Source organism: Leptinotarsa decemlineata, unplaced genomic scaffold (assembly GCF_025532065.1).
Source record: "Leptinotarsa decemlineata unplaced genomic scaffold, Ldec_3_MD MMD2_tig00000008_RagTag_RagTag, whole genome shotgun sequence".
Taxonomy (NCBI): domain Eukaryota; kingdom Metazoa; phylum Arthropoda; class Insecta; order Coleoptera; family Chrysomelidae; genus Leptinotarsa; species Leptinotarsa decemlineata.
In genome coordinates, this window is record NW_027412537.1 from 15,639,134 (window position 1) to 15,711,222 (window position 72,089).

At 36.0% G+C, this 72,089-nt stretch overlaps 1 long non-coding RNA gene across 1 annotated transcript; it reads right to left on the reverse strand.

The window, feature by feature from the left end:
- Nucleotides 1-3,442: 3,442 nt before the first annotated feature.
- On the reverse strand, nucleotides 3,443-9,368 carry LOC141480744 (uncharacterized). Its single transcript, XR_012464532.1, has 2 exons — nucleotides 9,219-9,368; nucleotides 3,443-3,807 (listed from the first exon to the last, which is right to left on the reverse strand). It is a non-coding gene; the product is annotated as an uncharacterized lncRNA (long non-coding RNA).
- Nucleotides 9,369-72,089: the final 62,721 nt, after the last annotated feature.

Here is a 72,089-nt window from a genome sequence, read left to right on the forward strand (position 1 = left end):
GGGGAGCGTGGAATTGATAGGTGGACGTCGTTTTGTTGGATGTGTCGTGATCTCTGCATGGAAACACTTATTCTGTATTTCATCGTTTGTGAAAGTTTCTATGAATTAGTCTTGATCTTTTCAATAAGCGACATATTCAAGCAAATGAGAACGGATTTGTAAATACGATTGAATTCATTGTTTTTCAATATTGCCACCTCGTTAGTTTTGAGTATGTTTTTTAACGTTTCGGCAACACAAGTATAGTTCAAGTAAACGATATAGTGCAACCTATCTTCCAAGAGCTCCCCTTTAATAATATAGTTAGGGAGCTAACTAATTTCGTTATTCAATAATCATTTTCTGATTATATGAGAATGGGAAAGTAGGGATTCAAATAACCGGGTGATAATTGAAAATACTTCTGAATACAAATTACTCACATGTATTTACAATCGATCGCTTCAAAAACACTTTACTATCTTTCTTCGAAAGCTTCTGATAATTCCTCTTCCTTATTCTCTGTTTTACTATCACTATCGTTATTTAAATCGATAATGAATTTATTCCCACCATTAATATGGCAATGTCCAATCTCCATATAGTCTTTTTCAACTAAAATTACTTTTTTAATCCTTTTCTGTCAGTCTTCTTCGGTAATATTAAATACTTCTTCTTTAATTAGTTCTATAACCTTCATATCAAATTTTGGAAAAATTATTTTTATGCCTGTTGCTTTGTTTCAATTTTCCCCAAATCAACTCGATGGGATTGAAAACACAATAATAGGGGGGAAGTCTCAGTATGTTTTTGTCTGTAAAACTTCAAGTAGTTGGTTTTTGGTATAGTAATCTTCAAAATACAAATTGTTATTCAATACACAATAATTGGTCGCGATCCTTTGTTTGCAGGCATGTTAGGCGTACACCTTCTCGAATCATCAGTTTACTGTTTCGTAACTGTGTCGTGAGTGTCATACATTAGTATGAATATTAATTGTGAATAATAATTCGTCCGAAAAGCAAATTTGCCGTTGTTCTTGTCTAAATTTAGTTATTTGTTCCATAACTGCTTGACGTTTGTTTATTATTTTAAATCTAAATTCTAGTTTCTTTATCCAATTCCGAAGATTTTTATCACAGCAGCTCACGTTATGGCCAAAAGTATTCAATTTCTTCCTTATGATTTCAATTGTAGGAACCTCATTGCTTTTGTAACAGTCGTATATTGTTGTTTTCAATGATTTTATTAGATACACATCAACAAGGTTTTGGTAATCCCGGTTCACATCGCGTTTTGCGTTCATAAGATTTATAAGTCTACGTTGTTATCACATTCGTTATTACTATTAGTACTTGTCCAAGGATGCCATATTGTAAACAACAAAAACAAGCATTTTAATTTGAATTGAAGGGGTTATATTTTTAGGAGTGATTAATTTTTGGGAAAGAAAGTTTTTGGCTTTCTACGACTCCATCTTGATACAAAAAACAAGGATGAGGGAATCTTCCAAGGAAAGGAAGGAAGTGATCAATTTCAAAATAAGTGTGTATTTTCTATAATATTATCCAATTTGGTACTGAAGAGCCTTGTGGCAAGTGTCTTAAGGCGAAACATCGGTGTATACCAGTGAGGGTGACAGTGTTCCATGTAAGTGCAATTTATTACCATTCATTTAAAGTAGAACTCATGTGAATGATATCTGATTTTTATTCCACAACGAATGTTTGAAATACAAACTGAGTAGAGAAAAGTATCTTCTGTATAATTCAGTGTTCATATAGAAGTATTTGTTTCGAAAAAATTTTTTCTTTCGTGTAATTCAATGTTTATATGAAAGTAGCTGTTTCAGGAGGACTTTCTTTTAGTTTGTGTCTGAAAGTTACTTCTTTGCATGATCTACACATCCATGTATAGAGTTACTTATTTTCAAATTGATTACTTCCTTCCTTTCTTTGGAAGATTCCCTCATCCATTTTTTGTATCAAAATGGAGTAGTAGAAAGACAAAAACTTTCTTTCCCAAGCATTTTAAGTAATTCTAACTGCATAAATATCAAGCTTCAATACTCAAATAGCGATCAGTTCTTGAACTGAACACGACGGCGATAACCATTCCCGCATTCCATTTCTACGTTACGTCACCGTAACATGACTTCAAATTCAATTTTATGACTTCAGAAAATCATAAAATTCGGTTAGTAACAATTATCCAATATTATCCACACAGGCAACACTAGATCAAATTGAAACGTCTTGACACAACGTTTTCAGTGTGTTAGAAATGATAATCACATTTCTGAAATAATTCCTGTAGCTTCCGGTGTACCACAAGGATCACATTGTGGGCCATTATTGTTCAATTTATTTCATAATGACATAGGGAATTGTTTACAGTATTTTTTTTTTCAAATGGAGACTACTATGGTTGTGGAATCTAAACTAACCTAACCTAACCTAACTTAAGCTAACCTAACCTAACCTAACCTAACCTAACCTAACCTAACCTAACCTAACCTAACCTAACCTAACCTAACCTAACCTAACCTAACCACGGTCAATTTTTATGAAGAGTGAAATAATTTTCAAAGTTTTTGGTGCAAAGTTATTTTTATAATTTGTTAACACCTAAAATTACTCAAAATTATACAGTATTGTAACAAAAACCCTAATATTCAATAATATCAAATCACAAAACATCAAAATAATATAGGTATTTCTGAAAACACTTGTTGATTTTCTGGAGATGTTCTTGTCCAAAATAATTCTCCAAAGTAATCTCCAGAAAATCGATGAGTTTGTTCCAAAATACCTATTTTATTTTAATGTTTTATGATTTGATATTATTGAATATTAAGTTCTTGTTACAATACTGTATAATTTTGAGTAATTTTCGGTGTTAACAAAAAATAAAAATAACTCTGCACCAAAAACTTTGAAAATTATTTAACTCTTCAAAAAAATTGACCATGGTTAACACCATAGTTGTGTGATTCATAATATCAAAGACTTTTAAAGTAAACCGTCGTATGCAGGATGATGTCTATTTATCGTATTAGCAAATTTTTTTTTCGTAGCCCCCATTTAAAAAATAGTTAAAAAATAAAACTTTCCTTAGATGACCATGACTTCCAGTCTAGATGTATTTTTCAATGTTGAACAACTTTTTTGAATAAAATTTCACGAGATTTTCCAAAATAAGGGTACTTTACTTCTGTCTCAAAATCAAATATTTGAAGAATCCTCGTATATTAAGTATGTTTTACTGTATTTTGTTAGTGCATGTTTAGTTTTAGGGGATGCACAAAATTTTATCAGTAATAGCTTTTTGTCGAAAAACCCTCAATAAATAAGTTTCCCATATGGTGCATACCTTGGGATGACACTGTATATCAGAGTGTAGTTTATATAGGATGTTGGGGCACCCGGTATAAGCTATTGTTACAAAAGAGTTACACAAACCCTAATCAACCTTAGCTTTTGTATTTTTAAAACAACACTTTAAACATTGTTTATATATATATTTTGAATTCAAAGAATTTATTTGAACCTTCGACTAAGAGTGAGTCCATAATGACCCTGTAATTTGTTTTATGGATATAATAATTGTCTTGATATCTCGTATAATAACCATAAACGTCCCCATTATGCTGAATGAATTGGTTAAAACTTTTCCCGAGCTTGCCCATTCAATATTTCACACAAGAAGACCATCGTAAAAAAGAATAATCTTTTTCCATCTGAGAACCACTTTGGAGATGTCAGCATAGAGTTTACTTGCTTGATGATTTGCATCAGGTATATTTTTCAAACCCAGACTTTGAGAATTCTGAAAATGATTATGAATTGAGTGTATGAAAGCAGACTGTTCAAATTGAAAGGGTTGCATTTTTGGGAGAGAACAGTTTTACCAAAAACTAATAACTAATATGTGGGTATAGCTTTTGAAGATTAGTTTTATAGCTTTTGTTATTTCACCGTCATCTTGACTTCAACGGTGTTCAGTTGACTTCATAGGCTATGTGCTATCTAGACAGTAAAATTCAAATGACAGAAGCGTCTCTTCGTTCGGCACACTATTGCCAATTGATTTAATGTGTTTTTATCCACAGCATCAATAGCATGGAACGTTTCCTCAGGAAGCTGGAGAGCCATACACAGAAACGATACGACAAGCCATATCATCGAAGTTTGATCAGAAAACCCTCATGTCATACACGGTCAAAGTTATGGCTCATAACGACTCAGCCAATGTCAACAACCTCTGAGATGAGACGTACAATCTTAATGTGAGAAATTTGGTATAGAGTTTGTTTTCGCAAGTTGTAATGACAAATATAAGAGGTTCATGAATGTATTTGTAGGTTAGAAGGCTGCATGGAAGCAGAAATGGTTTGAGTTGAACCAGTGTTTTACTTCCTTCCTTGAATTCCTTGTTCTTACCTTGAATTTCCATTTTGAACTAAAAATTAGACTCCTTGCACATCAGTGTCGTGTCATCAGCAAACATTGTGAACTGGCCCTGTATATTGGGCCAGTCATTTGTATATAATAGGAATAATATCGGCCCAACGACTGAACCTTGTGGAACGCCACTCCTGATATTTCATTCTTTGGAGTTGGAGTTGTTTTCTTGCATTTTCACAAGTTTCTTCCTGTTAGGGAGGTGTGACTCGAACCAATTGTAGCTTACATCTCCAAATCTATACACTGAGCTTTTGAAGCAGTACAGCGTTCTGCCCCGTTGGGGCAGAACGCTGCCTCAACTGCTGCGCCTTCATTCATCCCTAGATATACCTTCTCCTAAAAGTGGAAAATGTATTTTTTGTCTGGAATCCAAATTGGCCTTATTCAAAATGTTTTGGTCTTGCAAAAACAGCAGCATCTTTTTTTGATAATAAAGAAATTGGACGGAAGTTCGACGGATCTTCACTGTTTCCACTTTTGTGGATTGGAATGATAACTGCTGTTTTTATGCATGATGGAAACACACCACTATCAAATGAAATATTCATAGCTTCAGCTGAGGTTATCAAGGGTCCTTCAGAGATACTTTCTAATATACTCATCCTCGTCAATACTAGTACTTCTTTTATTTTTTATTTCACGCAATATTTCTCGGTGGCATTGGTGGGGTGCAAGAGAAATGTTCTAGTCATAAGTATATCTTGCATATAAAGATCCATTGAAGTACAGATAAGACAGCATTTAGCCGACCACTCACTATTGCCTGTTGTTCAATCTGGCTTTCGTAAAGGCTACAGCTGTACGACAGCCTTACTTAATATAGTCGATGATATCATTGCCTCAATGGATAAAGGTCTGTGTGCAATATTGGTACTGCTGGATTTCAGCAGAGCATTTGACACTATCAACTTCAAATTACTGCTTAATATTTTGCACTATATAGGTTTTTCAGAATCTGCTGTTGGCCTTATACAAAATTATTTAGACAATCGTAAACAGTGTGTAAAAATTGAATCAAATCAGTCCGAATATATGACATTGAACTCGGGGGTGCCTCAAGGTTCAATCCTGGGCCCTTTACTTTTTTCTGTGTATACCATCAATTTAATAAAATCTTTAGAACAATGTAAGATTCATGTCTATGCTGATGATACACAGATTTATCACACTTTTCCTCCGCAGTTAGCAGATGATGCTTCTGAAATAATTAATAGGGAACTGGCGACGTTCATTAATTTTGCTTCTGAACATTGTTTACTAATAAATTGCGCTAAATCTAAAGTAATGTTATTTGGTTCTATGTATAATCGGGCTAGATTTCAGTTTCCTATTAATATAGAAATTAATAATGAATTGATCCCTGTTGTTGAAGAAGCTAAAAACCTAGGCATTATCATAGAGGCAGACCTAAGATTCGAAAAACATGTTAATCAATTGATTCGACGGGCATATAGTTTACTAAAACTGATTTATGGAAACAGGCATTTAATTTCTCGAAAAATCAAAATGAAACTGTGCGAAACATTAGTTTTATCACATTTTAATTTCGCTGACTCTGTCTATGGTCCGAACTTAACAACTATTTACAAAAATAAAATTCAAAAAGTGCAGAATTCCTGTTTGAGGCTAATATACGGCGTGAGGAAAAATCAGAGAATATCACATAAATTAATTGAGATTGGATGGTTGAATATGGAAAATAGAAGAGTTCATCATGCGGTCACTTTATATTACAAACAGACATACATAATTTAAATCTACGATTTAAAGGGTTATTATCCCCACCTAAATTCAAAACTGAAATGTTCAGACGATCTTTCACCTACCAAATTTATAATTTATATAATTCCGTTCCTGAAAGTTTGAAGAACCTCAGTATTACTTGCTTCAGATCAGAATATAAAAATAATTTATTCAAAACACAAGTCTAGATACCCCTCTGCCCCGCTGCCAAACCAACAAACATAACGATTTTCGTCACTTATCACTCATTTCTCTCATTGTCTATTTGTCAATTACATGTACAAACGCATATGAATTCTTCGACGCACTGTATTAGGGTTAAGTGGAAGAACATTTTCGTAGTAAAACTATCGTTTGTCTGCAGAAAATGAACTTCGCCCTTTATTTTCAGAAATGTTTTTATTTTTTTTTGCATACAATGTTAAAATCTATATGTATATTATTTGAAAATAATAAAGACCTTTATTATTATTATTATTATTATAACCCTGTTGTATTTGAGGTCAATGAAGCTGCGATAGTGTAATAATAGTTGTTTAATATAATGGGATCCTTATTGGATTGCTGAGGAAAAGATCTGCTTTTCCCTCTTAATGAGTTGACTATTGCTTAGCTCTCTTTAAGTTCAGTTTTAGATTTATCTACCCTATTTTGTAGTACCTGTCTTTGGCAGCTTTAACTAGAAGTTTGTATTTTATAATCTTTTTGATATTCTAAGAAAAAATTGCAATTGTAAATTCTTGATGACATGAACGGATCTCAAGTTTGCAGCTGAGGTTCTAACTCCGGGAGTTACCCATGGTTTGCATCGTTTTTCTTTGATTATTTGCATGGGGAAACACCGATTGAGTACTTCTTCTAATAATGAATGGACCACATTCAACGGTTCAGGAGGAGAAATCTTCTCGCCCTAATTAATGGAATTACAATAATCGTTAACTCTATCAAAGTTATTTTTGCTATAAAATCTGCCTGATTGTACTTCCCTTTTTTTGTATCCACATTTATTTGGAAAGAGGGCAATATTGCCTCGTGGTCGGAAAAACCTTGTGATCAGGAAAAGTTTTGTTGACATTTCATTCAAAAAATCTATTCTTTAAGCTGAATTTATAGTTTGAGTGACGCAGCTCAAGAAATACTGCAACGCCAGTATTAACGCAAAAAGTGATACTCATTTCAAAGATCATACACCGTGATGCCCGAAAAAAACAAGAAAACAAGATATTATTATTATTATTATTATTATTATTATTATTATTTTCCCTCACCGTAGTGTGCGCTGGTCAGGCCCTATCCCCCGAAGCCCCGATACATTCGGGAGGGCGCGCCAGCATTATCAATGGCCACTCCCCATACCGTGGGGTAAGTGATAATCGGGTCCGAGAATCATGTGCCCTGAGCAAGCGAGGTGAGCTAAGAATGACAGCCTTCTGCATCGGTGCGGCTAAGATTTCTGCCTTAGTGCGGCAAGCCGGTATGATTTTGAGATTCGAGAGTAGAGAGGACATCATTCCACCAAGGACTCCAATAATCAGAACAACCATCTTGACAAAGTGATCTGGATAGAGTCTGCGGAGTTCGAAGAGAAAATCTTGATATTTTATCCGTTTTTCCTCCTCTTTTCTGACGATATTCATCTCGCCAGGAGCTAAAAACTCCACGACAAATATCGTCTTGGTCTGGTGGTCGAGAAGGACTACATCAGGTTTATTAGCTTGTATGAGCCTGAGGGTGGGGAACGAATAGTTCCAATAAGTTCAGCACTTCTCGTTCCCCACAACGGATTCAATATCCCCCGGAGCGTAGGGCAACACCGGTGTATCGTCAATACCTTAAGAGTGCCGTAGATGGTAGTATAGTACTCTTAGGGCCGCGTTTTGTCGATGGATATAGGCCGAGACCGCATATGCTGGACATGCTGATAGCAAGTGCATTAGGGTCTCGGGCGCCTCGCGGCAGGCCCTGCACCTTGTGTCAGGAACCTCTATACCCATCACGCGACTGCGGTAGTCTAAGGTGTTGAAGACACCATCCTGGCAAGCCATGATGAACCCCTCAGTTTTCGACTCCAGCCCACTCGACCTGAGAAAAGCTAAGGTCAGGCGCTTTGATAAGCCAAGGTCTCCAATGTTATTGAAGAAGACCCCATGCATTGGCTTATCCTTGTGTTTCCGCAGAAGTAAGGTGCTCTCTGCGGCTTTTATCTGAGCTTTTTGCTGAACGGGTTCCAACTCGGTGACAGAGTTGTGGTCACCTCGTTCAGTGTCGAAAACTATACCGAATTCATCAGCTTCTCGGGTAGCTGCCCTAAAGAGAAATGCTCCAATTCCTGCTCTCTCATGGTCACGGACCATGCAGAGAAGGGGATCCGAATTCCTGACGACACAGGCTGTATCCAGCACCATTCTGTCATGTAGACACTCCAAACTCAAAAGTCCACGGCCTCCCTGTTGTCGGGGGAAGTACAACCGTGGAACGGACGATTTGGGATGCAAACTCCCACATAGATGCATCATTTTTCGGGTCTTTACGTCGAGTTGATACAGCTCCTCTAGAGTCCACTTCACTACTCCAAACGAGTGGAGTAAGATTGGAACGGCAAGCATATTTGTTGCAGCAACTTTGGTTTGTTACCCGACAGTTATACCCACGAGTATTTCTGATCGCAACGGATAATGGCAATAGTGAGATGCAGAATAGAAGGGGACTGAGGGAATTACCCTGAAATACACCCCTTCTGAAAGTGACCCACCCTGTTTGAATTCTTGCTTGACCAGATGGTAAGGCGAGTTCGCCAAAGTGGCATCAGTTGTTCAATGCATCTCACTATGTTATTATTATTATTATTACATATAAATAAAGGCTGAGGACAAAGTCCAATGTAAGCCTAAAAACGAAGGATATCAACAAGTTAATACAATGCATGCAAGATAGTTTGAATTTGACACATGTCGAGAATAGTAACTTAAATGTTAAAATATAGCAAATGTTAATTCAAAAAGCAGAAATTAAAAAACTGGGTTAACTAACCATGAAGTGGAAGGTAACATAAAATCCGTAATAGTCGCAACTGTCAAGTGTCGTAAATAGAAATTCTGTGCTCTGATTGGTTGTTCAAAACGCAAACTCCGCGAGAGATGGCTTGCTTTTGTGTTACATTCCCAATATCTTATCCAGCTTCAGTTTTCATCACCTCACGTGATTTACCGGTATTCAAGAAGTTCAACAATAAGTCACTAAAAGATTGCAACAGGAGACCTTACTTCAGTATTATATATTCACAGATAATTTTGAATAAACAAAACAACTGAATAATATTCCAGCATATCAGTATGTGAGCACCGATGAGCTCCTCACCAAATTCACCCCGGGTAGAAAACTAAATGTCTTGGGACAGGGAGCATTTACGGCAGTATGCCAAGTACCGCCGGAGCACAGCCCAGCACCGACCAAGGTGCCATACAAAAACAGGCTCACCATCAATAAAAATACCAGGAAGCAACTAACGAGGATCCATCTGTTCCTCCACAACTTGTTGGCTAACCTATTCTTCTTACGGAAACTTTCCAGAGCTTCGTCCAGTCTGGAATCAACGTGGACCATCTGACAACTAATCAGTCTTATCACCGGGCATTTTAAATGAAGGATATCGTGGATCCTGGGGTTTTGGCAGTAGGGTGGCAACCTGCCTTTTGTGTACGTACATACTTCGGTCATAGGCTACAATTCCTGTTTTGTGATTGATATCTTGTTGGTGGTTGTTGACAAAAATCAAGTTGAATGACAAGTGTGACATTTCGTCGACTAATGTCACTGGATTTTCTTTTCACAGGGCACTCAGTTCTTTTGAGCTATTTTAGAGTAGATATAACAGAAGAGAGGGATTTTTCCCAGCTTCCACAACATTCCAGAAAATTCCGAAACCTCGTGGATCAAGGGAGTTATTTGTTGTAATATCCCTCTATCCATGATGATGGTTTCAGTTTGTATCTGAAAGGCGTGCTTTTGAAGATTTAGCCTCCTGCAAAATTCTAGGACAGTTCATAACAATAGAGACAATTCCAGAGCATTTTACAACGTTTCAGAACATTTTGAACACACTGTATCCATTCTCGGACAGTTAAGCGCCGTTGGAAGCCCTTGGCTCCTACCGAGCAACGTTTAAATTTGTAGCAAACTGCCAGAAACGACTCTCCTCAATAGAAAAAACAAATTGTCTCTGGTATGGATTCCTGGCCACAATGGCATCAAAGGCAATGAGGCTGTTGACTTCCTTGCAATGGAGGGTGCTGCAAGTAGCTTCATTGGAACAGAACCTGTCATTGGCATTGCTTTAGGTTTTGCCAAACAAACATTGAACACCTGGATGGCGAGAAGATTTAAAAACATCTGGCAAAAGCTTTCAGGATTGGCTTACTCCAAGGCGTTCTTTCACCCTTCGAAGATTGAAACCAAACAGTTGCTGGACTACAGTAGGGATAACCTACGATCAGGGCATCATTCCACCAAGGACTCCTATAATCAGAACAACCATCTTGATAGAGTGATCTGGATAGAGTCTGCGGAGTTCGAAGAGAAAATCTCGATATTTTATCCGTTTTTCCTCCTCTTTTCTGACGATATTCGTCTCGCCAGGAGCTGAAAACTCCACGACAAATATCGCTCTGGTGGTCGAGAAGGACTACATCAGGCTTATTAGCTTGTATGAGCCTAAGGGTGGGGAACGAGTAGTTCCAATACATTCGGCACTCCTAGTTCCTCACAACGGATTCAATATCCCCCGGAGCGTAGGGCAACACCGGTGTCTCGTCAATACCGTAAAAGTGTCGTAGATGGTAATATAGTACTCTTAGGGCCGCGTTTTGTCGATGGATATAAGCCGAGATCGCATATGCTGGACATGCTGATAGCAAGTTCATTAAGGACTCAGTCTCCAACTTCTGCCCAGTCGATCTGAGAAAAGCGAACGTCAGGCGCTTTGATAAGCCAAGGTCTCCAATGTTATTGAAGAAGACCCCATGCTTTGGCTTATCCTTGTGTTTACGCAGAAGTAAGGTGATCTCTGCGGCTTTTATCTGAGATTTTTGCTTAACGGGTTCCAACTTGGTGACAGAGTTGTGGTCACCTCGTTCAGTGTCAAAAACTATACCGAGTTCATCAGCTGCTGGGGCAGCTGCCCTGAAGAGAAATGTTCCAATTCTCCCATGGTCACGGACCATGCAGAGAAGGGGATCTGAACACCTGATGACTATACAGGCTGTATCCAGTACCATTCTGTCATGCAGACACTCCAAACTCAAAAGTCCACAGCCTCCCTGTTGTCGTGGGAAGTACAACCGTGGAACGGACGATTTGGGATGCAAACTCCTATAGAGATGCATTATTTTCGGGTCTTTACGTCGAGTTGATACAGCTCCTCCCGAGTCCACTTCACTACTCCAAACGAGTAGAGTAAGATTGAAATGGCAAGTATATTTATTGCAGCAACTTTGTTCTTCCCCGACACTTCCGATGACCAGATCTGTCGAAGTTTGTGCTGATACTTGCCGCGGAGAGAGTTTTTCACCGATGTTAACTCTTGTGAGTGGCGTTGTTCCACCCCGAGGTAAGTATACATCTCTCCGGCATCCAGATGGTGTAGGACGCTTCCATCTACGAGCTGCACATCCTCTCCGTAGTCCCCGCATTGTCCTCTTCTGAGATGGACCATTGCACATTTGTCTATTCCGAATTTCATACCGATAGCATGCGTGTACTCTTCCACCACCCTCAAGGACTGATGGAGATCCTTCTCCCAAGAGGCATAAAGTTCAAGATCACCCATATAAAACAAATGGGTGACCTTGTGCCTCCGGTTTCCGGGTGTGCCACAGTATTTCTGAGCGCAACGAATAATGGCAATAGTGAGATGCAGAAGAGAAGGGGACTGAGGGAATCACCCTGAAATATACCCCTTCTGAAAGTGACCCACCCTGTTTGAACTCTTGCTCGACCAGATGTTATGGTGAAGCGAGTTCGCCAAAGTGGTATCAGTTGTTCAATACATCTCACTATTTTGTCGGCTTCGTCGAGTTTCAATAGGTGTGAGTCACAATAAACCTTAGACCTTAGACCTAACCTAACCTACTGTATCCATGGCAATAGTTTCCGCTTCCACTTGAGAGGCGTGCTTTTCAAGATGTAAGAGTTGGAATTTTTGCCGTCTAAAAAAATCTAGGATAGTCTAGAATCATCGAGAGTATTCTAGAGCATTCCAATACATTTCGGAATATCCTGGAATATTATGAAATGTTCGAGTGTGGTCTAAACATTTTGGGAAAATACTAAAGTATTACAGATCATTTTTGGACAATCAAGGGATGTGTGAAAGCTGTTTTTCGAATTTTTTGCCTATGGTCTGCAAATGTTCATGCCCGACGTTTCGTCCACTACTGCGGTAGACATTATCAGAGCCGCTGAGTTGAAGGTAATCAAGGGAGTTATATATGGTTGTATATGGTGTGGTAGCTCCCCATTCCCATCTTTGGAGAAGGGTGACGTTTCTATTTGAATGACATGTCTTTGAGTTTGGAAATATGCGGGCTATAATGTTTATTTATTTTCTACAGCAATCTTCTAGAGCAGTCCTGAAATATTCTGTCACACAAGTCACTGTCCGAAAATTAAACGAATTGAGTGTCGAAATTCTGTCTCACCCACCATACTCAGCAGACCTCTCGCCAAGCGACTACTACCTTCTTACTGATAGAATCCTAAACAATCAGAACCAGGAGGAAACTAGCTTCGTTGATTTCATCGACTCTCGAGTAGACAACTTTTATGCTGACGGAATCATTCGACTTGTGTTACGTTGGCAAATGTGCACTGATTCAAATGGCGCTTATTTCTATTAGATTGAATGAGTATCCATTAAGATATTACAGTGAAGTAGAATCATGAAAACGGAAAAACTTTTGAAAGAACCTAATATATAACAACAGTTGATTCGTGTTGTTCATAGAATCCTTGAAAATGTCAACGCTATTATTTTGAAAGTGTGCAGGGTGCCCAACAAATTTTTGCCATACATCAATATTGTAGCGGCCCCAGGACCGTTCCCTGAGGCACCCCCAAAATTTCGCGAACGATTCGAAATCTGTGAAACCTTCTCTGAAGTTTACAAGGTGTATAAAAGTGGGCGAAGCGCCAATAATCCACAACGGCAGCACCGACTAGACACGCCGACTGCTGACGGTGGAGCAGGAGTGGCCAGGTGAGAGCCCCGAGCTCGGAGGAGCTGCGGCCAACACGGATATGGTAATTGACTGGTAATTTCGCTCTCCGGCATGGGTCGATCGACTCTCTACTTTACTCGCCGCCCTGTAATATTAGGGCCGCTCTTGCTCACCGCTGAGATAAATAACGTCGCTACTTTCAACTGTTCGGACAGGTTGGGGAAGTAACCGTATTACTTTTCTATATTTGAAAATTGAATGGAACTGGCTGAGGCTTGATGAAAATCCATATCACAAATACATTTTCTAATAGTAAAAATATAATAGTAATGAATGCTCATTATGAAGGCAAAATGGCAAAAAAGTGCTCAAAAAAAATTTCGTGATTTTATTACAGCAGGTTTAGGCGGGTTTATAATACTTTTCCAAAGATTCTATGAGTGTTCGGGTCGTTTTCTACCTGCAGTGGGGTTTGGGTATTTGATTCAAAATACTTATTGAAACTAATAAATCTGTTCATTCATTTATACCTATTTAAGTGGTTTCTTTGAAGGTGATTGACAATGTTTCATGATGAATTTCACTAGTTCGGACTTCCATTGTCTACTATATAAAATGATTTGAAATCCCTGAAACAACTAAAAAAGAATAATTAAAAATGAATAGCTGAAAATAACAATTATATTAAGTAAAAATAAACCTGAAATCAGGTAATAGTGAAATAACCTACAAGTAAAAATATAACAATTGAATAAATAAAAATAAAGGAATGAAAAAAGAAAATAATAAAAAATGTAGAGATTCCAAGTCATGTTAGTTCACGACGTTTCGATTGTTAGTATCTACAATCGTCTTCGGGTGATGACTGGACTGATTCCTCCGAGAGATGACTATTTATAGGTCGTTGAAATACTTTCACTTATACCTGCTTTCCATTTTCCGCTTCACTGATTCCGTGAGAGATGACCGTTTTGGCGGGAGTTGGCCATTTTTCGTTTGACGATGGGTTTCCATATGTTGCGTATTTCTACGCTGGCTTGGCTGAATACGTTGTTGGACAACATGTATGCGGCTTCCTTGAATTTTCTCCTAAACCAATGTTCCTCTCTATGCAAGATCTCAGCTTGGGACCACTCGATGTTGTGTTGATGGGTCCAAACATGGTCTGCTATTCCTGATTTGCTGGTTTCCCCTCGTTGTGTGTGCTTCTTGTGCTCAGCCATGCGAACATTCAATGGCCTCTTAGTTTCACCAATATAGGATTTTCCGCACTCACAGGGTATCCGGTAAATGCAATTCTTGGAATCGCAGTCCGCGTTTGGTGGCCTGGTTTTCGTGAGGCTGCTACGGATAGTGTTACCGGATCTGAAGCAGGTTCTGATGTTGTACTTGGAACCAATTCTTCTTATGCTCTCCGATAATCCTCTGATGTAGGGAAGTGCTAGCACTGGTTGTGACGGCTTTTCTTCCTTGCGAGGCTCCTGCTGTCTTCTAGCCAAAATCTTTTCTACCATCGCTTTGGAGTAGCCATTCCGTTGAAGATCATTTTTGATGATGTCTAGTTCCTTCTCGAGACCTTCCTTCGTATTACAGAGCCCAAAAGCACGGTATAATAGAGTCTTGATGATTCCTCTTTTAGTCGATTGATGATGGTTGGATTCGTGGTACAGATACTGTCCCGTATGAGTGGGTTTTCGGTATACAGATGTTTCCCACTTAATGTCGGTCCTCTTCACCAAAACGTCTAAGAATGGCAATTCGTTGTGGATTTCCTTCTCCATTGTGAAATTGATGGAAGGTCTCACGCTGTTGATGTGTTTCAGGAAGGCGTCTAGTTCAGTATTCCCATGGTTCCATATTATGGAGGTGTCGTCAACATATCTCAACCAGACTCGAGGTTTCTTGTGGGCTTCTTCAATGACCAGAGTTTCAAACCTCTCCATGTATTAGTTGGCTATGACTGGTGAAAGTGGCGATCCCTTTGGCAGTCCCTCATCTTGTGTAAAGAATTCGTCCTTCAGTTGGAAATAACAGTTTCGTACACAGCATCCTAGTAATTCCATGATTACTCCTATAGGTAGATTCGTTCTCTCTTTTAGGTTCCCGTCTTTGGATAGCTTCCTCTGTATGATTTGGAGTGCTTCTTCGACCGGAACGTTGGTGTAAAGGCTTTCCACGTCGAAACTAATTAGTTGATCTTCCTGCTGCAGATCTGTCTCGAAGTAGTTGTTAATCGATATAACATTGTTCTCATGAAGTGAATCAGATTGATCAATAGCGTTCACAATTTCTTGTACGCTATCAATAAAATAATTGTTAAATGATTCTGCAATATCTAGATTATTTTTATGAATGACTGACTGACCATTTATTTTGAAATAAAAACCATCAGTAAACGTATAGCTATTATTTTTTTGACTTCCAAGCTGTTTGAGTGTCTTTCACATAATCCTCGGATTTGACCTATTTTGATCAATTTTATCATAATAGTGTTTTTTTTTTCTTTGAGTTTCAGTAAATTCACACATTTACTTCGAAGAAGTTTATAGTGGTTCCAATTTTCTTCAGTTCTATTATTTTTGAACATCTTGTAAGTCTTGTAGTATTATTTATTCATTTGTAGCTACACTTCTAGTAATCATCCAAGATTAACCCGGTTAGCGTCCAATCGAAGCAGGCACCGGCATCATCTTCGACGTTCGCTCGAACAAAAGCTGGTACGTTTCCTCTTCGTTTATCTCGAGAGGCAAGAAAGACGTCGAATCAGCCAGCGCAGCGTCGAGATGACTGGCAACTCCGGCACCATTCATTCTTATCAACGTCAGCGCTAAGCAGATTACGTACTAGTGACGCGTGAAACCGGCTCTAATCCCCACTGACGAACGTTACTTACGGGCCCAATCAAACACCACACGTGGCGGCGGGAACGTCTTTGGGGGATTTCCCGGATCGTCTCTCTGACGCTGATTCCACAATTATTGGGGATCGCGACGCGTATATGAGTCTCAGTTCGGAGGATCGGCTCTCAGGGGGATGGGGGCAATTACAATGACGAGAATTTGCGAAATTTGCCCGTTTATGTCTTCTCGCGCTCTTGAGGGAGGGTTTATTGGGTTTGCGATACGGGGTACGCTGACAATGACTTCTCAATTATTTTGCGGGGTTTTATTTGGGAGAGTGGTATGTTTTAACACAACTCCATGATGAATTTCGGAGAAAATTGTACTTCATAATAATTTTCAACGATAAAGGTAAAATGGTCCAGTCATCTTAGTCAAAATTAAGTAGTTATTTCGGAATTTAAGATACCCAGTTATAAACTCGTTTGATATTGTTTTTTGACATCCTGAAAGTTGTCTCAGAACCAGTGACGGCCTGCGCATTGGAGAATAGGAAAGGCTAAAGTCATAAAGACTATATACACACAGAAAAGCCCGCCGAAGACGCGAACATTTTTTGGATACCGCACCTATTCAAACCAAAATACGTAATATTTGCATAAATGCAAACAAAAATTTGAAACTATTTGAGCGAGCGAGTGCAAAGAAGAAAGAAGAAGATAAATCGCGGTGTTCCACAAGACTCGATTTTAGGTCCTCTTCTATTTATATTATATACCTCAAACTTTGTGAACGTAATCAAATACTCCAAAATAAACCTATACGCTGATGATACACAATTATATCTTTCATTCCACCCTTCGGACATGATAACTGCAATGCAGATGCTAAATGAAGACATAGCCTCATTGATTTCTACCTCTACGCAGCATTGTCTTCAAATCAATGCTAGTAAAAGTTCAGTTTTGGTCTTTGGGGCTAAGAGAGAACTGAATGGCTTTCAATTAACTGTAGACAAGGATGTGGTTGCACCGACTGAACATGCAAAAAATTTAGGTATCATCCTTGATTCAAACTTGAAATTCAAACATCACATCAATAAATGCATCAGTATTGCCTATATGAACATCAATCAAATTTATACCAACAAACAATGTCTCAACAAAAAAGTAAAAACCATACTCTGTGAATCTCTTGTATTATCCAGATTCAATTTTGGAAGCACAGTCTATGGGCCATGCATTGATTAAAAGTTTAAATCTTAACGGTATGAATACTGATGATCCGCTTGAAATCTGTGAAGCAGTTAATTATCATTTCGTTATAATAGGTAATGAACCAACAAATAATAACCTTAATACAACAAGAATATCTAATGACCTTTCAATTGTTTCATCTATGTTTTTTGAACCTATTTGTATATCTGAAATACAAGATATTATTGATGAACTCAATCCTAACAAAGCATGTGAATCTGATGAAATTTCTGTAAAAACTGTGAAAGCAGTCAAAAGTGAAATATTGCCAATTTTATTTAATATAATTTCCAAATCCTTCGAAAGTGGAATAGTTAAAAAAATGAAAATTGCAAAGGTTTCGCCCATATTTAAAAATGGAAAAAAAAACGATTTGAACAATTATCGACCAATTTCTGTGCTTCTAGTTTCTGCAAAAATCTTAGACAAACTGATATATATGAGGCTTATGAACTATCTGGAAAACAATAACCTTTTCTATAAAAGTCAATACGGTTTTCGCAGATCCACCGACACAGAGACAGCGGTAATGGATGTAGTGTCGCAAATCCAACTGGAAATTGATAAAAATAAGAAATGTTGCCTCTTTTCCTTCGATTTGTGCAAAGCTTTTGATTCAGTTGACCATAGTATATTATTGAAAAAAATATTCAATATTGGAATCAGACGAAATCTTCTAGAATGGTTTCAGAATTATCTGTATGATAGAAGACAATATGTTTATATAGGTAATCAAAAAAGCTCTCTTCAAAATATAACTTGTGGTGTACCCCAATGATCCATCATTGGTCCTGGTTTTTTTCTTATTTATATTAATTCACTAGCCAATTTGAAATTGAATGGTATAATTGAACTATTTGCTGATGACACTACCATTATATATTTCTCAGACAGTTACGAAAAAGTAAAAAATTATATGAAGAATGATTTGGATGAAATTCTCATTTGGCTTAATAAACATAAGTTGATGCTCAATTTCAATAAATGTTCATATATGAATATTTCCCTAAGACTAAAGACAAATAATTCGATTATGTTCGATAAAAATGATATCAAGTATAGGTACAAGAACAACAAATCTTTTAGGTTTATACATTGATGATAAATTGTCATGGAATAAACATTGAAAAAACTATGAATGAAATATCTCCCCTTATTGGATTTTTTTTTTCAAAATTAGAAACTTTATATCTTTAAAATTTTAAAAAAATATATATTTCAGTCTCATTTATTCACATTTGCACTATCTCATTTCTATTTGGGGAACAGCAGGTGAATCTATAATAAAACCTATGAAAACCTTACAAAACAAAATAATAAGAAGCATTTATAAATCATCATTTCACCCAAACATGTAGGTATTATGAAGAAAAACAACTACAACCCAGTACTTTGAAATGTGTAATTCACTCAGTAGAATCCTACTTCAGCAAGAGCTGAAAATGTGACCCATTTGCTTCCATACAATAATACAGATTTTGTTCAAATCTATTCCTAACATTCTGTAGCATATCAGGTGTTATACTTCTGCACTCTGCTGTAATTCGTTGGCGAAGATCTTCTATGGACTCGGGCTGCGTAGCAAAATATTTAATTTTCAAGTGTCCCCAAAGGATTAAGTCTAAAGGCGATGAATCAGCTGACCTGGCAGGCCATTCGATGGGGCCTCTCCTTCCAATCCACCGTCCAGGAAACCGGTCATCTAAAAACTCTCTTACCGGAGTAATATAGTGAGGAGGTGTTCCATCTTGCAGGAAATGAAGTCGATCATCATTATGATTTTGGTCATTTTCAATTATTTCTGTTATGAGAGGATCAATTGTATCTTCAAGCATGTTCATGTAGACCTCACCAGTTAAATTCCCAGGAATAAAAAGTGGCCCTACGATATGACTACCTAGTATGCCACACCAGACATAGATTTTTTTGAGGGTACTGGGTATGGACCTCTCGGAATAAGTGTTGGTTACTGTCATCCCAGTAACGGCAATTATGCCTATTCACAGGTCCATTAAAAAAAAATGTACTCTCATCGGAAAAGCACGCGTTGAATGATAGGTGCGGATCATCAACTAGTAGCTGGCTCAGTTGTTCACAAAACTGCAGCCTTCTATCAGGATCATCTTTATTGAGTTCCTGTACTAATTTAATTTTGTACAGATGAAATTTATAGGCTTTTAATATCCGTATTATGGACGAACATTTTTGCGTTAAGTTACAAAAAAAGGAGAAAAGCAAGGTGCATACTTTTCGTTGGACCACTCGATATAAGCCAAACGTTTTATTGGACTTGAATTCACTCTATAAACTCAAAATTAGCTGCTTCATTCATTCTGTAGAAAATAATACAAAGAAATCAAATTTAAATTTTATTCCAATTGGACATATTCACAATCATGCCACAAGACAACCCAAATTTTTGTCACAAATTAAGATACAAACACATTTTGGAAAGAAATCGATATATCATAATGGGATCATTGTAAATAATTCAATTCCAGAAAAAATTCCCTTACAAAATTCAAATATCAATTGAAAAAAAATCTAATCAGTGGAATTTCATAGTTTGCATTTTATTTCTATTACACGATTTCAACATATACCTACTTTCTGTAACCAATTTCATTATTTGACTGCATTTCATTGGTATTTTTTTTCTAGATATGATATGTGTTCATTGTAAAGTATGTTATTTCTGTTATTTTATTATACTTTGCAGTTAGTTATAGTCCCTAATTATAAGCATTCATTGTTTCTTGGGACAATAAACCGAAATGAATTGAATATAAAGTCCAAAACTTATAGAAATCTTTGTTGGGGAAATATAAAAGCTAAAAATGAATCAGATTAAAAAAATCTGTTTAAAATCTGTGTTTCCGTTAATCATCTGTCGCCCCCATACGAACGACAACTCTCAGAAGTTGAGAAACTTGTGCGAGCTAAGGACTAACGAGGTCTTACCTTTCAACGTGTGATTCCTAACACGGTTGCAGAATCATCTCTAACAATAGTCTTCTACGTCTGTTACGAAAGCTTCAGATCCAATATTTCACGCTGCGTGACAGAAAAGTGAACAAAATTCCTCAATCTCAGTTTCGAATCCAATTTGCTGAAAAGGCATGGGATAAGCGCGTAACCAGAATAATTACCATAGAGTCGTAATGTACCCACACGAATGTACCTCTGTCATCCGTTGAAAACGGACAAGTGTGATCTGCCACCGCAGGTGGGCTGCAGCTCCCCATGGCTACCAATAAAATAAAATGAATTCAGTTTTTTCGAACAATTACTACGAAGCTAAAGGTTATTGAAATTTATTCAAACGTTTTGACACGAGAAATTATACCAGCGAGCGAGAAAACACGTTATTCTTCACGGGGCTCTCAGCAGTACCATTGACCAGCGAGATGGTGATTTAGAGTTTGTTTGTGGTCTTATCAATATCAACTTGATGATTCAGACAATCAATCGAACATATCGAATAAGGATTATGTTTGGAGCACATACATTTTTTCTTGGTTGATAATGTCAGTTGTCACATGAGGTTCAATTTTGTACTTTCATTCTTGAGATCGGTTTAATAATAATAATGATGATGAATCTTTATTTTCACTTTGGGACAAAAATATAAATTTTTTTCAGGAATCGTCACATAAAGAGATTGAAGACTAAAAGTTCCTGAAAAAAGATAATGAAAACTACCTACTTATTTACATGAAACGATAACAGTTACCAACAAGAAAATCCTTCAGCTTTCTTTTGAAAATATGACTGGTTTTGAATTTTTTATACTCGTAATATCTGGCAGCAAATTATAGGCACGTTAATAATTATAATGATACTTTATTTCTTCAATGACATGCAGAAATATGTATAGAATTCGTCAAAACAAATGTAGATAATCAATCAAGAACTAAAACTCTTCCAGAGAGTTAAGATCTACCTTTCAACAGGTATCTCCTAAGACATTGTTTGAATTATTTTAGTGTTATAGTCTAATCAACAAGTTTAAAAACATGAAAAATAGAGATAAAGGTTCTAAAAATATGAGCGATAGCTCATTCGATTCCATTATTTATAATTTTAATTTGACGTTGGAAATAGGGTTCCGCGCGGCTGTTACGGCATGTTTATCAAAAGAAATAATTTTTATATAACATAAAATGTCACTTCAAAAATTTGAAAAAAAATAGTATCATCTCAACACTTGAATGAATCAAGTCCCGTAGAAAAAAGTTTAATCACCATTTTTCAAAAAGTTATTCAATTGTTAACTAACAAATTTTTTCCCAATCTCCGTTGGCATAAATAATGGGATGAAAGGTATAAATTGCTGATAAATTTTTTTTCTAATTGATATTTAGTTATGTGTGTTTTCACATTAAACAATGGCAGTTCCGGCATAGGATATGAATTTGTTACGTAATTTGTTTATTAAATTGTTTAAAACAAATAGAGAAATAATATTTCAAAAAATTTTTTTTTGCTTTTTTTGTTGTCTAGAAATAATTATGATTTAAAGAAAAATATGTTTCTCAATTTTAATTTGTAATTGTTTAAAATCGATTTTTTTATATTTCGATTATATAAATAATTAGTTAAGAAATAATTTTGCTATTGAAAATCATAATTTACACTTCTAAATAGTTTGGCAATTTTTTTTATTTATTATTTTATTGTTTATTAGTTTAATAATTTGTTATAAACAAATATTGACCAACGTTATATTTTTTTCTGAAGCAGAAAAAAATTATAAAAACAGCTATATATAAAAAAGTGTAATAAAATTTCGTTTACCTGACTCCTTATACCTGATATATAATAAATAAAAAAAAATTTATGAAACTTTTGTATATATAGCTCGTTTTATAATTTTTTCTGCTTCAGAAAAAAATATAACGTTGGTCAATATTTGTTTATAACTAATAAACAATAAAATAATAAATACTTTTTTTTTGCCAAACTATTTAAAAGTGTAAATTATGATTTTCAAAATTATGTGAAGGAGGAATAGTTCCAAGTACTGAAGCAGCATTGCCACGTTGAATAGCAATACTAATTCTTTCTATCAAAAAAGAGGTAGAACGGTGATCTTTCGTTGTTTGGCCTATTGTTCTTCCGAGTTCATGAACGAATAACAGAGACTCCGGGCCATAAACACCAAAAGTTTCAACCGCTACTGGATGAAACAGTTGTTTCCAAGATTTTGGTACTTTTTTCTTTTCAATTTCCCGCCAGACAATGCTGCAGCTCCAGCAGACTTGGAACTTTCGGCTAGATGGGAAGCCGCGACCGTGTCAACCGCAAGTGAAGTCCCATACCACAGGTTTACCGTATTTTCATGGTATGAGAGACATACCATCTGGTCGTTTACCATCGTCTCGACTGGTACCTAAGGGTTCCAGAATTGCAGGAATTATATTTTATATTATATTTATATTCATAATTATATCTATACTTTATTTGGTTTCCCCGATATAGCCATTGTAAGTACATACATATATATATATATATATATATATATATATATATATATATATATATATATATATATATATATATATATATATATATATATATATATATATATATATATATATAAATAGATAGATGGAGCTGAAGAAGTTTTATTTCAGTCGTGTGGTTCGAAGCACACTCGCTTTTTTTAATTAAAAATATTTGCAGTCACATTTTCACTGGAACCATGTCGTAACTGTATTCTCCTATTCACAAATGTATGTACAAATCTGAGTTTGGTTAACTACGCTATGGACGTAGTGATTCTGCAGCGGGATCCTGGACTATTATTGTTCAACTAGATTCTCATATTCATTCTGATGGAAAGAGGCAGAGTATGGGAACAAAATTCAGACATTGATGACTTCGACTTCCTCTATTAGCAGGAATGAAAATAAAACCCAAAGATTCTGCAATGGATCCAATTTCAACATGGACTTCGTGAAAAGCTTGTATTCAGCATAAAACTCGGATAAAAGCTGTTTTATCTGCGCCGTATAATATCACCATCGCAATATTTTTTAAGAGATACTAAAACAGCGTATATTTCATATCGCAATTGAACGTACAGGTATACATATTAAATTGTAGAGAATTTATTTGAACGAGTATGGCCTTATATGCACACCAAGCAAGAGCAAATTGAAATAAAATGAACTTCCCACACGCGTGATAAAACTTCTACCTACCGCATTGCACGTATTGTGGAGTTTTTTTTTTGTGGAAATCGTTGAAATAGATGATTATTATTCCTGGGCGATACGAGAAGTGTAAAATATTCAATGAAACGTCGTTTAGTGTAATTCCAGTCAAATTGAATAAACATCTGTACTTTATAATCACGAGTAAAGGTCACTTTCATTAAGTTCTTGGCTACTTGGCTTTAGAATCTTGTCCAACTGTGATATTTCATTGGCAATATTGGATTCGAAATGTTTTTCTGATTAGTATGATTAAACCACAAGTTCGTAGGACGAAAACTTTTATATAGTACTGGTTGCTCAATTGGTATTCGTCAAGTATAACCAAGTTTCAGTTGCTACATTCCATTTTCCATTTTTCTTTTCATATTGTTTGCGACACAATCTGAACACAAAGAAACCCTATTTGCCAATTCTAAATTGTAGATTGTGAGATACCAATTATTTGAAATTTCTATTTTTTATTTTCACAGATCTGGGATTCTTCTGAGCAGTTTACTGCAGTTGTATGAGTTGTATGTGAGTTTTATGAGTTGTATGTGAGTTGTGTTATTCTAATAGCGTGAGTTGTGTATTCCAGGAGCGAGCGTATATCATTTGAATGGGTTATGATATGTATATGAGTTGTGTGATTGTGCGTGGGTAAGTTTTGTGTGAGTTGCTATGCGTGTGTGCTGTGTGATTCTACATACATGACTTGTGGATCATATGCGCGTCTATTATTGGAAAGGAATATGAGTTGTGCGTGAGTTGTATGTGAATTGTGTGATTCTACTATCATTTGAAAGAATTATGAGTTGTGTGAGTTGTACGTGAATTGTGTTATTCTTTTAGCGTGAGCTGTGAATTCTAGGAGCGTCTATCATTTGAATGGGTTATGATATGTATATGAGTTGTGTGATTGTGCGTGGGTAAGTTTTGTGTGAGTTGCTATGCGTGTGTGCTGTGTGATTCTACATACATGACTTGTGGATCATATGCGCGTCTATTATTGGAAAGGAATATGAGTTGTGCGTGAGTTGTATGTGAATTGTGTGATTCTACTATCATTTGAAAGAATTATGAGTTGTGTGAGTTGTACGTGAATTGTGTTATTCTTTTAGCGTGAGCTGTGAATTCTAGGAGCGTCTATCATTTGAATGGGTTATGATATGTATATGAGTTGTGTGATTGTGCGTGGGTAAGTTTTGTGTGAGTTGCTATGCGTGTGTGCTGTGTGATTCTACATACATGACTTGTTGATTATATGCGCGTCTATCATTGGAAAGGAATATGAGTTGTGCGTGAGTTGTATGTGAGTTGTGTGATTCTACTATCATTTGGAAGAATTATGAGTTGTGTGAGTTGTACGTGAATTGTGTTATTCTTTTAGCGTGAGCTGTGAATTCTAGGAGCGTCTATCATTTGAATGGGTTGTGAGTTGTATATAAGTTTTGTGTGTGAATATGAGTTGTGCATGAGTTGTATTAATTGTATGTAAATTGTGTGAGTGTTATATGAGTTGTGTGATTCTACTCGCGTGAGTTATGTATTCTGGATGCATCTTTAATTTGAAGGAATCATGAGTTGTCTATCATTTGGATATATTGTGAGTCGTACGTGAGTTGTCTGATTCTAATCGCGTGAGCTGTGGATTCTAGAAGCGTCTACAATCATTTGAATGAGTTGTGAGTGAGCTGTATATGAATTAGGTAATGTAAGTTGCGTGTGTTGCTATGCGAGTGAGCTGTGCGATTTAACTCACGTGAGTTGTGAGTTATAGGCGCGTCTACCATTGGAAAAGAATGAGTTGTGGTGCGTGAGTTTATGTGAGTTGTGTGATTCTACTCGTGTAAGTTATGGTTTACAGGCGTGTCTATCTTTTGAATAGAATAAAAAATGTTTGTGAGTTGTGTAGTTGTATGTGAGTTGTGTGATCCTACTCACGAGAGTTGTGGATTCTCAACGCGTCTCTCATTTAAATGGATTTGAGGTGAGCCTGAGTTGTAAGTTGTAGGCACGTTCATCATTTGAATGTGTGACTGGTTGTCTAGCAGATCTTCGATAACATATTCTTGAAGGTTCGAAGAAAAGATCTCATTTATTTTCAGCTTGCATAAGTTAAGATATCTGAGGGATGCTGTTCTCCAGCTGATAAACAAAAAAATTTTTTTTTTGGATCTTTCGACTTGCAAATGGAACCGAATATTCAAAATTATGAATTTTTTCGAGTTGTCGGAGTCGTAAATAGATAATTCTGGTAGTTATTGAACAGAACACCATTTAGCTGTTCTGAGGTTAGGTTTTCAGATTTTCAAGCACTGTGTCTCTCCTTGATGTTACTTCAAAAAAGCTTGAGAGTTATTTTTCTGGTCATTATATTTCCTAATCACTTCAGGTCCAGTATTACATCTGGCGTTGATAAACTCTCACTTAAGATAAACAAAGTCTGTTGAAAAGCAAACATTACCAGACAACTAGATGTTGCCGTGCTCAGAGCGCTAGAGAGAACTACCTACTGCAATTTACTACAGGCCTTCATCAGTGATCCTAGGCTGACCTAGGAACGTTTGAAACTAATTGAACAATTCTGGGTATGGTACTCGGGACACTGTTCTCCAAACTGAACCTTGCGGAACACCTATAAAAAGACAATTGTGTTCGATAACAAATGAAGAGCCAACATCTGTGCCCACTTTGAAGATAATTACGGCAGTGGAATCCACCAGTTCCCTTATTGACCAGACCGAGGCAGAATAATTCAAATGGAAAATCAGAGAACAGCTGGATCGAGAACCAGTTCCAACATCTAACATCAGCAATGAAGAACGTAGAGCTTTGAGCGGCTTACGTAGAGACAACACAATCAAGATCCTACCTGCATATAAAGGAAACACTACTTTGGTGATGGATACTGTTCTCTAAGAACAGGAGATCGAAGAGGATCTTCAGAAGGGATGATACACAAAGATCGTACGGGACCCTACTGCATCAATTGAAAGGAAGTTGTACCAGATTTTGAAAAAACACCAAGTCTATTTTTCGAAAAAGGAAAGATCATCGGTAACACCGCACCACAGTAAGCCCCCTCACTTGTATGGATTATCCAAAATCCACGTTCCGCTTAGACCGATCATCAGCTCCAGAGATTCGGCTACTCAAAATTTGTCTAGATTTTTACTTCCCATAATACAACCATTACAAGGAAAAACATCGTCTTTTGTGAAGAATTCAAGGCATTTTGTCGAACTACTAGGGTCAATTGAAGTCAGACAGGAAGATCAACTAATTAGCTTCGACGTGGAAAGCCTTTACACCAACGTTCCGGTCGAAGAAGCACTTCAAATCATACAGAGAAAGCTATCCGAAGACGGGAACCTGAAAGAGAGAACGAATCTACCTATAGAAGTAATTATGGAATTACTAGGATGATGTGTACGAAACTGTTATTTTCAACTGAAGGACGAATCCTTTACACAAGATGGGGGACTGCCAATGGGATCGCCACTTTCACCAGTCATAGCCAAGATTTATATGGAGTGGCTTGAAACTCTGGCCATTGAAGAAGCCCACAAGAAACCTCGAGTCTGGTTGAGATATGTTGACGACACCTTCATAATATGGAACCATGGGAATACTGAACTAGACGCCTTCTTGAAACACATCAGCAGCGTGAGACCTTCCATCAATTCCACAATGGAGAAGGAAATCCACAACGAATTGCCATTCTTAGACGTTTTGGTGAAGAGGACCGACATTAAGTGGGAAACATCTGTATACCGAAAACCCACTCATACGGGACAGTATCTGTACCACGAATCCAACCACCATCAATCAACTAAAAGAGGAATCATCAAGACTCTATTAGACCGTGCTTTCGGGTTCTGTAATACGAAGGAAGGTCTCGAGAAGGAACTAGATATCATCAAAAATGATCTTCAACGAAATGGCTACTCCAAAGCGATGGTAGAAAAGACTTTGGCTAAAAGACAGCAGGAGACTCGCAAGGAAGAGATGCCGTCACAACCAGTGCTAGCACTTCCCTACATCAGAGGATTATCGGAGAGGATAAGAAGAATTTGTTCCAAGTAAGTACAACATCAGAACCTGCTTCAGATCCGGCAACACTATCCATAGCAGCCTCACGAAAACCAGGCCACCAAACGCGGACTGCGATTCCAAGAATTGCATTTACCGGATACCCTGTGAGTGTGGAAAATCCTATATTGGTGAAACTTAGAGGCTATTGAATGTTCGCATTGTCGAGCACAAGAAACACACATAGCGAGGGGAAACCAGCAAATCAGGAATAGCAGACCATGTTTGGACCCATCAACACAACATCGAGTGGTCCCAAGCTGAGATCTTGAGAGAGGAACATTGGTTTAGGAGAAAATTCAACGAAGCCGCATACATGCTGTCAAACAACGTATTCAGCCAAGCTAGCATAGAGATACGCAACATATGGAAACCCATCATCAAGCAAAAAATGGCCTACTCCTGCCAAACGGTCATTTCCTACTGAACCAGTGAAGCGGAAAAATGGAAAGTGGGGATAAGTGAAAGTACTCGAACGACCCATAAATAGTCATCTCTCGGAGGAATCAGTCCAGTCATCATCCGAAGACGATTGTAGATACTAACAATCGAAACACCGTGAACTAACGAGGCTTAACTTTGTAAATATATATTCATTTGTATTTCTTTATTTTTTGTTCAATCATTTTATATTTACTTGTATTTTATTTCACTATTATTTCATTTCAGGTTATTTTTGTTTAAAATAATTGTTATTTTCAGCTATTCATTTCTAATTCTTCATTTTCAGTTGTTTCGGGGATTTCAAAACATTTTTATATATTAGACAATAGAAGTCCGAACTAGTGAAAAATGAAGAGCAGTCAGTAATACTCTTCTATGTGATTAGGATCAATTTAGAGACTGTCCATGAATACTAATTGTTCTCGGTTCGAGAGTTCTGTCAATTTTTTTGTTAGTAACGACTTTCAGAGTGGAATGGAAGAACAAGAGTAGCATTTATTGAATAACCTATCTTTTTTAGAAAAATATGCATGAAATAACGTCAAAGCGGTGAAATGGCTATTTTACATTTTTTGTGATATAGGATCGAAGGAAATAAAAGTATCATCGATTCTCCCCATCGTGGTCAAGATGGCAGACCCGTATAAAAGTACTGGATTAGCATTTCAATTCGATACGTACCATAAAATCGTTAGCTGATATGAGTGGGATTTGTGCGTCTCAAGAATGAGCGTTTAATCCCGTGATTGATGATAGCGAGTTAGAGAGGCTGTAAGTCGATCCGACTCACTCCATTTAACCTGATGAGCTGCATGACTGTTCCGCATGACATTATCATCATGAACCCATATCAAAACAGGGGCGGGGTTTTATCGTCCTCCTGAATGATATTGAAATATACGCGGATGAACAAAGTCTAACGGTTTCTTTTATTGATGAGTCCAGAAAATCAGAGTGACTCTCGTTCAGATATGATCATCAGTATCGATAATGAACCGCCGGTTATAGTTAAAAAAAGTAAAAACACTGTTTTTCAGATACCACCTAAAGATTCGAAAAGTATTACTATGACAAATGAGTAATAGGATTTGGCAAATGAAATGTATCATTTATCCACAGTAGGACCTTCCAGAAATAATACAACGAACAACCCAGTGATCAAAACATCGACTTCGGTACTCGCTGCCTCAGAGTGGCCATTCGAGTAATGGAAAAAATCGGCAGGAGTCATATCAGGTGAATAAGGTGGATCATGAACGAAATGGTTACTTCGTTGGGTCCAAGAACAACATCAAAACCTGCTTCATATCCGGATCAAGCCACCAAACGAGGACTGCGATTCCAAAATTGCATTTATCGGATACCCTGTGAGTGCGGCAAATCCTATATCGGTGAAACTAAAAGGCCATTGAAAGTCAACATTGCCAAGCACAAGAGAAACATACAGCGAAGAGAAACCATCAGATCTGAAATAGCAAAGCATCCATGGACTCACCAACATATCAACAAGTGGTCCCAAGCTGAGATCATCTGTCCCTTCCAGTGTCAGTATCAGTGTCCCTTCCAGCGGGAAGGGAAACTGATATAAAAGGAAGTTCAAAGAAGATGCATATATGTTGTCCACCAAGCTAGCGTAGAGATACGCAGAGTATGGAAATCTTATAATCAAGCGGAAAACGGTCAATTCCAAGTAAACCGGTGAAGCGAAGAGAGGTAGGAAGGAATGTGTGAAACCGTTTGAAATGACCTATAAATAGTTGTCTCCCGGTGTAATAGTCCATTCATCACCTGAAGACGATTGTGGATACTAACAATCGAACGGCGTGAAGTAACTTGGTTTGAATCATTCTTTTTTGATTCGCTTTTATTTTGATTGCTTATTTTACTCTGTAGTTATTTCAAATGTTTCATTGTATTCTCATTTTACGCTTCATTGCTTAATATAATTGATATTTGAGGTATTCATTCTAATTTTAATTGTTTCTTTCATAGATTCACAATCATATTATACAATGACAAAATTTAAAATGGAATTGAAAAAATTATTGTACCACGATCTCTGTATCTGTAGAGTAGGGCGGCTGAGTGTAAGCCCACGCACTTAGGTCACATGTGACCCATCGTACATCCTCCCGAGAAGTAGTCCTCCTAGGTCATCATCCATCCTGTCCTTTTCAGGAAGATAGACAGGTCTCTGGGAGAAATCACCTTTATATCCGGTGCCTTCTATCAGGATCATCTTCATTCAACTCCTGAACCAACTGAACTTTGTAAGGGTGGTATTTTTCTTTATGCAAAACTCTCAAAAGAGATGATTCACTTACATCATTGTCGGCGGCAAGTTCTCGAGTTGTCTTATGCGGATTTTCCTCAATCTCTTGAAATACATCTAACTTTTTTTCATTATTAAATTGAACATTTCTATCTGGTTTTCCAATATTTTTTACATGTCCAGTTTCACGAAACTTTTTTTCAATTTTGCTAACTGTAGACTGTGACACGTGTTGACCAGGGTGTTTATTAGTAAAAATTTCACAAACCTCCTTTTGAGTTCTTGTTTTATTACCACAACCAATCATAATTAAAATGTATATTCTTTGAGTCTCGGACAAATGAGCCATAATTAAATTTAATACGCCCACAAATATTATACTGACGTCTTTTAGTAACTTTAAATACCTAAATGACAGCAGCCTACTAAATTCATATCAATTGTTTATTTGGCTTTTTGTCTAATATTTTAGTGTCTTCAAAGATTTTTTCCGGGATTCAAGGTTAGTAAAGAGCGTGTTACAGGGATGGTCTGTTTATTAGATCAGGATATTGTCAAGAAGTGAATAATGGTGGTCATTTTGAACATTTAATTCACCTGTAAAACTTAATTTTCTCAGTTGTGATTGCACCAAACTTAAAAAACTTTATATTGCTGAACAGAGGACTAAAATCCCTTTCCAACAAGGTGCCACACGATCCCCTTTGCTATTTAAAATTTTCGAGGGGTGCTTATTATTTAGAAGGGGTGCTGGAGGGGGATAATATTTTCATACAGTAAATTGTCGATTTATGAATAAAAATCGACCTGTTTCAGGTTTTTTTCACATCGTACATAGTAACGCTAAAAATGAATTTATTCCTTACATATGGACCGCACAGTATATTGTTCTGCTGTAATTTTGTTAATTAAACCAGTAGCCAAACAGTTTGTAGGTACTTAATTCAACTCCCTTACTATGACTGTTATCCAAACCAATCAATTAAATTAAAATCATCATCAACGAGGTAACCACAATTACCTATCGTGCGTGCTAAAAACATGTTTCAACATTCCCACCCCCAAATACATCCCTCACTCCCTCCCAAAGGAGTTCGTTGCTCCGCTGTATCGGTGAGAACATAAAATCCTACGATCGATTTCCCGACAAATAATCCACTTTAGCGTGAAGAGATAAAACTAGTATATTTATCTGGAAAAGCAGGGAGTGATCGGGAGACACGCGTATTTTATATTGTCCGCCTCCTCCATCAGATGTCGCGTGCGGAGCATCAGGCTCGTTAGTGACGGTCGCACTATCCTGTCCATCCCGCAGGACCTCCCCTATTAATTCGACGCGGATGCTGTTGCAATAACAAATTGATAATACGATGAAATATACGCGTGCATTATCATAATTCCAATTTATATTGTGGTTAATGACCACACACAAAGTTGAATTATGTCCTTGTTGGGTGGAGGATTTATTAGCGGGAAGTTCATTTGCGCCGCCCGGTGTGACGATACGGGATATGTCTGACACGCGAGTGTTGCGATGATTATTAACTGTCCAAATAATTATTTTGATTTCATATTTCAATAAGTTCAAATATAAATCAAAGCATCATTCACTTGGTAAGCAGTAAGCATATTTATGCGAACAGACATTAATTACTTCATTTCTAGCTCATACTTCATTTCAATTTATCATGATCTATGTATGTACCCATAATTTACAATTTATAATGTATTTTTACTTTTATTTCATGGTTTTCTATTAATTCAAAGTTTGTCAGTCAATTTTGTTAGTGTAAAGTATAAATGCAATAAGTATTAATAAAATTACTAGAGTTGAAGTTACATTAAAATTTCAATATTCAGTATTTACAGATTATTTATAAACACTAACTAGGGCGGTAAGGATGCTTAATCACGTTGAATAAAATTTTTAAGTAGACCTTGACAAACAAATTGCATGCTATGGTAGTGTCAAGTTGTTGATTTACTGGTCAAATTTTTAACAGTTATTGTTGCAATAATGTTGTCTCTTCAGGAAAGAATAGAAATAGTTTTAATATGTGGTGAGAATACACCATACCGGCAAGTAGCTAACATTTTTAATGAACGGCATCCAGGAAAAAATATTCAACATACTACTGTGTCAAGGATAATGTCGAAATTCAGAGAAACAGGATCCGTAGCAAATCAAGTAAATATGATGAGGAGGCTCAACTTAACATTTGTTTAAAAGTTATTGAACACGGGCAAACGAGCAGAACCGATATTATAAAAAATACCGATTACAAGAGAGAAAGTATTAGGAAAATTTTTATTAAAGAATAAATTTTGGCCTTACAAGCCAAAATTTATTAACACATTAAAAGAACGAGATTTTGACGTCCGTTTGGGGTTTTCATTCTGGTTTCAAGGAGAGAGAGAAGAAAATGTAAAGTTTCCGTATAAAATTTTATGGACAGATGAGGCAACGTTCTTTTCAAATGGAACGGTCAGTTCTCAAAATTGCCAATACATCACACAGTTGCTGTAAAACAGTCCCTCCAACAAATGTTCAGAAGCAAAGTTATTGGACGTTACTGGGAACATTATTGGCCACCTAGATCACCCGACTTGACGCCTTTAGACTTTTTCTTGTGGGGTTACCTGAAACAAAAAGTGCTGTGCAAATATAAATCCCCGATTTATTAAAAATGCAGTTACAGATGTCAGTAGAAGGATCATAATTTGTATTGAACGTGGAGGACGACATACTGAAATGTAGGCTATAAGTGTTTGACAACTTCATTTAGATAAATAAGTAATTTTTTGTACACATTTGTATTTTCTATAATATTATTGTTGTTAAAAATTTATAATAATAATAATAGTTCTATCGAAATTATTTGCATTTTTTTTAGTTGCCTCTGCTTTTTCGAAATCAAAAGTTTGTTTAATAGCCAAGTGATTGAAACTTTGCACCAGTCATGGTGAAATTTTTATAGCAAATTTTTAATTTCTCTCTAAAAATATCCGTATGTCACTAATTTTTTAGCTGCAAATTGCGGTAATAACTGGATAGCCTACCAAAGACCCAACTTTTGGCCAGCCAGGTCACCGGACCTAGCGCCTATGAACTTCTACCTCTGAGGAAGGTTGAAAGAGCTTATTTTTGAATTGCCGGCAAATTCTAGATACTAATTGGAAGCAGCAGTGATGCAAATTTTTGCTTCTCTTGCTCCTATTGAACTAATTAATTCGGTAAAAACCGTTCAGAAAAGATGTCCTCTGTGTGTAGAAGTTGGAAGTTGGTGGAAACTTCAAAAGCTTTTCTGAACAAATACATTTCATTGTTTGTTCATTATCTCCATTATTAGATATTATTGTTGAAGTTTCATTTATTAGTAGTAAATATAGTATCAGTTTTATTGAAATTATGCCTTTTAATTACTGCTGTGAAAAGCTTTCTCAATATTTGATAGCTATTACTGAACAATTTTTTTCTCTGTTTTATCTTCAGATTGTCCAAAGCCTGTCCAAAGTGTGCGTTTCAAAATCTACATGAAAAAACGCAAAAGCACTGTATTTCAAAGATGACTCTAGCAAAAAATCAAATGTGCTACATTTATGGAAAGGTAATTTTGAGCTCTACTGAAATATGCAGGAATATAAAGGGTGTCTCATTAAAAAATATTTCCATCAATAACTATTAATATCCCATTTGAAAAAATAAATATACACCATTGAATTAATTTACGTAAAAATGTTATATCAACTAGAGCAGATAAAGGCAATAATGTGGTTACTATTGACCAAAATGACTATGTCAACAAAACCCTTGATTTCTTGAATTCAGGAAATTTTGAAACGCTGAAACGTGCCCCAACTAATTCATTCCAAAGACAAGTGAAAGATTTTTTGAAAAATTCAAGCATACTTTTTACTGAAAGGGAAAAGTTCAAATTAACATTGATAAACCCCCAAATGCCAAAATTATATTAACCCATAAAACTGCACAAACAGCGTTATCCAAATCAGACACCAGTGGTTTCCTTTGTCACTGCATCATCAGTGAAATTATCAGAAAGGCTAATCAATATCATCTTGAACCATTGTAACGTCCAACCAAAATTTAGTCTACGGAATTCATATGACTCAATCAATAAAAAAAATAGAGAATATACCTCTACCAGGCAACGCAAAATTACTATCCTTTGATGTGCAGAAAATAGAGTGAACCCAATCATCAAACGAGAAATAATTGCCATTATGTCTCAACCAAAATTATTTTCAATTCAACAACAATATTTATTCCTCCTCAAAATGTTCAATTATGGGAAATCCATTAAGCCCCATACTTGCAGAAATTTTCATGGATAATCTAGAGAAGTCGATTTTTGAACATCCTTTGATTAAGAATTTCTTGTATTGGCATAGATATGTGGATGACGTTTTGGTATGTTTTACAGATACTAAGAGGCAATTAGATACTTTTCATAGGGATATTAACAAAATTGATGAAAACATTAAATTCACTATTGAAATAGAAACAGATAACTCAATTTCTTGGACCTAACAATTAGTAGAATGAACAACAAACATGATTTTTCAATTTATCACAAACCGTCCTATACGGATATTACTATACATTACGATTCTACCCATCCTTATCAACAGAAAACAGCAGCTTATAATAGCATGATTCACAAAGTAGTCAATGTTCCTCTTTCAATAGAAAAATTCAATGGAAAACTTAATATCATCAAGCAAATTGCGTTTAACAATGGGTTTGAAGACGAATTAATTAACAAAATACTTGCAAAGAAAGTCTACGAAAGAGCGATTCGAGACGTTTTTCCTATTGATAAGGCAGATAATCAAAATTATAGAGCTTTATCGTATTTTGGACAACCAACGGAAAAAGTGGCTTCATTTTTGAGGAATCGAGATATTAAAATTGCATATAGAACCAGTAATACGTTGGGAAAGTTAGTTAAAAATATTAAAGACAAAACATCCGAATTCGAGAAATCAGGAGTATATAAATTGAAGTGTGGAACGTGCCCTAAGGTATATATTGGTCAAACTGGCAGGACATTTAGGAATCGAATTCAGAAACATCATACGAGCTATGTAAATATGAAAATAAATTCAACATATTCAAATCATCTTTTAGAAAAAAATTACATCTTTAATGAAGAGTTCGAAATTTTGCACATAGAAAATAAAGGTTTAAAACTGAATCATTTCGAAACAATGGAAATTAATAAACTTTAAAATTCAAACATTCTAATGAATGACCAACTAGATTTGAATAGATCACCATTATTGAACATGTTTTCTTAAAAACCGAGAAAGAATTGTTATTGATGTAGATGTGAGGCAATATGCTTTAGGTAATCATAATTGAACAGGTACGTAATGTAGAGGTCCAGGTAATTTCTTAGAGGTAGTCTTAATTATGGTTACCTGTAATATATAAATTGCTACTGCGGACCTTCGGAACCAAGGAATACAACGCTTTGCGATGCTTGGTTGGTCGTTAGCAGCAAAATATTTAATCTTTTCTGAACATGCCCTTGCTCAGTGGAGACGGGTGGGGTTTTTTATCGAACAAAAAAAAAATAAATCAATAAAACTCGAATAGTTATACCAACTATATTATTAAATTAAACAACCTATTAAGTTCGATAATCCTCAGCAAAATCAAATAAATCTTAATTGCTTGTCGTTGACAATTGACAGGGTGACAATGTTGTGGAAACGGAGCTGGATAAATATCCCAAAACAAGAGTCCGTCGATGAAAAACGTTTGACAGTTGGGGAAATGGCAATTATGAATGATGGCTAGCCTGATTTCAGTAAGGAAAAGAGTGAGAGGAGTGACAGGAAAAGAAAGAAAAAGAGGGGCTATGGTGTAAACAGTGGTCAAAGGTCGATCTTTATGTAAATATTGCAATAGATGCAAAAATGCAATCTTGTAAATTGTATGGTAATATTATGTTCTTGAGGCAATTCTTCGTCATAAATGTACTAGTTACATGCGCTAAATTCCTTAACCTTTTAGTATATATACAGAAAGTGTACACTGTTAACGCCAGAGGTAAGTTGTTTAATTTTGACCCACTATAGGTTCTTTCAAAGTTATTTATATACTTTTTCTTTACAGGAAATGAGGATGTGACTGAACTAATGGTCTAGCACAACTTGATAACTGTACAACTATAAAGAAAGAAAACAAAACAATTTGTGTAGTAATTCATGCACAATCAGTGAAAGCGACCATGCTGAGCGATAACATGATAGAAATAAAGCACAGTTATGAAAAAAGCTTATCTGTTTCGTCGGTGTCTCCTTCAAGTCCTGATCCACTTCATGAGAGTATCCTAAGAGTTGGGGTGTTTAAATATCACTCGTGCATTGGGTCAATTAAAGCAGAAGCAAATCCCTCAACCAGTGAAGCCTTATGAAAGATTCCAAATCCCTATTATTAAGCAGGAAGGAATGAGGAAGCCAGGTTTAGCACTATACTCCACTACTCTACTTCTTGATATATAAAGCAGAACAAATCAAGGATAATAAAAGAAGGAAACAGGCCTGAAAACAGTATTAATGACATCCTATTGTAGTGAATGTTCAAATGAAGAAGGTAACATACCCTAGATGTTGTGTGGCCTCGAAAGTGATTACGTAGAACTTACGTCGAAGAAGGTTGGAATGTACTCCAGAAAATATATCCACAAATGAGTGGTTAAGGTGGTTAAGATTACCCAACTGGTGCTTTTGAACGAGATTTCCAGAATAAATCCGCAAAATGCGTAAATTGAATATCACCATCAAAATGGAGGACTTCAATTTTGTTCCAGTTTTTTTCTTTCCTTCACATCTGTGCCAGTTCTAGTTACCTTTTTTCCCAAATCAATGGTACCAAATGTGGACGAAATTTTCATAGAGAAGAATTTCAATACAGACATAAATCAATCTGAATGGATGATGATGACAAGTATAGGTTATGTTTTGGAATTCTATTTATTTTGTAATAACTGCTATATTTTTAATGATCTAAGTGACTGAAGAGACCAAGTTTACTGCCAGAGATAGTGAGAGTAGGAAAATTTGAGAAGAATTGAAATAAAAAAAATAATATTTAATAATAATGATTATCTGTAAGGGCATGACCACATACAATATAGATTTGTTGACAATCCGATTCTTCTATTTATTTTCTCCTTCTTCCCTTTCTTTTTTTAGTCTAAAATTCTTAATATCTAGCAAGGGAGAATAAAACCGTAACAAAATAGTAATGTAAGGATAATTTGATGTACAAATCACTTGAAAAAGCTAATATCTTAGCGAAACATGTTGTGATTTATTTTTCAAATAAAGTTTGTGAAGATCAAATCGTTGAGGTGTAGTTTTTGAAAAAAAGTAAAAATGTGGTTTGAAAATTTTTCATAAACGAAAGATTTTTGTCAGGAAAAAAATTACAGCATTTTTTCGAAAATGCACATTTAACGGTAAAAAGTAATAGAAATAAAGTTTTAGACAATTTAATTCGCTATAAAATTTTCTGTAGGGTTGTTAGTTTACGACATACGGCTTGACAACCCTTTGCACCCCTTTTTCCAAGATGGCGGACGGGGGACAAGGGTTGAGACCCCACAAACTTTGACTTGAGTTTATAAAACCCCCCTCCCCCTACACGCCAAAAATAACCTCCTACGAAAAACGCAACCCTAAATGTAACTTTTCAATGGACTATGTATGTTTTCAAGAAATTTTTGGATCATCCGGGAATACCACAGCTACCAGTGAGTGAAATCTACCGCCCAAACTGCTGCCTTTGAAGCAAACGGTCTCACACCCGTTCTTCTTCATTCAGACGCATTATTACTGACTTCTATTTTCGCCGCAAAACATCCCATAAGTTGTGAATGTGCCCCATTGTCGCGTACAGATGATCCGTCAAACAGTTATGACAGCTTCTTGTTATGGTCTTTAGCGAAATGAGATTGTGTAATGTGGCCTCATTGACACTGACACCGGGTATTCATCCCTATTCATGTCGGTTTTCGCAATGGATTCGTATTGAGGCACAGGGGCGTAGGGTATTTATCCTTATAAATTGATCATTGAGAAAAATATAATTTCCATGATAAACTGTATTTTTTACACAAACACTCTTGAGAGCTAGAACCAGCAAACGATACATTTTTGTTAAAGGAAAGCTAATTTTTTTCTACTCGGCGATGAAACTTATTTTTATTCATTAGTCATTAAAAAAAACGACGAAGGTATAGAATGAAGATAAACTGAAGGTAAACGCCCAAAGACAACGCTGTTGATCGTTGAATGGGCTCTGCAGCAGTTGACAACTGACACCGAAAATTCATCTTCAGCGATAAGTCCATTTCTGGGTTAGTTAACAAACAAAATTGACGAAATTGGGATGATAGTAATCCACATGAGATGCGAAAGCGTCCAATGCATCCCGAAAAAGTCACTGTAAGGTGTAGACTTCAGGCTGGCGGCGCCAACGGTCCATATTTGGACCGTTGGCCAGCACAATGACGGAATTTCAGTAAAAATTTTAAATAACCTTCCCGATTCCGCCTTGATAACACTAGTGATGGCTGTAAATAAAACCTTTTCCCTTAGAAATTTTCCTCCGTGTCTGAAAACAAATCTTGTAATTCCTATTTTCAAAGGCGGTAATGCAGAATTATTATTATTATTTATTCATTTCCTGTTGACAAATATACATTGTGTAGGAGCCGTCAGTGATAAAATCTTAGGTACTACTTACAAACTAATGGGACATGTACTCTTCAATAGTATAAAAACTATGAGAACATAAAAAATATTTCAAGCGATATTTGAATTCGGCTTGAGACCTGCTCTTCCTTATATTCATTGGCAAATGGGTGAATATTCGGGGAGCCATCAGATTTGGTGAGTTATAAGCCAGCTTTGTTCTGGCATATGGTACAAACAAATTATTATTTTGACGAGTATCCACATTGCGGATACATCTATTCATCAGAAAGATTTCATTGTCATTTTTAAAAACATGTAAACACAGCTCAAATATAAACAAACAAGGCAATGTCAGAATATTAAAATTAACGAACACATTTTTGCAGGAATCCCTAGTTGACATTCCTGTTATGGTTCTCAGTATTTTTTTTTGCATTAGGAATACCTCATTCCAACGTGACGACAATCCCCAGAAACATAGGCCATATCTGAGTCTGGACTCAACTTGAGCATAATACAGCGTCAGCAACTGACTAATATTCAACACTTGTCTTAAATTTCTGAGCTGAAATGTTATCGAATTCAACTTCTTCATTAAAAATTCACAATGATGCCAGCCTAAACATTGGTCGATATGAAGTCCAGGAATTTGCCTGTCGTTACAGAATCTCCCCTCTCATTAATCTTGAAACTGATTGGTGTATAATATTTCTGTCTGTTATGGAAACGGAGTTTTATCAACATTCACGAATAACTTATTTGCCGCAAACCATGAATTTAAGTTTCGAAAAACTTCAGCACATTTCTCTTCCAGGACAGAATCAGACCTATCCGAGACGATAATAGAAGTGTCATCAGCGTACATTATTGCTGTTTCTTCCGTTATTGAGTTTGCCAAATCATGTATATAAAACAGAAACAGTATTGGGCCTAATATGGATCCTTGTGGCACCCCAAGGTCTGTAGAAATTATATCAGATCTCATTTACTTATGCAAACTGTTTTCTATGAGAGAGGTAATCCGATAACCAAGACAGCGGAAGACCACGTATGACATACTTGTACAGTTTATCTTTTGGAATTTGATGATCTACACAGTCGAATGCTCTGCTGAGATCACAAAATATCCCAACAGGGCACTCTCCTGTATCGAGGCATTTGATTATTTCGTTATAGGATGAATGTATTGCTGTTATGGTTGATTTCTTATTGAAAAATCCATGTTGATTTCTGGCAAAGACATTATTATTATCACAGAACGGTATCATTCGATTGAAGAAGGCGTATTCAAAAATCTTCGAAAAGCAAGATGGGATTGTCACGGGTCTGTAATTTTCCAAGGATTGGCAACAATTTTTTTTATGGATTGGAATAATTTTTAACATTTTAAGAGGGTCGGGAAATGATCCAGTGGTAAATGATAAATTCACCAAATAGACCAATGGCCTCATCAAGACTGGTAGACATTTTCTCAAAACAAACATTGGGACCTCATCAAAACCGGAAGAATATTTATTTTTCGATTTTTTTTTGTAAAAGGCTATATAGTTCAGTCTCCGTATAGGGACTAAGGTATAATGAGTTCGTAGGCGATACAATATTCCTCAAGAAGAGCTCATACCCTACATTGTTTTTATCTATCTTATTTATTATATCTACAGCAATGTCTCTGAAATAATGATTGAACATATTTGCAATCAAATTTGGTGATTCTACCATACGGTTATTGTCTTTTATTATTATATTTTTTTGCTTACTATTTGACTTATTAGTTAAATGAGATACAATTCCCCACGCTGTTTTATGAATATTGTCCGCGTTTTCTATTTTACTCTGGTAGTATCGTTTTTTAGTCGAATTGATCAGTTTTGAATGTTTTAGTTTCTCCCTATTGTAAAAAGTTAATAACTCGGGAAAAATTTGTTTCAACTTAAAAAGATCCCTTAAATTGTGGCTTGATTTTACAATTTCGATATTGACCCAACCCTTGTTTTTATTATTATTCAAGTATTTTTTACGTTTTGGGAAATTTATCTCAAAATAGTATGAGAATTTCAATGAAGAAAATCCAAATAACTTCAGATCTATCTCCATGCTCTCAACACACTTAGAAATCATTGAGAAAATGGTGAAAAAAGGGTATTAGCTTTTCTTTATAAACACAATATATTAACCAACTGTCAATTTGGCTTTCAGAAGGCAAAAGGTACAAATGATGCAATTTTTTCTTTCCTTGAACATGTCTACACACATCTCAACAATGGTGAGGCCGTAGCTCCAAAGCTTTTGATTGTGTGAATCATGAACTTCTTTTGCAAAAGTTGAACTACTATGGCTTTAGAGCAGTGTGTAATGACTGTTTCAGGTCTCACTTAAGTGATAGAAAACAGTAAGATCAAATGAAAAACTATCACACATTAAGGATATCTTATGGAGCGTTCCTCAAGGATCAGTACTGGGCCCGATTCTTTTCCTTATATATGTACATGACCTTGTTGCTCTCTCGAATCAAGGAATTTTTACATTCTTTGCGGATGACACCACGCTCCTTTGGCATGGAAAAATACTTCTAATATGAAGAAACTATCTCTAGTGATTTAGAAGTTATGAAAAAGTGGTATGACGCAAACTACTTGTGCTTTAACATTGAAAAAACAAACCTACTCAGCTTCAGCTGAAATACTAACAATATATATTTGAATGGACAACTTCTTGAGAATAAAAACCAGATTTTTTAACAAGCTTTATCAATAATATTGTATTTTCTTGGACAATAAAGTATCTATCTATCTATCTAAAAACCGCTTAATGAAACACCCTATATATTTGTATCCCCCCCCAGAAGCACGCCTATGGGCTTTGATATCATGGGCCCAGCGGCCGGGTGGCTTTTTCCATACCAACAAAGGGTGTCATCTTTTGACATGCGTTAAAGTGTTTGTGGATTCCCGAATTATCGTACCCCGGTGACTGACAAGGGTTTTTAGCGGATTGTTTATTATTTACTGATGCCTGGTAGGTATTGTTGGATTGTTGCTGTGGTGAGGATTACATTCATTTAGCTGGGCTTACATTTCTCTGAGGAGTTGACGGTAGAAAGATAATACATGCCAGAAAAGTGCTGATTGCAACCCACGTAAGAGTTCAGTTCAATATTTGGAATTTTTTCAGAACAAGAATGTATTTTGTATAATGCAGTTTCTGAAGAATCATCTCAAATTACTTAAATAGATTTTGTATTCTTCAAGGAATAGAACAATTCATGACAAAAATAAAATAAATACAACAATTAAAATTAATTGGCGCTCCGGGGCGACTTCATTGATTCCAGTGGCGCATTTGCTTTTTCAGCTGCAGGAAAACCCGGAAAAACCTGCAGCACCACATCATCTGAAGATCTTGATCCAACAATGTCCTCTCTCTCATAAAACAAAATGTAGGGTGTCTCCAGAGGCTCCAATAAATTCAATGCATCGCCAGAACACTTCGTGACACGACTATAGTCAAACTTAAACCAGTCCGTTTCTTCTTTGACCAAGGCGTAATAATGACCACGTTCAACGCAAGAACCACAGTGAACAATGACTGCATGAATATTATAACAGTGGTCTGCTAGGTTGAAATGTTCATCTATTTCGAACCTTCCAAAGAGTTTCTTGCTTCCGTTAGAGGTTGAGTCTTGTTTGAATATCATCAGTGTTATTATTAGATTGACTGGTGCCTCAGCTATACTTGTTTCCTTATAACAGTCAGTTAGTTTGGCGCATGTTTGACAATACAGTTGATCATCACCTGTTAAAAATTCCATTTTCAGATGATTTAACAATAAGCTTTGCACGGACTGGTAATTAGTCGTATTAGGAAAAGCTAGATGAAGTTCCAGAAATTCACATAAGTTTTCAGTACTTCTTGAACATTTACCACAAAGTAAACAAGTGAGGATTTTTCCAGCAAAAGATTTACAAACACAAGACGAGATGGGTTGTACGGAATCATTCAGTCCAGAGCGGTCAGGAGTATTGATTTTGCTATTGTTTTGCTCACGAAGAGTATTCAACAAGAACCCCAAGAATTCGGAACAATCCTCTTGTTGTCCTAACGAGTATCTAGTGGACTTCAAAGACTCCAGGAAATCGGTTGGAGGGAAAGATGATACCTTCTTACGAAACTGCAGCTGCATGAACAGTTGTTTGAGTTTGATGAATAAGCAGGAAACATTCTCGTTCTCGTTCATCATTAAAACTTCGTTCTTGAAATTCTTCGTCATGAACAACACTTGTAAAATGCTATTCATGTAACAAGTGTTTCCTAAATTATCCAATCCAATTTTCTTCTCTAGATTTTCAGGACAACTCTCTACTGATTCGTAAGGCAGAACACGTTTCACAGAATCTCCATAAGAACCATTTCTCAAGCTGCGATCGATCCTTCCAAGTGAAAAAGGGTTTCGTAGAGGGATCGATTCGGCTCTTGCTTCAAGAAGCGAATATATAGATATATTAGTTTATTTTCTAGGGATGCTATTTTATTATTTAATAGTGAAATTATATATTCTTCATAACTTAAGATTGTTTCTTTATCTCTGATAATTTTTATCAGGAGACTATTTTCTTCCTTTAGGAATACTTCCTCTGTCATGCCTGGTGGGTCATTCATGTTCTGGTTCTCTGCTTCATGTCTGCATTCTGCTTTTTTCGATTCACTGGCTTGTTTTAAACATGCTGGATGATAAGTCTCTCTACATTTTATGCACTTTACTTTATTTACAACTTTTTTCAGACAATGTTTGCAAGTAGAGTCACGGTTTTCTTAAGCGTGTTGTGGCACTGAACTCACATCGCCCGCCATGTTCAGAAATGTTTAGAATGTTTAGAAAAAAGAGTCCTGTAAGGAGGCTTTTTAGACATTCCTACTGTAGTTCAACAACTGTTTAGTTTCAAGTTTGGTGAAAAAACGCCTTGGGGTGAGCCATTTGTGGCGTTTCCTTGAGGCGCAGATGTATGCCAATACGCCATAAGCCATAGTGGTCCTGGTAGCCAACATAACCCATGCCATAGGTCAATGCTACCCTGATTTATCTGCCAGAGTCATGGAAAATTGGACTTTTGGCATTCGCTCCACCCAAAGAAGCCGCGGCGGACACTTGGAAGATGTTATATTCCACACATAATAGCATTAAGATCTCACACACACCTTGTTTTATTCAAATTTGAAGATAGGCAGCGCTCGAAGAAATACCCTTTATATTTCTGAAAGTCCATTTTGAAAAGCGCAATGCCAGCATTTTTTACTCATATATTGTTTAGGTATATCATATCTATATTTAGGCAGCAGACAGAATATATAGGTGCGCTATCTCTTTCAAAACTTTACGAGTTATCCGTCCACATAAAACAAAACTTCAGCTCCGTGCAATCGCACTCGGTCTGGCAGGAATTTGACAGTTGTCGAGAGTAGACCGGTCAAAACAGGTTGTAAATATAAACGGAACGGCACAAATAACCAGATAAACGTGACGTAGCGCTGCTTCAAAATGCACGGACCCGTCATAAAAATCGGACGGCAAAGTCTGAACAATTACAACAAAACGTCCGCGTCCGGATGACGGCTAACTTGATTCAATTTGCTCGCCGACCCCCAAGATTTGTTTTCCGAGTTATAAATCAGATTCCGACAATACCGATATCCATTATCGTTAGCCACGGCGGATCCAGTACAGGTCCGGCTTGTGTAATGGCCGAATCTCTCGATTTGTCTGGGAGGAGAAGAGCGACTATAGCAAATAACTTTTATTTCACAATCTATAATATACAGCTTGATTTCTGCGATATAGATTGAATATTGTGATTGAATTAGACCATGGAATGCTGATGGGCCTTTCCTAGGGAATCTTAATCAACTTTCTCAAACTGTTGTCTGTAGGTTAATCAACCTTTTCAATTGTCTTCATTCTTGCAGTTTACGTTGGACTTGAATCCCTGGAGATTAAATCCATTTGGAAAAACTTTCTCAGGAAGTTTATTTCACACAGTTCTCCAGATAAAAGAGTTATCACAATAGAAACAACAATAGAAACAGATCTTTTCATCAGTTCGGACTTCCATTGTCTAATATAATATAAATTGATTTGAAATTCCTGAAAAAATATTCAAAAGATTTACCGAAAATAACAATTTTATTGAACAAAAAAACTGAAATTACAAAGAAATAACATAAAACCAAACAACAACCAAAAATTGAAATATTAATAAAAGCTGAAAATTACGTGTATGAAACTTCTACTTCCAACTGAAGGACGAACTCTTTACGCAAGATGAGGGACTGCCAATGGGATCGCTACTTTCACCGGTTATAGCCAATATATATGGAGTGATTTGAAACTCTGGCCATTGAAGAAGCCCACAAGAAACCTCGAGTCTGGTTGAGTTATGTTAACGACACCTCCATAATATGGAACCATGGGAATACTGAACTAGATGCCTTCCTGAAACACATCAACAGCGTGAGACCTTCCATCAATTTCACAATGGAGGAAGAAATCCACAACGAATTGCCATTCTTAGACGTTTTGGTGAAGAGGACCGACACTAAATGGGAAACATCTGTATATCAAAAACCCACTCAAATAGTACAGTATCTGAACCAGAAATCTAACCACCATCAATCGACTAAGAGATGAATCATCAGACTCTGCTGGACCGTGCCTTCGCGCTCTGTAATACAAAGGAAGGTCTCGAAAGGGAACTAGGCATCATCAAAAATTACCTTCAACGGAATGGTCACTTCAGAGTGAGGGTAGAACAGGCTTTAGCTAGAAGACAGCAAGAGCTCCACTAGGACGAGAAGCCGCCACAACCAGTACTTGTACTTCCCTACATCAGAGGATTATCGGAAAGGATAAGAAGGATTGGGTCCAAGAACAACATCAGGACCTGCTTCAGATCTGGGAACAATATCCGTAGCAGCCTCACGAAAACCAGGCCACCAAACGCGGACTGCGATTGCAAGAATTGCATTAACCGGTTACCCTGCGAGTGCGGAAAATCATACATCGGTGAAACTAAGAGGCAATTGAAAGTTCGCATTGCTCAGCACAAGAAACACACACAGCGAGGAGAAACCCGCAAATTCGGAATAGCAGAGCATTTTTGGACTCATCAACATAATATCAAGTGGGCTCAAGCTGAAATCATCCACAAAGAGGAACACTGGTTTAGGAGAAAATCCAAAGAAGCCGCGTATATGTTGTCCAACAGCGCATTTAGTCAAGCTAGCGTAGAGATACGTAACATATGGAAACCTCTAATCAAGGGAAAAACGACCAACTCCGCCAAACGGTCATCTCCCGCTAAAACCAATGAAGCGGAGAGAGGGAAGAGGGGATAGGTGAAAGCACTCGAATGGCCTATAAATAGTCGGATCTCGGAGGAATAATTCCAGTTATCACCCGAAAACGATTGTGGATACTAACAATCGAAACGTCGTAACATAACTTGGTTTGGAATCTTTTAATTTTTATTTTTCATTTTTGTTAATAATAATTTTCAATCTTCAGCTTTTATTATTATTTCAAAATTTTATTTTTTTGGTCGTTCTTTGGTTTTATGTTATATCTTTGTAATTTCAGTTTTTTTGTTCAATAAAATTGTTATTTTCGGTTAATCTTTTCAATATTTTTTCAGGAATTTCAAATCAATTTATATTATATTAGACAATGGAAGTCCGAACTGATGAAATACACCACAAGATGAGTCGACCTATAACAGATTCAGGTAAACTCGATAAGAACAAAACAAACTTCCTCTGCCCTCTTTCAACACCATCTACAAACAGGTCACAAGATTAATTTTGAGTCCACAAAACAGATATCACAGGTGCAAAACTCAAGAATTCGACAAATCAGGGAAGCTATCAAAATCGAAAAGCAAGGTCTCATCAACAAAAGGGATAACTCACTAAACATCCCAAGGATTTGGAAAACAATAATTAAAAACAACGCACAAAGACAACCACAAACCGATAATGAACCATCGCAGGTAGGAGAACTGCCAGAAGCCATGCACAACTCACAGGTAGAAAAACAGGTAACAAATCCATACAATTTACGCAAGCTAAACCATATAAACACACCACAAGAAGAACCTAAAATCAGTTACACCTCTCGAAGCGAAGCAGTAACTCGTCTTGATAATGCCATCTGAGATGATGGTGAAACGTCGACTGTCGAATAGTACACAACGGATGAACACCCGGAAAAACAACACATCATATTCCACCATCCGTGAAAACCTACATTGTAATATATATATATATATATATATATATATATATATATATATATATATATATATATATATATATATATATATATATATTTCAATATTAAATTCTACAAAAAGGATTTGAAGCTTTATATCTTCTATTAATTATCTGCGAGCGCTTTCGACAGTTGGTAGTACTGTCATCTTCTGGCACTCCTCAAGTTTGATGCAGTGGAGCATCTTGAATTATAGAAAAAAACGTAGGTACCATTATACCTTTCTCCTGAATACGGGCCTGTTTCCACCCCACTGCAGAAGGGGATGCGAGACGTTCAATTGTTTTTATAGAGCCCGAACGTGTGTCCGTCGATTGATTGTAATTACATGTAATACAAGTCATCTCGAAACATGCTGCACTTGCTAATACGATTAAATGGAGCCATGGATGCTGAATCCTCAATTTTCGAATGGAATTGGGGTGGCCGGATAGGTGGAGGTGTCCCTTCAAGTAATAATTGCTTTCCGGAAAATGGGCTGGCTGGATGTTTATGACGGAAGGGTGGCGAGGGGGTAGTATGAAATTCGACAGAAAAAAATAAATGCGTTTAATGGATTCTGGTTATGAACGACGTATGTGAAATTCACGTTGACTTGGTGGAACCACTCCAAATGTACCGATTTTAGTGAATCTGAAACACTTCTCCCACACCAGAATAGAAACACTATCTCTTGACAGGTGTTTCGCTATTGAGTTAACATCATCAGGAGATGTTGAAGACTAGGTTTCTACATCTAGGAAAAAAATCTATTTATACTCATACGAGGTAAATGACCCCGCAAAGTCCCACTTGGGTCTCGGTGGATTTTTTTGAATGTTTAATATAGTCCATGTAAGTCTTAACTAATGTTACCATTGCTCCAGCCCCAAAAATGAACATTTTTGCCGCTAAGGGTCGTTAAAAGCACCCCTTTCTTAGAATAGAATAGTTTCATTTTCGAAACCGGGGACGACATTTTCACATGTTTCATTGTAGATGATGTTGCATATGACTATGCTTTTTTATAAAAAAATCTTCGCTCCCCTCTATCCCCCACCACCTATTATGAAATGCAAAAATATGATATCTAAATCATTCTGAAATGCATTCCACGGCAAACTTGATGAAAAGTGAAGAAGGCGTTATTTTTGGTTTGAGGATAAAATTCATAACATTATTTTAAGTACAGATGAAAGTTTATAATTGAACAAGCCGGAATTATACAGGGTGACTCATTTATGGGAAACATTTTTTCTAATAAATCAAAATGAAATGTCTACTTTTTTCCTGTTAGGACTATTTTGATCAGTGAAAAAAGCAGTACTAGTAAAAGAGATAATTTGAGTAATTTCTGTGAAGAATCCTGCACTGACACCTGTCGGATATAATCCAACACCCTTCGTGGTATTAGCCAGGGGAGTAGTTGTTTTCTGATAGGTGTCAGTCCATTAACCTACTGTGTAGGGTGTTGAGACTGGCCTGAACGAATTGTTCCTTTAGATGATTTGATTTATAGCCAGTCTTCAAGTATGCCCACTGACTATACGTGAAAAATAATCACACTGTATAAAACAAAGTCTCAAAATCATATTGGTTAGTGAATTTTTATGATTTTTTATTTGCTGGATTTATCTCCATCTGGAATAGCAGAATAACAATGTCTGAAAGTCTCTATACCAACGTTCCTGTCGAAGAAGCACTTCAAATCATACAGAAGAATTACTAGGATGCTGTGTACGAAACTGTTACTTCCAACTGAAGGACGAATTCTTTACACAAGATTAGGGACTGCCAATGGGATCGCCACTTTCACCTGTTATAGCCAATTTATATATGGAGTGGTTTGAAACTTTGGCCATTGAAGAAGCCCAGAAGAAGCCCCGAGTCTGGTTGAGATACGTAGACGACACCTTCGTAATATGAAACCATGGGAATGCAGAACTACACTTTCACAATGGAGAAGGAAATCCACAACGAATTGCCTTTCTTAGACGTATTGGTGAAGAGGACCGACACCAAATGGGAAACATCTGTATATCGTCACTCACACAGGACAGTATCTGAACCAGAAATCAAACCACCATCAATCGACTAAGAGAGGAATCATCAAGACTCTACTAGACCGTGCTGTTGGTCTCTGTAATACAAAGGAATGTCTCTAAAAGGAACTAGGCAAAGTGCTGGTAGAACAAGCCTTAGCTAGAAGACAGCAAGAACTGCACAAGGAAGAGAAGCCGCCCCAACCAGTACTTGTACTTCCCTAAACCAGAGGATTATTGGAAAGGATAAACGGATTGGGTCCAAGTATAACATCAGGACCTGCTTCAGGTCCTGATGTTATACTTGATGTAGATACTAACAATCGAAACGTCGTGAACTAACGTGACTTGGAATCTCTCCACTTTTTATTTTCATTTTCATTTTTCATTTCTTTATTCTTATTTATTCAATTGTTCTATTTTTACTTGTATTTTATTTTCACTATCATTTCATTTTAGGTTTATTTTGGTTAATATAATTGTTATTTTCAGCTATTCATTTTCAAATCTTCTTTTTTAGTTGTTTCAGGGATTTCAAATCATTCTATATAGTAGACAATGGAAGTCCGAACTAGTGAAATTCATCATGAAACATTGTCAATCACCTTCAAACAAACTGGATGTTCTAGTATCGCTCGACATCGTGCTTCACAAACTCAATATAAAATATCAGTTCAGGTCAGCTAACCACTGAAATAATTGAAACTTCTATTCTCCTGCCTGAAAAGTTTTCCTGGATCCCTTCAGCCTCGCCTAACCCCATCAAATATACTACCAATCGAGCGGAATTGTCCATCCCCCGAATTTATATTAATGCATTTCTGAAAGACCGAATCTTCTTTGTCCGAACATCTACAATGATCTCCAGAGGCCAGTCGAACCGAATCTAAGATGTTATCGTGTATTTTACGACGACTATATTATTAGGTCCGGCAATAAGATGATCCTTACTCTATAACAATAACCCCGATCGACCATTACCATATCCGAAGCGAAAATGGTAAGTGGTCGGAGACACAGTCCCATAAACCTCTAAAATGTGTTCTATCACATTCGAGATAACATCTGGATCCCCGGGTGGCGGCCACTAACAATCTCTCCGTATGAATTGTTATTGCGTTTTCGTTGGTATCGGACGTCTCTTTTCGATGCAGCCACACACAGTACCACTTTTCATATTCGTTGCATTCATTCACAGCTTCTTTTGATGTCACTACGTTACCATGTTTATGTACCGGTTTCGTTTCTTATTGGAATGTATTGTTTCTCCTCTTCTTAGAGTACCCTGTATAACTACACTCCACAATTTCTGACATAGAAAACAACATAGCTTGCATACAGTGCGAAGGCAAATCACAACACAACAAAGTTTTTGTTTCGGGGTTGAAATTAGATGATTTTAATGTATTTCCACGTGTTAAAACCGAAAGTGACCATAAAAATTATATATTAGCTCTTGTTTTCAAGATATAGTATCATTATATTATACAGTGTGACCCATTTAAAATGGAACCACCCCTGTAGAATGTGCATTTTTCAATCAATCTCAATTTTTTTTTATTGAAATATTAAGCATGAAAAACTGTATCTTGACACTAACTTTCACAATTTTAGTTTCATTTCCAAGGCACTCTATGGTTTTTTTTTGTTTGTCAAAAACGGCAAAAGTTTATTAGGCAATTTTTGTTTTCAAATTTGACTACACCACTGGATTCGTAGTCGTTATAAATCAAAACTGTCAAATTTTCATTAAAAAATATTTGTTAACAACGAAGTTACAACAACTTCAATTTTGGAAACAAAGTATTTGTTTGTAATTTTTATTCAGATCATAGACATATTTGAGATCTGACAATACTGTCATCACCAAGTAGAACACCAGTGAATTTGTACAGTGAAAATCCGAAGTCAACAGCTCAATGCGTTCTACAGTTATAACTCCTGAAAATATGGTAATGTGAGAGATTTGTGGTGCAAGCGTTTTGTAATAAAAATCTGACTACGCCACTGGATTTGTGGATAATATTCCCTTAAAATCATTCATTTGAGTGTAGGTTACGAGAAGTGAAAATTAAAATAAAAATTGAATAATTGAATAACAGAAAATTAAAAGTTCATTTACGCAGTAGTAGACCAAGTTCAGAATCTCATGTCATGGGATCTCCCAATTGCGCTTTTACCAAATCTTGATAGAATCTTGAAGTATTAATGGTCATACTTGTAAGCTTTTTGGAAGTTTCCCAATAATAAATAATAGTACTTTTGTAACAGCGCACCTGGAAAATCACATTTTATGAGATTCTGAACTTACTCTACCTTCTTCTATAGCTGATGAAAACAAAATGTATACAAACAAGTTTCAAAGTATTTATTCAACAATTAATTGCCATTAAGAAAAAACTGATACTAAAATAAACATTGATTTAAAACTAAACATTCAAATTTTTGTGGCTTCTACCAAACCTCCATTAAGTTCAATACATTTATCGTATCTCTTCCGAATATTGTTTACACTATTTCTTATTTGTTGAACTGTAATTTCGGCACAAGCTTGTCGTATCCTTTGCATGAGTTCAGCTCGATTCGTTGGTCTTGTTCTGTATACTTTTTGTGTCAGAATACCCCACAGAAAAAAGTCTAATATTGTTAGATCAGGCGATCTAGGTGGCTATTCAATTAAGTCACTACCTCGTCCTATCCAATGATTTGGAAACTGGTTATTTAGCCACTCTTTAACAATCCTCGAATTGTGCACGGAACAGCCGTCGAGCTGAAAATATAAATTTACTTGTTCCGCAAGAGGCATTTCATCTATTTCGTCCGATAATTGGTTATTTAGAAATTCCAAAAAATTTTGCCCGTTTATGTTTCCATCAAAAAAATATGGACCTATTATTCTATTTTGTACTATACCACACCAAACGTTAACTTTTTCGGAATATTGACTTTTACAATTTATGATCCAGTGCGGATTTTCCGTAGCCCAATACCGAGCATTTTGCGATGAAACTACCCCATTGGTGCTGAAAGAAGCTTCATCACTAAACATTATGCAGTTTAAAAAATTTCTTGTATTCAGGTACTCGCCTTGTGCCCACAAACAAAATTCCATACGTTTCACTTCATCACCTGCCTTTAAAGAGTGAAGAAATTTAGGTTTAAATGCTCTCATTTTGTTTTGTTTAAGACATCGTCGAATAGTCTCTCTCGGTAAGTTTAAATCCAAACTGGCGACTCGTAAACTTCTGTTTGGGTGGTTTCTAAAATAATCTAAAACAGCACCTTCGTTTAAATTTCTTCTTCGGTGATTATTTTTTAAAATATGTTTGCTGACTGCACCGGTTTCTTTAAATGTTTTGTTAATTTTACTGACGGTGCTTCTGTCAATGGGAAGTCGATTTGGATGTCTGTGATTAAATATCCTAGCTGCTTCTCTTTCACTATGATAATTGTCCCCAGAAATTCTCACAATTTCAATTCTTTCTTCTAATGATAATTGCAAAGCCATTATTAAATGCACGTAACTAACAACTATTATTTTATTTATGATTAACTGTCAAAATCACAGCCTAATGTTGATTTATTATAAAACCTTTGCATAATGAGTTCAGCTTCCTCAAATTATTGATATCTCCTCTAAAAGATTGTTTTACCTGAGTTATGAAGAATTTACAGGGAACAATTTTTGTCCTGCTCTCTGTTTTATTATTGAATAAATGATTTCCATGCTTTAAATCAATTTGATTTTAGCGGCTATGCGGAAGAATATACTAAGTACTGCATAACTTGAAAATGAATTTTTAATTTTCTGTTATTCTAGAATACACCTCTCGTAACCTACACTCGAATGATTTTAAGGGAATATTATCCACAAATCCAGTGGCGTAGTCAGATTTTTATTACAAAACGCTTGCACCACAAATCTCTCACATTACCATATTTTCAGGAGTTATAACTGTAGAACGCATTGAGCTGTTGACTTCGGATTTTCACTGTACAAATTCACTGGTGTTCTACTTGGTGATGACAGTGTTGTCAGATCTCAAATATGTCTATAATCTGAATAAAAATTACAAACAAATACTTTGTTTCCAAAATTGAAGTTGTTGTAACTTCATTGTTAACAAATATTTTTTAATGAAAATTTGACAGTTTTGATTTATAACGACTACGAATCCAGTGGTGTAGTCAAATTTGAAAACAAAAATTGCCTAATAAACTTTTGCCGTTTTTGACAAACAAAAAAAACCATAGGGTGCCTTGGAAATGAAACTAAAATTGTGAAAGTTAGTGTCAAGATACAGTTTTTCATGCTTAATATTTCAATAAAAAAAAATTGAGATTGATTGAAAAATGCACATTCTACAGGGGTGGTTCCATTTTAAATGGGCCACACTGTATATATATGTATATTGAGTTTTCAAAAAATGAAATATTTCATCACCAACAGTTGGTACACATGTTTGTTTACATAACACCCCTCTCATCAGCTGTTCTTAAGTAGTAAACATAACCTATGTGAGTTTGTCAATTGTATGCACGTGGTTGCTATTGAAATTATCGTGTAAAGTTGATTTTTAAATTAATTTAAGTGCTGATCTGAAATGCCTCGAAAGTGTGTGAATTCTGTCGATAGCTTTTGCTATATATGTGGTGAAATAACATTTAAGGCTCAGAAACGTAAAATGGCACCTATCGTTAAGACAGCCTATGAACATTATTTTGGTGTGAAAGTTGGGGACCAAGATAAATCATGGGCTCCTCATATATGTTGTAATTCTTGTTCCGCCATATTGCGAGAGTGGCTGAAAAATGAAAACCGGGCAATGGCTTTTGCAGTACCTATGGTTTGGCGTGAGCCTACCAATCATACAGACGACTGTTATTTCTGCTTAACTCCTCCCATTGAGCAAGGTTTATCTATGAAGAAAAGAGGAACGGTTAAATACCCTAATCTCCCATCTGCTCTTCGGCCTGTACCACACTCAGACAATTTGCCAGTCTCTTCTCCACCCCAAAACTATGAAATTTTAGAGGAAGGTGATGAAGACTGTTTAGAAGGAGCAACCCATCCTTCTACATCCTATGACCCTGATTTTGAGGTAAGCGATAGGTCTAGGATATAATTAGTCAAGCAGAGTTGAGCGACCCTATAAGAGATCTTCGCTTGTCTAAGGTTAGGGTCAAGACTACAACAGTGGAATCTTTTAAAACATGATGTGAAAATATCTCAGTACAGACAGCGTCAAAAAGATTTGCTTCCTTTTTTTGAGAAAAAAGAAAACCTCGTAGTTTGTTCTGATGTTAATGGTTTGATGGACTGCTTGAATTTGGATCACACTCCATCTGAATGGAGACTGTTTATAGACTCTTCAAAACTAAGCTTAAAAGCTGTACTTCTGCATAATGGAAATCAGCTACCCTCTATTCCTATAGGTCATGCAGTTCACATGAAGGAAACGTATATAAATATGAAAACACTTCTCCAATCAATCAAATATGAACAACACAAGTGGCACATCTGTGGTGATCTGAAAGTCATTGCTATACTCCTAGGAATGCAATTAGGGTTCACCAAGTACTGTTGTTTTTTGTGTCTGTGGGACAGTCGGGATAGAAAATCTCACTATAAAAAAATGAATTGGCCTACACGAGACCTATACCCTAATGAGAAAAATGTAGTTTACGAGCCTCTTGTAGATCCTAAGGATGTTCTCCTTCCCCCATTACATATTAAGTTGGGACTAATGAAAAACTTTGTGAAGGCCATGGACCAGGAAGGACAAGCTTTTAAGTACTTGAGAGCAAAGTTTCCCAGGTTGAGTGATGCTAAAGTCAAGGAAGGCATCTTTATTGGGCCTCAAATCCGTGAAATCGTAAATGATCCTGCTTTTGACATGACTTTAACAGGAAATGAAAAAAGAGCCTGGGAAGCCTTTAAGGGAGTTGTACATGGGTTTTTAGGTAACAAAAGAGATGATAACTTCACAGCATTGGTTAAAGAGCTTCTTCAAGCTTACCACCAACTTGGATGCAACATGTCCTTAAAAATTCATTTTCCTCACTCTCATCTTAATTTCTTCCCACAAAACTGTGGAGCTGTGAGTGACGAACATGGAGAAAGATTCCATCAAGACATTGCCTTAATGGAACAGAGATATCACGGCCGTTGGAATGAAGCAATGCTTGCAGACTACTGCTGGTCTGTGTGTAGGGATGCTCCAGAAGTGTTTTATAGAAGACAAGCTAAACGACAGCGATCTTACAATGAATCGGATGGACTTAATTGAAATTTGGTGGTACAAACTTCTTTTATTTGTCAAAACACTAAGAATAATGTTTTTTTTTTATTAATTTTGTACTTAAAATATTCTAAAAGAAACATAACAATATTGTTTTATGTACTTTCACTTTTCACGTATAGTATAACTACTCTTTAAGATTAAGTACTGTGTATCTCAAAAACCAGAGCTAATAAAAATTTTTCATTGTTATTTTCGTTTTTATCACCCCAAAATTAGTAGAAATTGACTAATTTAGTGTAGGAAACATTCAAAAAATATTTTTTTGTTGTGTTGTGATAGTCCTCCTCCCCCTTGAATACAGGGAAAAATGTCGAAGTCGGACAATACTTGTATGAGTATAAAAAGAATCATTTTTAGTAATTAGTACTGAGTACCAAGTACTAAGTACTGAGTAACTGGACTTAGTAAAAGGGAAGTTGCCCGTTGGTTGGGCTACCTATCGGGCGCGTCCCCAGGTGGCGGATAGGGGAACAGCTAGGGGACTAGAGGCCCTGTCCGGGAAGTCAATGTGGCCTTACGGACGGGGTCGCAGGACTCCTGGTCAGTGGCTGGAATAAGTAGGGTGAGGGGAACTAAAACTCCCCAAAAGCATTTGCAAATCTTGCCACCGTGGACCAGCCTACCTTTTCAGGTCTTCCATATTCTAAGTGTGTTATGTGTTCCTTATATCTTACTTCAATAGATCTTTTTGCCTGTCCATAATATTTTGCATCGCAGTCCTTACATTCAATTTCGTAAATTCCAGACTTTTCCGAATTCTCGACTTTGTCTTTTGGACTTCCCAAAAGGCTCTGTAGTGTATGACTTGTTTTAAAAACCACCTTCATACCTAGTTCCTTGAAAATCTTTCCAAAGTTCCTCGTATATTGTTGGTATGGAACTGAGTTGTGTTTTTCTTGGTTTTTGTCCTTTCTGAAAGTCGAGATTTCGTTCATTCTTAACCTAGACTTCTTCTTCCTTATTATGTCATCTATAATACCCCTCGAGAAACCGTTAGTGGCTGCTATTTCCTGTTTTCTGTATTGTACGTTTTTCTTTTGTGAACCTATCATGTGTTAGAGGGAAAGTCCAAAGATTTTTTCGAAAGCATTCGATACCATCAATCATGAGCTGATTTGCATGAAACTCAAATATTATGGTTTTGATAGTGCTGCCTTATTTCTCATCTGGTCTTATTTACTTGGTCGATCTCAAAAAGTTGTTGTTGATGGTCATCACTCCTTACCTCTTGATATTCTATCAGGAGTACCACAGGGTGCCATTTTGGGACCTTTATTGTTCATCATTTATACTACTGACATTATTTCGTCCATCAAGAAATGTAAAATACAGGCGTATGCTGATGACATACAATTATACATGCACTTTAAAATCGATGAGTGTGCTGAGGCACAAAATCTCTTCAACACTGATCTTGATTTGATCAATGGGCTATCAAGTGAACATGATTTGAAAATTAATCCTACTAAAACAATGATGATGCACTTTGGATCGCAGAAGAATCGTAAATTTGCAGAAAACAGTTTCCGTTTAGAACTAGGTTATACTATCTTGACTCCTGTCAATACAGCTAAAAACTTAGGGGTCATGCTTGACACTGATCTTAGATTTACTAGTCATGTTAAAAATTTAATGAAAAAAGCTTATATGTCATTGAAACTGTTATACTGTAATCGTTTTATTTTGAGCCAACCTCTAAAAAGAATGCTCTGTGATAGTTTGGTGCTAAGCCATTTCAACTACTGTTACTTCAGATAAAAAAAGAATACAAAAAGTGCAAAATTCTTGTTGCCGCCTAATTTATGGACTTCGTAAGTATGATTCAATTTCTGAAGCCTTTAAAAACTCCCGCTGGCTCAATATGAAAAACCGTATGATTCATCATTTGGGTTGTTTTGTCCATAAATTGATCACCCTTATCCATTCTCCTCTTTTAATACAAAAACTAATTCTGCGTGAAAATATTCACTCAAGAAACATCAGACATAAAAACAAATTAACTATGCCACAACATCGCACTGCACAGTTTTAGAGATCATTTCTTTTTGGTGCTGTAAAACTCTATAATTCATTGCCTGAGCAATTGAAGAGATTCAATATCAGGAAATTCAAATACAAATATAAAAATTATATCTATGATAGTCAGTAATGTCAACTTTTACTTTTTAGACAACAGATCAATTCAATTAAATTATTTATCAACTATCTTTAGAAGGTAATCACAAATTATTATTTTATTTACGGTTCTCATTTCGTGGTACCATCACTGTTAATTGCTTTTATTTTTGTAGGTTTGCGTGCATTATGGATTGGTGCTTGTTGGTTGAGTTAGAGTAGCTTTGAGCTAGACTTCGGCAAGGAGTACCAGAATCTCCTGTAAACTATTTTCATTTTCAAATATATCTTTGTATTGTTTTTTTTTATATTATCAATAAAGCCGATTTATTATTATTATTATTATTATTATTGAAAAAATCAACCCAGCACGTTTGTACCATCCACAGTGATGTGAACTGTCAGGAATATACCTGTATGTGCTTGTTTCTTTTTTAAATATATCGTATTCTAACCCTCCATATTGGCTCCTCATTACCAAAACGTCAAGAAATGGTAGTTGTCCCTTATTTTCTAACTCATTCGTGAATTTTATTGATGGACATCTATTATTTAAAATGGAAACAAAGTCGTCAATATTCGACTTTTTGGTATCGAATATCGCAAAAATTTCATCTACATACCTTAGCCAAATCCTAGGAAAATACTTCGACTTTTCTTTGGTTTCCATTTCGAATCTGCTCATGAACAGTTCTGCCAGGTAAGAGGACAAGGGGTTTCCCATGGCCGTTCCTTCCTGTTGTTCATAAAAGCAACCTTCTACCTGGAACCGATTTTGTTTCATACACAAATGAGTAAGAGAAAGGAATCCATCGATTTCGTTATTATTGAATTTATTTTTCTCTAGTAGTTGCCTGAGGTATTGCAAGGTCTGTGGAATTGGGACGCTAGGAAATAAGAAGCTAACATCAAAAGAAACCAAAATCTCAGCTTCTTGCAGAACCATGTACTTTGTTAGCTCCAAACCAACAAAACCATTCCATAGACTTCAGTTCATTAAGATTAGTTAGACAAGTTAACAACAACAGGCAACTAGATGCCTATGAGAGTGTAGAAATAAGTAAACACAATAATATTATGAATAACGATGACAGACCTATACCAAAGAGCATACTATATAGTTCGTTAAAATAAAATAATGTTGTTGGGTTTACTGATTACTACATAAGGACACATTGCAAACATAAATTGGGATAGGCAATATTGTAAAATTAATTTTTATATAGCTGAAAATTGTTTTATATAAACATATATTGTAAAATAATAAATCAGGCAAAATTGTAAAATTAATTTAGGTTGGTATACCTGTATGGTTGGTACGCCTGGATGGTTTACCTGTATGGGTTACCTTCATAGCATAAATAGGGTTAGCTCGCATTAGTTTCTAGTTTTAATCTTCCTCTTTGAAGATGATCACTTGGTGATCAAAACACGCGTCGAGGTGTTGAAAATAACGATTTGGTGTTGGTAAAAAAACTCCAGTAATATTTAATAACAAGGCAGAGGACAAACAAAACACGAAAAAAAAAATTACAGGGTAACTTTGAGGAACTAACTCGATCAGCGAGTTAACGATGAGTACCTACTCGAAACATCCCAAGTGGTGTCTGTCGTTTTGAATGTTCATCTGTTTTTCGGCAATAAACTTTCGTTTCGAGAGAAGAGAGCATTTCAATGATATGCGATGAGAAAATACGAAAACAATAAGTAAAAATCAAAATTAAAATTAACATAAAAACCTGAGCAGATGGGTATTTTGGACTGCACGATAATGCAGTTATGAAGAGTACATTTCCTAATAAAAATGTAGGGTACAAAAAAAATCAATTGAGAAATAAAATGTTTCTCAACTAAGTAGATGAAGAAAGAGCCCTGCAAACTGATATCAAGGCATTCTCAATTGTTTTTGAATATATATTCATAAGTAAAGACTGGACAGGTTCATTAAGTAAATATTTCTGTAGAAAGAATTGGACATGTCCAAGACACGTTCCATACCACACACTGCCCACTCATAAACTTTTAAATTTATATCCAACACCGAAAAAATCAATTAGCCAAGAATTCCATTCAGATGGTAGAGAATGTGGCCCCATCCTCACTATTTATACGGTACCGGTCACATCGCTATACCCATGAATGAGCAGTAGCTGGTCAGCCAGACAAAATATTGACCTGTTTATCCATAAACGGGTTTCTAACCAGCATGAAATTATGTGATTTATCGAATTTGGTAACTTGTTCGAAATTATAGTTTTTCTTTTGTTAATGCACTGTCTGTATGCAGCATACATGATTGCAGGAGTTTTGTTACGAGGAAAATAATAATTGGTACACATCGCCTGTATCAGTTCTAGTAAAAATCTGATTTTCATTCATTTTTCTTCTAACTAACTAACCCATAAATTTAGTTTCTAGAAATTTCATAGTCACAGGAAAATTCTACCAAATTTACAAAAAATATGTGAAGCGTCAACCATGCACAAATGAAACACGTTTTTTTTAGTTACAAAAATAGCAAATGTACGAAACAGCCTGAGGGGATAAATCAATTTGGTACCATGGCGAAAGAAATAGCAAACTTTTTGCAAATACCAAACCCTGAATTACATACTGGCCACTGTTTTCGAAGGTCATCTGCGACTATTTAGTTAATGCGGGGCAGATCTTTTAACTTTAAAACGCCATGGGGGTTGGAAATCCAGCAATGTTGCTGAATCTTATGTCGACAACTCCATAGCTAACAAAATGAAAATTCCAAAAAGTATTTTCACAATGCGTGAGAAAATGACATATTTCTCACTTGTTGTACAACATACTATTTCTAACGCCTAGGCCTCAAAAACGTCACTTCCATGGTGGATAAATGTCATTGAAATTGACGTTCAATGCTGATCGAAGAAAAAAATTGCAGATAACTAACAAAATGTATCGTTGAAACTGACGTCCTGGACGCCCAAAAAAGTGTATTTTTTTATTATACTTTGCGAATTTCCTAGATAACGATTTGTCACCATGAATTTCTTAAAGCTAGCAAAAAACACGTTTGAAAAAAGAATTTCTTAGCTCGAACTGGAGTCGAGATAATTTCGTCGCCCCTTCATTTACAAAGATCAACGGTCGAAATCTTCATAAAAAGTAGTGGGAATAGCTAAACTTCATAATGTCATAGATGTCTAGGTAAAAATAGCGATTTCTTTTTGAAATTTTACAAAAAGTTTTCATGTATGCTCAAAATTAAAGACTACGTTGAGGTTAAAAGCTATTTTTGATTAAAAATTAAGAGGACGGAAAAATTACCAGCGAAATAGATGTTTTTACAATGCCTTAAAGCACGTTTCAGACTCATTGAAACATTACCATCGAGTAAATTCTTACATTTTTTTCAACTTTGCAACAAGCAGCTTTCTGTCTACTTGAACTAAACAACTACATTGACATAAAAAAGTATTTTTGATTATAAATTTGAGGGGTAACTGATTCCCACAGAAAAATAACATACTTTTTGGTATTACTGGAGTTTTTACCAACACCAAATCGTTATTTTTAACACCTCGACACGTGTTTCGATCCACAAGTGATCATCTTCAAAGAGGAAGATTAAAACCACGTTTTGGTCGAATTTATATCTGAAACTTCTCAAAAAGACCTCCTTGAAAGTTCTACAAACCCTAAATTTCTTTCAAGGCTAACTACAAAGGAGCTGGTATTTTACTTTTCCAAATTATCCACCGAACCAAATAGGTTGAGATACTTTTATCTTTGGAAATAATACGGCTATAACGACTGTTTTCAACTTCGTCTGCCTGGATTTAAAGATGAGAAACATACTAGTATTCTGTTGTACCAGTTCATTATCACTAACCCGCCTATTATCTGGGAAAAGTCACAAATCTTGTCCCACTAATAGGTTCTTAAACATGAATGATCATTCGGTTGACGTTGTTTGTTTTGTACAATGAAAAATACAAATCATTATCCCGAAATTGAATGGATAGAGGTGGTGTGATCCGCCCATTTGTCTCACCTAGAAAATTTTCACGTAAATATATTCGTGTCTCTCGAGTTATGAGTTAACTAATAAAACGGCGAGTCATCCATCCTACGAGGTCGCTGAAGCTGAAGGGCCACATTGCATTTTTATTGTATAAGTGACAGATCAAACTGCCAATTATAAATAATCGGCAGTTTTAACTGTCGATTATGGCTTATTGACAGTTTAAATTGTCGATCAAGGCTAATCGACAGTTTGATCTCTCAATGAAAGATTTTTGAATATGACATTCAATTATGGCTAATCGACAGTTCAAATTGTCGATTATGGCTATTCAACGGTTTTAATTGTGGATTATAGATATTCGACATGGACGACAAGGTAGATTATGGCTAATCCACAGTTTGGTATGACTAATCGACTGTTTGAACCGCCAATTATAGATAATGCCGAAATTCTATTATTTATAATCGGCAGTGAACTTTTGAATATGGCTAATTGACAATTAGAATTGTCGATTACACAAATATTCGACGATTTCCACTGTCGATTTTGGCTAATCGACAGTTCAAAGTGTCATTTATGGCTATTCATCAGTTTCAACTGTGGATTATAGATATTCGAAAGGGCCGGTTATGGCTAATCGACAGTTTTAACTGTCGATTATGGCTAATCGATAGTTTTGACTGTCGATAATGGCTATTCAACGGTTTTAACTGCGGATTATACGTATTTGACATGGACGACATGATCGATTATGGCTAATCCACAGTTTGGTATGGCTATTCGACAGTTTGAACAGTCAGCTGTAGATAATGTCGAATTTTTATCATTTATAATCGACAGTGAACTTTTGAATATGGCTAATTGATAATTAGAATTGTCGATTACACAAATCTTCAACAATTTCCTCTGTCAATTATCTCTAATCGACAGTTCAAAGTGTCATTTATGGCTGTTCATCAGTTCCAACTGTGGATTATAGATATTCGACATGCTCGATTATGACTAATCGACAGTTTCAACTGTCAATTATGGCTAATCGACAGTTTTAACTGTCGATAATAGCTAATCGACAATTCAAATTGTCGATTATGGCTATTTAACGGTTTTAAATGTGGTTAATCGATATTCGATATGGACGACAGGGTCGATTATGACTAATCCACAGTTTCGTATGATTATTCGACAGTTTGAACCGCCAGTTACAGATAAAGTCGAATTTCTATTATTTATAATCGACAGTGAACTTTTTGAATATGGCTAACTAACAATTAGAATTGTCGATTACCCAAATCTTCGAAAATTTCCATTGTCGATTATGGCTAATCGACAGTTTGAAGTATCATTTATGGCTATTCAATAGTTTCAACTGTGGATTATTGATATTCGACACGGTAGATTATAGCTAATCGACAGTTTCAACTGTCGATATGGCTAATCGACAGTTCAAATTGTCGATTATGGCTATTCAACGGTTTCAACTGTGTATTATAGATATTCGACATGGATGACATGGTCGATTATGGCTAATCCACAGTTTGATAAGACTATTCGACAGTTTAACCCGTTTGCTATAGATACTGTCGAATTTCTATTATTTATAATCGACAGTGAACTTTTGATTATGACTAATTGACAATATGAATGGTCGATTACAAGAATCTTCGACAATTTCCACTGTCGATTATGTCTAATCGACAGTTCAAAGTGTCATTTATGGCTATTCAACAGTTTCAACTGTGGATTATAGATATTCGACATGGTTGATTATGGCTATTCGACAGATTGAACCATCAGTTACAGATAATGTCGAATTTCTGTTATTCATAATCAACAGTGAACTTTTTATTATGGCTAATTGACAATTATAATTGTCGGTTACACAAATCTTCGACAATTTCCACTGTCGATTATGTCTAATCTATAATTCAAAGTGTTTTTTATGGTTAATCAACAGTTTCCACTGTGGATTATAGATATTCTACATGGTCGATTATGGAGAATCGACAGTTTTAACTGTCGATTATGGTTAATCGACAGTTTTAACTGTCAATAAAGGCTAATCGACAGTTCAAATTGTCGATTATGGCTATTCAACGGTTTTCACTGTGAATTAGAGATATTCGACATAGACGACATGGTCGATCATGGCTAATCCGCAGTTTGGTATGACGATTCGACAGTTTGAACCGTCAGTTATAGATAATGTCGAATTTCTATTATTTACAATCGACAGTGAACTTTTGATTATGGCTAATTGATAATTAGAATTGTCGATTACACAAATATTCGACAGTTTAAAGTGTCATTTATGTCTATTCAAAAGTTTCAACTGTGGAATATAGATATTCGATATGGTCGAGATAATGGCTATTCGAGACAGTTCGAACTAACAATCGAGTTTAGATTGTCGATTATGTCTATTCAACAGTTTCAACTGTAGATTATGGCTAATCGATAGTTTGAATTATCGATTACGGCTATTCGACAGTTTCAGCTATGGATTATAGATATTTGACAGTTTTAACTGTCGATTATGGCTAATAGACAGTTAAAATTGTCGATTATGGCTATTCAACAGTTTCAACTGTCTATTATGGCTACTCGACAGCTCGAACTATTCGACAGTTTAAATTGTCGATTAAGGCTATTTGATAGTTTCAACTGTAGATTATAGATATTCGACAGTTTCAACTGTCCATTATGGCTACTCGACAGTTAGTCGATTACCACTATACAACAGTTTCAACTGTGCATCATAGATATTCAACTGTCGATTATGGCTTATCTATAGTTTAATATAGATACAGATATTAGATTATAGATATTCGATAGACTGTCGATTCATTTGTATTGGTTCTTCATTTTATATATTATTAGAAAATGGAAGTCCGAACTGATGAAAATCATCATGAAACATTGTCAATCATCTTCAAACAGACGAAGTGACGGCTGATTCTATAAAAAATAACATTGAAATATTATGTTAACAGTGTGAATTATATCGACAAATGAAATATGTGCAACACCTTTTACAAATTCATCGGAAATATTGATAGTGAAGTTTCCATTGAAATGAATTAATTAACGAAATTAAACATGCTTTTGTGAATAATAGTTTTGAACGAAATCAACCAAGTGGAAAATGACCACATGGCCAGTGTCTCTGTAAATAAACATATATCATTTTACGCCCGTTTGTGAATTAATTAGACAGCTTATAATTTTTAATAAACATGCCGAAAACGAAATTGGTGTCTTTTAATTACGTTGTTTCAAGATAATTGGATTAAAAACCGTAAAATACGATAATTTGTATTAAAATATTATTGTCAGCTACGGGTACCTACATAAAACATTTTAATTTAACGGGTTACGGAAAAAATGTGTCGGTCGATTGTAATGACTCAATTTTAGACTTCGAATGCTATAAAAACTGGTCATTACCTAATGAAAACATCACAATGATAGTTACTGAAAAACAAATATGCAATTACAGCTTGATTGAGTGGAATGATATAATAATAGCTTTGAAACTATTATGACGAAACTTAACCACTGATTGAAGTAACCGTAATAGGTAGGTAAGTTTCCAGAAATTAATAGACTTCTGAGGATTGAAGTGTGAAATTTTTGTCAAGACTGAAAATGAAAGGAGTGACTTCGCCATTTTATGGATCATCATTCTTCACGAAATCGCAATCGTCATTATTATTGACGATCGTATGAAGGTTGTGAAGAAGTGAAAATTGATGCGTGACGGAATTTGATTTAATCCATTATATAGTTGATTTCAATCCTCACACGATGTATTTGACTACATACACAGACGATGAACGGCTTATATTATTAAATAATAAACTGAAAAATGTCCAGATGAAATACCAATATTCATATTGAAAAAGAGTTCTTTCTGTAATTATAGCGCCCGTAACACATTTGATTAATATGTCATTTACACTAGGTGTTTCTCCAAATCATTTGAAAACTGATGTTGGTTCCCTTTAAAAAAAGGGAACCAACATCAATGGAAAATTGTCGCACTATTACGCCCCTCTGAAGATTTTCTAAAGTATTTGAATACGCTTTTCCTGAACAACTCTGTAACATTTTTAAGTAAACATTCCATATTAAATCAAATGCAGCATGGATTGAATCGTAGTATGTACAAATAGATTGGAAAAGAGAAAAAATCTATATGAAATAATATAAATAAAAAAAAAATAAAAAATAACTAACATCTTCAAGGAAATGAAAATGCATAACACATAAATGAAAAACAAATTAAGAAAAAGAACACTTGTTTAAAAAGAAGAATGAAAACAAAAATTAATAGAAATGAAAATGCATAAAGAAAAAAAGAAACACAAAAATAAGCAGAAATGAAAATGCAAAAAGAAAAAAACGAGGGGAAAAAATCTATGTTTGAACAACCAATCAATGTTACTTCTAAATATATTTTTATTAAAACAGTCTAAGTCGGGCTAGATGGTTCTCCCAAAGCCAAAAAATTCAAACCACACACACATATCATGGATTTCGTTCCGAAAAATAAACAAATACGGCAATTTCACTAGTTCGGACTTCCATTGAAATCCCTGAAAATAAAGAGAAGAAAATAAAAATGAAAAGTGAAGAGATTCCAAGTCACGTTAGTTCACGATGACTATTTATAGGTCTTCTTCACCAAAACGTTTTGGTGAAGAGGACCGACACTAAGTGGGAAGCATCTGTATACCGAAAACTCACTCATACGGGACAGTATCTGAACCACGAATCCAACCACCATCAATCAACTAAAAGAGGAATCATCAAGACTCTATTAGACCGTGCTTTTGGGCTTTGTAATACGAAGGAAGGTCTCGAGAAGGAACTAGACATCATCAAAAAAGATCTTCAACGGAATGGCTACTCCAAAGCGATGGTAGAAAAGACTTTGGCTAGAAGACAGCAGGAGCCTCGCAAGGAAGAGAAGCCGTCACAACCAGTGCTGGCACTTCCCTACATCAGAGGATTATTGGAGAGGATGAGAAGAATTGGTTCCAAGATCCGGTAACACTATCTGTAGCAGCCCCACGAAAACCAGGCCACCAAACGCGGACTGCGATTCCAAGAATTGCATTTACCGGATACCCTGTGAGTGCGGAAAATCCTATATTGGTGAAACTAAGAGGCCATTGAATGTTCGCATTGTCGAGCATAAGAAATACACACAGCGAAGGGAAACCAGTAAATCAGGATATATGTTGTCCAACAACGTATTTAGCCAAGCCAGCGTAGAAATACGCAACATATGGAAACCCATCATCAAGCGAAAAATGGCCAACTCCCGCCAAAACGGCCATCTCCCACGGAACCAGTGAAGCGGAAAATGGAAAGCGGGGATAAGTGAAAGTACTCGAACGACCTATAAATAGTCATCTCTCGGAGGAATCAGTCCGGTCATCACCCGAAGACGATTGTAGATACTAACAATCGAAACGTCGTGAACTAACGTAACTTGGAATCTCTCCACTTTTTATTTTTATTTTCTCTTTTCATTTCTTTATTTTCATTTATTCAATTGTTCTATTTTTACTTGTATTTTATTTCACTATTGTTTCATTTCAAGTTTATTTTGGTTAATATAATTGTTATTTTCAGCTATTCATTTTCAATTCTTCTTTTTTAGTTTTGTCAGGGATTTCAAATCATTTTATATAGTCCAAACTAGTGAAATTCATCATGAAACATTGTCAATCACCTTCAAACAAATGTCGTTTTTCTCACTCGTTGTACAATATACTATTCCTATATTCTATATAAGTTATTCGCTGAAATGTATATGTGTATCCATCTCATAGAAAGCATAAAACATCAACTGAGTTTCTTGTTCTGTGGTAATTATATAGGGTTGCGTGTCACTTGAAAGTAATTCAAACGGTTCGGAAGGCAACGAACACGATCGAAAACCATCTTCATGGTACGGTAACTCCATTCCATCAACCGACAGGTATTCATCTCGAGAGATTTCCCACGTTGACGATGTATTCAATTCTTCCTTCTTCAACACTGTTTACATTGACAAATAACAAAGTCATAATAAATTTCATCTTCTGGCCAAAAACCACACGACACCAATTTTTAATCCCTTTATAAAAAATCACTTGTCTCGAGAGGCATTTTTATTTATTATCAGATCCCCGCATACCCTTGTTTTCGGTTACCTGCCAGTGTGGCCCTTGAAACTACAGAAGGATTCCGATGCAACACTCAACTTGACAAATTGGCTGATTATAATTTTTAATCAAGGCCCTAATCTCGACTAAACAAGCCTAAATATAAACATGGGTCTGCTACCAACTAGTAAATCTTCCAGCCAGTGTTGCCAGCTCAATAAAGCTCAAAAATCCGCAAAACGCAATAGAAAAACTTCAAACACAAACTCACCAGGTAGAAGATGAAGAGTTTGGAAGTCTCGAAACACAAGCACTACAGGAAAATGCTTAAGACGCTCTAAGATCGGTGCCTGTGCGAAAGTAGCGATTAACATTGGATTTGAATCGCTGGAGATTCAAGTCCATTTGGAAAAACTTTCCCGGAAAGTTAATTTCATATAAATATAGTTCCCAGGTGGAAGAGTTCTTAAAAAGTGAAGTTCGAGGTGTACTGAGTTGAACTTCAAAACGATGAGCAGCCACAGTGCGTCGCGTATTTCTGATATGTACTGTTGTTGTGGAATGAAATCAGATATCATTCACATGAGTTCTACTTTAAATGAATGGTAACAAATTGCACTTACATGGAACACTGTCATCCTCACTGGTATACACGATGTTTCGCCTTAAGACACTTGCCCTAAGGCTCTTCAGTACCAAGTTGGATAACATTATAGAAAATACACACAATTGTCACGGAATAAGCTTGATCTGCTTATGTCATCGATGACATCGTAATGACATTCATTCACCTATTTGATTTAATTTATTTAATATATTTCAATAAGAACAATTTGATCGATAGTGAAGTCCTTCAGACACATAATTCAACTAAGTTTCTGGGTGTTATGATTGATAAATCACTTTCATGGTCTGAGCATATTGAACGTTTATCAAAAAAACTCTCCAAATCCTACTTCGCAACTCTACAATTGAGGTATGAACTTCATAAGAATATTCTTATTCAAGTTTACTATGCATTAGTATATTCTGAACTATCACTTCACATCACGTTATGGGGAAATGCTACAGAAATAAATAGGATATTTGTTACACAAAAACGAATTGTTAGATTGATGTTCAACATGAGGCCACGTGATTCTTGCAGTGAAATTTTCGAGAGTAAAAAGATTATGACAGTTTGCTGCATTTATATCACATCGGAAAAGTCTAGGGGTATTTTTAAAAATGGCAATAATTTTTTTTTAGATCGCTTTAGGAAAAAAAAAGTTGACGGGTGATTATCAAACGAATGTAACTTACAACAAAATTTTTTAAATGGTCAAAAATACTGAGTGCGCATAAAAGCAAAACTAAAAAAAATATGGCTCTTCTTTGGCACCCCGAAAAAAATCATATTACAAAAAGAATTGGAATCAGTACAAAGTATGGCCTCCACGCTGGTTTATTACGGCCCTACATCTATCGTGCATCGACAAAATGAGATTGTCAATGTCTTGTTGAGGTACATTTGCCCATTCAGCGATTAAAAGCTCTCTCAATTGAAACGTTGTGTGAATGTTCCCCATATGCGGAGTAATTCTTCGTTGAAGCATGTCCCACACATGCTCGATGGGATTCAGGTTCGTTGATTGTGCTGGCCATGGCAATACATCAACACCTTCGTTGGTGAGCCAGTCAATCACTAGACGCGCGACATGTGGACGAGCATTATCGTGCATTAGGTGGAAGTTTTCACCAACAGCACCAGCAAACGGACGGACGATAGGTAGAAGAATGGTGTCGAGGTACTGTCGAGCTGTGAGGGAGCGATTTGGAAAAACGAGATCGGTTCAGTCGCCGATCATGATTCCGCCCCATAGCATTACTGTACCACCTCTGTATGTGTGGACTTCCTGGACGTGTCTCAAGCGTTCATTATTTCCAGGTCGTCTCCACAGACTTACTCGACAAGAATCTGGATGAAATCCAAATCTGAATTCGTCTGTAAACAAAACTGTGACCCAATCATTTGCATCCCAGTTTTGATGTTCTTGACACCACTCTAATCTTCTACCGCGATTGCCTCTCGACAAAGGTAGACATCTAAGTGGCCTTCTGTTGTGGAGATCTGCTTCATGCAGTGGCATGCATCATTTTGTCGCATGCCACCTTGAAGAAGCCCTACAGCTCTATTCATCTCAGCCAGTGGTAAGTGATGGCGTTCCATGTTAAGCACAATATTTCCAGTTTAATTGCTGAGCAAGAACTGCATAGAATGTACAAACTCGACACTTTCAGATTATTCATTTTAGCCGAAAACCTACAGTTTGTAAAAAACTTGATAAAACATTAGTTACCGTTTCTGCAGGCTTTGTTCAACCCATAGAAATCTACAGGGTGGTCGAGTGTACCAATTTAATCGAAATTAAACGACCTCATGCATTTATTTTCATGATATTTAGTATGTTATAAAAATATCCCTAGACTTTTCCGATGTATATATATTAATATATATTAATATATATATATATATATATATATATATATATATATATATATATATATATATATATATATATATACGCAAAGAAAAACATCAAACCGCATGGGAGCTGACGATCAGTTCCCGTTTGTGATGGGTCAGTCCCCACTAACATTCCCAAATCCTCGTCCTGGAGTACTGTAGGTCGACCACTTCAGGGGTCATCTTCGAGGCTGAAATCTCCGAAATTGAATTTCGCAAATCAACACTATCATTGCCACCATCATTGGTACACAGGACATATATAAGCAGCAGAGGTGTTTCGGCTGTTCGTTTCACCAAAAATCTCAAACTGAAGAGTAATTGGTTTGAGAGGAACTCATCTTTTGAGACAGAGCCTAAAATGCGCAGAAAATCCGCAACAAATGCGTAAAGATACTGAAAATGTACAGATTTTGCGTATTTAACGTTTTGTTGGCAACACTGCTTCCAGCTCGTCCCTTCCTGATAAGGGCCAGACGCAAATTAAGAAGGTTGCACTCCATCTTTAATCTTGTGCCGCTTATGTTTCACCCCGTCGTCGGTACTTGACGTTTTGAAGCGGTTTGCTTTATAATTTTGTTTAGATTTCGTAATTTTATGGGTTTATTAAGGGGGAGGTTGTTGAAAAAGGCTTTTAGTGGAACGCGAACATTCACTGTTTTCTCTGCTGGTGATGTTAATATTGACGTGATAAACGACAAAGAGGCGCATTCGTTTTTTTCGTGGAGTTTTATGAGATTATCCCCCACTGGATGTAAATAACTCGAGTGTCAAACATAAACATGGTCTAGTTCTATAGTGATGCATATCCATACACCTGATAATTATTACGCATACACATTCTTTAATTATACTTTATTGTCTGAAGAAATAAATCGTGTTGACAAAGCTAGGAAACGAATATGAAATAAAATAGGTACCTAAATACAGTGAAAGTCTCTAACATGGAACAAATTCACTAAATCAAAGGTGTTGTTTCTTTCGGAAATATGCTCGGACATGTGTATTAGTATTTTAAATGGCCTATTTTAATGCAAAAAAATTATACAGTGTGTGTCAAATATGAGATATGACGTCATCGATAATTTTTTTAAATGACAACCCTGTTTTGTTAATGACTTTTATTAAAGGGTTCAACAAGTTGCACATGCCTGCCAAATTTCAATTTTTTACTCCTTGTCCTTTAAAAGATATTTACCAAACATTATCTAATTCAAAAAATGAATTCAATTCAATAGTCTTTCTTCAACAAGTGTTCAAAATGTTGTACATTTACAAACTGACAATACCCTAAACGTAACTGAAACTCGTTTTGAACATTTCTGATTACTTCGCCAGAAATTAGCCTACACTCCTGTCATATTCGTTCTTTTAAATCCTCAACATTTGCCGGTTTGGTCTTAAAAACTTTGCTCTTCAAGTAACCCCATA